General features: G+C 34.8%; 4 protein-coding genes, 1 long non-coding RNA gene and 1 pseudogene across 6 annotated transcripts in view; 1 reads left to right on the forward strand and 5 right to left on the reverse strand.

Moving 5' to 3' along the window:
• Positions 1-7,760: 7,760 nt before the first annotated feature.
• On the reverse strand, positions 7,761-14,137 carry LOC126688712 (cellulose synthase A catalytic subunit 7 [UDP-forming]-like). The gene is made up of 8 exons (XM_050383495.1): positions 13,493-14,137; positions 10,289-10,393; positions 9,976-10,104; positions 9,689-9,901; positions 9,486-9,585; positions 8,974-9,143; positions 8,529-8,876; positions 7,761-8,429 (listed from the first exon to the last, which is right to left on the reverse strand). The coding sequence occupies exons 1-8, from the start codon at positions 14,096-14,098 to the stop codon at positions 7,881-7,883; spliced, it is 2,220 nt and encodes a 739-aa protein (XP_050239452.1). The 5' UTR covers positions 14,099-14,137; the 3' UTR covers positions 7,761-7,880.
• A 10,945-nt stretch (positions 14,138-25,082) lies between these two features.
• LOC126690177 (protein YIP4b-like) lies at positions 25,083-25,747 on the reverse strand (annotated as a pseudogene).
• Positions 25,748-25,921: 174 nt separating this feature from the next.
• On the forward strand, positions 25,922-28,442 carry LOC126688714 (uncharacterized). The gene is made up of 3 exons (XR_007644337.1): positions 25,922-26,207; positions 27,144-27,210; positions 28,116-28,442. It is a non-coding gene; the product is annotated as an uncharacterized LOC126688714 (long non-coding RNA).
• A 1,068-nt stretch (positions 28,443-29,510) lies between these two features.
• LOC126688713 (cellulose synthase A catalytic subunit 4 [UDP-forming]-like) lies at positions 29,511-42,216 on the reverse strand. Its single transcript, XM_050383496.1, has 8 exons — positions 41,568-42,216; positions 38,349-38,453; positions 31,706-31,834; positions 31,402-31,614; positions 31,207-31,303; positions 30,862-31,031; positions 30,418-30,768; positions 29,511-30,165 (listed from the first exon to the last, which is right to left on the reverse strand). The coding sequence occupies exons 1-8, from the start codon at positions 42,171-42,173 to the stop codon at positions 29,617-29,619; spliced, it is 2,220 nt and encodes a 739-aa protein (XP_050239453.1). The 5' UTR covers positions 42,174-42,216; the 3' UTR covers positions 29,511-29,616.
• Positions 42,217-52,406: 10,190 nt separating this feature from the next.
• LOC126688709 (cellulose synthase-like protein G2) lies at positions 52,407-64,659 on the reverse strand. Of its 2 annotated transcripts, XM_050383493.1 has the most exons (9): positions 64,217-64,659; positions 62,733-63,380; positions 62,208-62,303; positions 54,592-54,720; positions 54,288-54,500; positions 54,093-54,189; positions 53,747-53,916; positions 53,304-53,654; positions 52,407-53,061 (listed from the first exon to the last, which is right to left on the reverse strand). In XM_050383493.1, exons 2-9 carry the CDS (start codon positions 63,342-63,344, stop codon positions 52,513-52,515), a joined length of 2,217 nt encoding a protein of 738 aa, XP_050239450.1. In that variant the 5' UTR covers positions 63,345-63,380; positions 64,217-64,659; the 3' UTR covers positions 52,407-52,512. The 2 variants fall into 2 exon arrangements, with proteins under 2 accessions (XP_050239450.1, XP_050239449.1); XM_050383492.1 differs by lacking the exon at positions 64,217-64,659 and having other exon boundaries at positions 62,733-63,443.
• A 4,620-nt stretch (positions 64,660-69,279) lies between these two features.
• Positions 69,280-72,089, reverse strand: part of LOC126690178 (uncharacterized protein At2g29880-like) — a 4,814-nt gene continuing 2,004 nt past the window's right edge. The window contains exon 5 of the mRNA XM_050385306.1: positions 69,280-69,348. Within this exon, the coding sequence (XP_050241263.1) occupies positions 69,280-69,348 (69 nt within the window). The remainder of the gene's footprint in view (positions 69,349-72,089) is intronic.

The following is a 72,089-nucleotide window of genomic DNA, read 5'->3' on the forward strand; positions in this document are numbered from 1 at the left end:
ATTCGTTTGATCCTTAATGTTACTATACCTTTGTTACAGACAATGTCAAACCTTACAAATTAAACTTGCAATCATCTTCCTTGACATTTTAAGGAGTAATGCTACAGATATAATAATTTTTATACTATTTTTCTTAATTGTTGGATTATAAATTAAACATAGCTAACTTAAATAATTAATCAAGTTAATTAATTAATTTAATTACATGCAAAATTCAATTAAAGGCACAAGCACATCCCAATATTCTAGAGTTCAATGCAGCTAAAAAAAATAAAATGGCATGGTGATATGATCATTATGGGGGAAAACTTTCATAGGAGAAACCCCAATGAATAATATTTAGGTCACTACTTCGGGAAGAATTCACCAACAAAGAATGATGTTACAAGTACAATGAATATTACCTCATTTCTAAGTACCTACCTCAGTAGAATCTATTGACCTATCCAAGCCCATCTCCAACTCAATTAAATCACTCTTCTTAGCAGACTTCTTCATTGTGCACTAATATACCAATCTGTGGTTGACTACTTACAACAATATTCCTTGATTACTATAGTTGATTGCTGCGGAGTTCTTTTCATAATAGCATGCTTCAATGATGAAACTGTAGTAGCTTGATACAAAACCCTGGGTGGACAAAGTTGCAGTAGCTTCATAGTATGCATGTCTGTTCTCTTTAAGATGACTGTAAAATATGACTTTTATGCATTTGGGAATCCTAATGCACAGATATAAAGACATACCAAGTCATCATTGGTTGAAATAGAAAAATCTATTCAGAAATCCTGTAGCTCAATTAGTCAAGAGGTGTCGAGATAAGTGTCAAGATGCAGTCAAGATTTTGATTCTGTAGTTTTTTTTTTTTTTTTTTTTTTTTTTTTTTGTATCTTTAACATGGATCTTTAAGACCTAAAATACATTTGAAGTGCATTTTGGAACAGGTTTTCCAAAACTTAAAAATAACGAGTTTAATAATCTCCACATTTGGCAATCTATGACAATTCCACAAGAGTATATGAATGTCCTAAATGCATTCTACTCAAGTTACATTTAAAAAATAAATAAAAAATCTAATCTAAAAGCTTAAAACATGGAAAAACTATGCAAGAACAAAACTCTAGTCTTGATTTGGCTTTGAAACCTATCTTTTGCTGAAATGCACTAAACATGACGCATCAATGCATCATGAGAGAAAAAAGACAAGTAACAACAATAAACACGACTTAAACACATGCACAAAATAGTAATAAAATTAAGAGCAAGCATGTGGATAAGGATACACAACATCAAGATATATATAAAAAAAAATGGTTACAAAAACCAAAGTAGAAGAGAATACGAAAATAAGTACATCAAAGAAATTGCTAAGAAATAAATCTAGATATCTCAATTGGATGGTTTTTTTTTCTTTAGAAAGTTTATGTACGTAAAAAATTTGACAACCGTTGATGTGAAAGATTGCTAGTGATAAATAAAAAAGTGGTTTTATTGGTGGGTATAAATAAAAATTTGTAAAAACTTGCTAATTCAATTGTTGTGCAAAATACTGTGAAATTTTTGTGTATCATTGTCTCTTTTTCTTTTTTTCTAGAGGGCGAAATTACAGGTTTTATTTTATATAAGATTGAGGGTGAAATTATAGGTTTCATTTTAGGAACATGTTAACGGGTACCCTTAGGAGAATTGCTAATAAATCATTTTACAAAATTTTTTATACCACTTTTATGGGAGACTGAAAAAACTGTTAAAATAATAATTGCTTTTGTTTATTTTCTCATAAAAATTTCTTAAAATAATTTTCTAGAAAATGCGCATTTGTTAATATTTCCCTTCATTTTATATGATTGATTTATGTATTTACACATTTCACGTGTATAAAAAATAAAAATGCATGTATTCTTTTATTTTTAACCTTTCATTAATTGTGTCGTACAAAAAGGTTGGGAATGGGAAATAGCGTATACATATACAGACTGTAATAATTCTTGGGCTCACATGCATCTGCCCAACCTTCTTGCGAAAGCAACCTTACTAATGTTTCCAACCCAAGCCCGATTATTTGGGCCTTCCTCTTCGAGTTCGACTAATAGAGCAACATAATGGGTAGTCCGAGTGTCCGACATAAGAAAAAAAGTCCGTGCATAGGAAAAAAGTTGTCAATGTTGGTCGAGCTAATTCACAGGGGTATATACTGTATAATAAAAATTGAGATTTAAAAACCGTGATTATAATAAGTATATATCCTACCTAGCTAATTGTCATGTGTAATACTAATAGAAAACATTTGTTCTCATCTTTTTCTCTCATAATTTCTAAGTTGATTAGAAATCTTAATTTGATTAAAATTATTCATTTAGTGGAATTTCTTTTACCATTAGCTTATTAACTTTCACAATTAAGTTTTTTTTTTTTTAATTACAATTTGTTAATTCTGATTTTTTTTTTTTAAATTATTGAATTGGGCTTCCACTTAACTTTGCTTTCAAATTGTTTTTTGGATTTGAAAGCTCACTTAGTGTAAAAAACACTTATAAATGTTTAGACCCCTAATTACAAAATAACCAACACAAACTTATATTCAAACAATGTATGTACGGAATATGAAATATAAGCAATACCCAATTTGGCAAACTACTTTAACACATAATTAATGACAAATACAATAGCAATTAATGGTTAAAGAGCAAGGGAAGAGAGATGTAGACACAAGGATAACATTGGCACGTGTTATTGAAGAGGAAACCAAAGAACTCAGAGAAAAACCTCTCCGCCGCCCTCCAAGCGGTGAAATGATCTACTAAAGAATAAAGTTAGGATACATAAATAGTAATAGACCCTCTAAGCCTAATCTACCCGATGTACCTAAGCTCTCTAAGCTTCTTACTCCAATAGGGTTACGCCTAACCTTGTCTTCTTTAACTTTTCGGATCCCGCAATATATAAGCTCCATATTGCATTCGCCATCCTTGGCATCTTCCAATGCTTCCCCAAACCTCCAAAAACACTCTCAACACTCTAAATGGGTGTGGGTTGTATTTGTGTACAAATCTCCTCTCAATGGGTATAACAATGGGAGAGAGAAGGAGAAGAGACTAAAAAGATTTCTTTCTAAGGATTAGTAGCTCTCTCTCTAATAAGGTGGGTGTGTTGTAGAAACCTCTCTTAGGGTTTTTCTTTCAATAAGTTTCTTTCTCAGCACATTACATTTCGTGGGTATAAAGGTATTTATAGTAGGGTATGAGATGGAATATGAAAAGTCAGTTTTCAGTAAAACAAGGCATTCTGGCTACTCAGCCTCGCAATTGGAACGAGTCGCGAGTTAACTATTAGGTCAGATTATACTTTTTGTCCTGTAGCGTTCTAGTTGTTGTGACCCTTCAGCTTCCTGCATGCTTCACACGTGTGACACTTGAATGCACACAACTTGAGTTTTCTTCACACTCTCTCACACACAACTCTTATATTATTCTCACCTAAATACAGGGTTTCTACATGCTAAATTACAAGCAAATTTAGCACGGAATAAAGCCAACACATGATTGAATAAAATCAACCTTACAGGATTATTTTTAATTACTGAAATTACGACCATTTTATTTAAGCCTCTTTGTTGTGGTGGAATGCTTTGGCAAAATGGGTGTTGTATTCTATCTCTGTTTTGTTATAAGACATCTTGGATGTCCTGTGCCATATATATCACATGTTCCAACGTAGTGATTGTTGGTCGATGTTGAGCGGGTCATTTTGTAAATTCTGACGACCTTAGTCAGTAAATACTGCAATGATCTGGGGTTCATCTTTAAAAAAATAAAAAATAAAAAATAAAAAAAGAAGAAGAAAAAACAAGTATGTGATGGGTGTGTGGCACTGCACCCCTTTTCAAACCCATCTAAGGGTCTTGTTACAATTTTAACCTTGTTTAGGTTGATGAGCCATTTACATGAACATATAATGATAATGATAACGACAATAATTTTGAAAATTTTCTTTCAAATTAAACTCTAGCTAGCCGTGAATGAAGTAAACAATATAGTATAACGGAGGAAGCAGCGTACGAAATCCTCTGTTTGTGTATAAAATAATGTGTTACGGCGGGATAAGAGTGAATAAGAATATAACAAAAGAATAAGATAAACATCGTTTACATTTTCTGAAATTTCATGGGGTGGATAGACTGGGCAAGATATAGACATTAAAATGCGTATGATATGTGTGTCATTAACGAGAGGGCCAAAGATTTCGATTTCAAGTTTTGTTTGTACTTTTGGATGTAATGTGTAGAATAATAATTCTGTTTTCTTTTACATTAACAAGTTTTGTTTGTACCTTGGTCATCTAGTAAATCGTTTCCTACAGATGGTAGATGGTGTCAATTGATAATAAAGTAGATTATACGGCTAGACTAATGACATAGATATCTCCAATAAACAACACAATCAAGAGTAATGCTACAAATACAAATTATTTTACAAAAAATTTTACAAATTGTTAATGTAGTGAGTGATAATTGATAAATAAAAAAGTTATATTAACGGTGGGCTTAGATGAAAACTAATAAGAAGTTGGCCACATTAACATTTTGTAAAAATATTGTAAAATAGTTTGTGATTGTAGCATTACTCACACAATTAAAATGATAAAGGTGTGGTACAAGCCAAAACCTCTTAAATGCTTTTAAGTTAGAAAATATTGCACTTTTGAAGTTGAACCGTTAAACTCAGACAAATTTGAAAATATTCACTCCATTACCTCAATTGATATTTGGAACCCAATTTAGTGTAATTATTTCATATTTTTTCTTCTCACATAATCAGTAAGTCTCGTATTTAATTAGTGGACATGTGAAAGGGAAGGTACACATTTATTGTGTTTTCAGACCACTGAATAGTTACTTCCTAATTTATACTAGGTTATGGTAGTGTATTACCGTTAAGAATCATTTCTTTCATTTGTAGCCATGCTAAATTGCTAATATAGTAGAGTTGGGATATATAACAGAAATATCTTAGGCAAAGAATATATTTCTGGATTGGCAATTATTAACTTTCAACTAATTGCTTGAGTTAACCAAGATGGAATTAAGCGAGCTATTGTTTTCTTGCAAAAATATATAGGATCACAAATTTATGTGCCACTATTTTGATGTAACAATTTGTAAAAAAAAAATAGTAGTGGGCTCTTGTAAAAGTGACAAACAAACATTCATAATTTGTCAAGTCAAAATTTTGAAAAATAAACTTGTCGTCTTATGGTCATTTCTCCCTTTACGAGACAGAGGTGTCACTATTCTTACATCACATTGGAGACAATTTGTCTTATAGCATTCTATATGTGACCCAATTATTGAGGCAGCTAGCCAATATATGGATAATCTTTTTAGAATTCAAGTATCAAGAGACATTGCGTATATTTTTCAAAGGTAGTTTCAAGACAAAAAATCTTTACCTTAAGTCAAGCTACGTGCCTAAAAGGGCAAGTTCATGTTCAAGGGTCAATCAAACCATGAACAAATGAGCTAATTAAAACCCACAAAAAGGCATTGCATTGATAGCGTTGGCATGTTACTTTTGTTTTGAACTTGTCAAATGCTATATGCTAATTGGGTAATACCAATAAGTGTCCTTAGAGCCAAGGTTTTCAGACCTAGACCGTTCATTGAACTGTAAAAAAGAGAGGTTCAAGGTTTTTGAGGTCGAATCGAGGTCGAACTGGGATCGAACCGTAATGACGTCATAATTAATTTAATAATTATTTAAATTATAAATAAATATATTGAATAAATAAATATTGAAAATTTAACTAAAATAATCCAAAACAAATATAGATAGTATTTTTTTAACATAACTTTCATAACAAAAATAAGAATTATTAAATTCTAAAAAAACATAAATAACTATTGAGTTTTTAAATTATTTTTAAGTCATGACAAAGTACACTTTAGTACCTAGTAATTTTTATTTTATGAAACTCAATAAAATAGTTAAGAGACAAATTGGTTCATTTGCTCATGGCCAAGCCCATTTGACTACGGATCATTTTTTTTTTCCCAACTCCCAAGCTGAATAGTCAATGTTCACCATTTATTATGAATTAAAAATCAAAAGCTAGATGAAGATGTTCATGCATTTAAAAATTGTTAAAGTTAAATAAATTTCAAAACCCAAGAAAGAAGTGCTTGACAGCAAGCAAGCACTAAATGTTAGTAGTTGACAACAAAGCAAATATAAGTGGTCGAGACTAAAGCACGCAGCAGCAGCAAAGAACTGTTTAGAAGCAGGGAAGAAGTCTACAATATTTTTAGTAGTATTTTCACAATAAAATTTATTTGAAAAGTTGTTACTAGTTTTAATTTAAACCCATTATTAAAATTATTTTTTTACTCACCAATATTAACTAATAACTATCTATTACTTAAAACTTATTGTGAAATATTGTGAAAACATTTTATTGTGATTTTTTATTCTTTTTCTTTTCTTTCCTTGCATCCATATGGAGCATACGTTTCTTTTTCTTTCTTTTTTTTTTTTTTTTTTTTTTCTCTTGTTTTTTATCCTCCACACACATATCTCCATCGCCTCATCTAACTCCTCTCTGCTTTTATTTTTCTTTCTTCATCTCTAGCTCTCTTTCTCATTCTCTTTCTCTCATACTCTCACCTTGTCACACACACATTACCGACAGAGAATAAAGCCAAAAGATCTCCCTTCTCATCTCCAGTTCCCTTCCTCCTCCAAACTCGACAAAGATCTCCCCTTCTTGCTCAAATCCCTAAATTACCCTTTCAAATTCAACAAATCCATTCTCAAAGCCCTTGGTACTCCTCACCACTGGCCTTCCATTCTCGCCATCATTCACTGGCTTGTCCAGATCGCTCTTTTCAAAGACAATCTCTCCTCTTCTGTATTTTTTTTTTTTATTTTTTTTATTTTTTATTATTTTTTTATAGGTTCAGTTTCAAAGGGAAGTAGGGAACCGTGAGAAGCAGTATGATCACGGTTCTCAAAACCGTGAGGTCCGATTGCAGTTCACACGGGTCCCTATTTTTTTCCTATAAAGCGGTTCTTGAGGCTAAAAGAATCGCAAAAATGAGCGGTTCGAGGTTTTCTTGGTTGGATCGTACGGTCCGGTCCGGGTTTCAAAACCTTGCTTGGTGCATTAGTTAATAATCCAATTAAAAAATGTTTTTATGGAAATAATAATAATAATAATAATAATGTTTTAACATTTTTTTTATTTTCCATAAAAATAATGTAAAAAATTTCCTAAAATAGATTGTTAATCAATGTCCTAAAGCACTCGTTAGCATTTCCATGCTAATTATCATGTCATTATGTGTCAAATGTTAGAAACAGGTTTGAGTCATAGGTTTTTGGTAGTCTATTAATCCAAAACAACCGTTCATTTTATCATTTGAAACACTTTCAAAATTTTATCATAATGAAAAAGAAAAATCTCTTGTACATATCAATCAGCAATAAAACCAGACATGGAAGATTGGGACGCTTGGAAAATGAAATAATCTTTCAAGGATAATATCTTCCCGAATCCCCAATTAGTGGTTCCTCAACCTCAAACTTTGAATTGAATTTTTGATAAAAATCAACAGTTGGGAGAATATCCATCCAATTTTATTCAACAGATTTTTTTTTTTTTTTTATTGCTTTTAGCTTTTTCCTAAAATAACCTGTTCCAAAAGACAGGATTAGGCAAACTCCTCTTTGCACATTGAAAAAATATATATAGGACAACAAAAGGTATACCAATAAAATAGAGGACATCAAGAACTTTATTTGTAGAATGCATCTACAATAGTCTTTTCTATATTGAATTCAAAATGATGATATAATTAGTAAGAAATTATAATACATACTCACCAATTAGCAATGGAGAATGAATGATCCCACTAACAAGAAAATTATGGAAAACATAGCAGATAATAGAGTAACTGATGGTTGAACACGTCCTTTGTCCTTCCTTATTATCATCCCCTCAATTATTGGAAAATTTATAACTAAGATGTAGAATGAGATGAAAACTTGCACAAACATATTGTCCCAATCGCCCAAAAAGACCACTCTGACAAGTCCACCAACAAACGAAGCCATGTTCAAGATGATAAGAGCAACCATAGGAACAAGAAAAATGTTTGGTATTTGGAAACCAAATTTGCCCATTTCGTATAATTTGAGTTGTTCATCGTCATCAACTTTGTTGCTGGGCACGAAACTGGCTTCTTTAATACCAATACGCTTCATAATACCATCTAAGGTTCCATATATGTGAAATGTAACTGACTTCATCATCCATATCCTTTGTTCATTTACCCATGAGAGGAATGACCCTCCAGTAAAGAGGATTTCTTGCAAAAGTTTAGCTAGAGACGATAAAAAGATGAACAAAAATATAACAAAATATGAGCTTGAAACCTGCAGTGACACAAGTGATGAGTATATATAAGAGGGAAACCTTTTATTAACTATTAAATGTAATAAGAGATCATGAAGGAAATGTGTATGTGTTCTTACCTTAGGGTACAATGGGATTCCATTGAGTAAACACAATTGTGGAATAGTGGCAAAACACCATAATGGCAAGAAATAGAAAGGGAAAAATGACAGTTCTCCATAGCACATGCTCTCAAGAAATGACATCCTTGGTGGACCATATATGAGGGGACAAAACTTTGAGAAACCGACTTCTATCAACCCAGAGCTCCATCTCATGCCTTGAATCATTAAGTCATTCAAATTCGCACTGCCGCTTCCTAAGAATTGTGCCCTCGATGGATTACAATAAACCGAGGTCCAACCTTTGCAATGTAAGATGAACCCGGTAAAGAAATCTTCTGCCACAGAATCATATAGGAAACCAACCTGCCAAGCAATAGTCAAAATATTTTATATCAAGCTCCATCCATTAATGGTTAAAAAAATAAATAATATAGGGAAAAAAGTTAATGAGATTTATTGCCTCTTTGCCCCATTTAGTGTCATTTTCATAGGTGCAGGAGGCTAATACTTGAGTCTCTTTCAACAATTCTTGTTGACCATTGATCGCATTAGGCTCGTAGTTTCCGCGAAGGGATTTGATTAATTCATTGGATGAACCAAATGACTGTTTAAGTTCCGTGAGATCAACATCTGAAAAGTAAAAGTGAAACTACCATCACTATGACATGTCAACAATATTGATGGCTATTAGTTATGGCATATATATCATATTTGAACAGAAAGTGTTGCCTCCCTTCCACTTTTTCTAATTGAACTATACTGCATTTTCTGTAATAATAATAAGTCAAGGAACACACTCATTTTCACAATTGTTATTGAAATTGGTGTTTAAGAAAAGTGATTTATAGTAGTGGTTATATGTGAAAGTGATGATTTGATGACAATTTGCTACATTAAGAGTTGCAAAATTGTTGTGTTTCTAGCGTAAATATTTCTCCCAATGGCAATTAATAGATAAAATTTTCAACAAACCTTCGTGTATGAAACTTCCACATAATGACACCCTCTTGATATAAAAGCCAGTGCCAGACAATACAGGTCCCTGGAGCCCATCTAGACCACACAACATTAACTACAACGGGCAGAAAAATCATTAGAGAAAAATTTCCATTTTTCATCCACTCTTGAAGGCTCTGATATGCATATTTCCAAACACTGTGTTTCAATTTCCATACCGAATATGCTGATCTCAGTTGAGCATCATAGATGTCGTTCTTACAGATGTTGTGGAATCTCTGAGGAAATTGAACAAAAGCAAGTGTGGGCGAGATCTTAGGATCAAGGTGGAAACACATTGCCTGCCTAGCTGAAGTCGGGTCATTGCAATACATGTCACAATCAAGTGCCAATATGTAGGGGGAGTTGCTTATCACGCTAGAGACTCGTTGCTGCAATAAAATTTGTCTAAGTATTTCATACAGTAATGATACATAGAGTATATATAGGAGGGAAATGATCATACAAGAACATTGACTGCTCCGGCTTTAAAATGATGGGGATGAGAAGGCCTTTTCTCACGAGCAACATAAACAAGAAGTGGAATATTTTCTTGGTCTTCTTGTACTTTATCATCGGAATCATCTTGTATCACCTGCCAAATTTTGTGTATTAGACAATTTGGTGGGAATTAATGATCGAAAAGTAAAGAAAAAGGAATATGTTGACATTTAAAAAAAAAATTATAAATGTATGATAAGAGGTATCCAAAAGTAAAAAACAAGATTAAAATTAGAGGGATGTGAGGGATGTGCACATATGCATTATAAAAATAGTACCTCAATAACAGAAGGGTGATCTTGAGCAGTGATCCTACTATTGTCACCAAGTCTTCCTCTCTCTTTTACTTCAGTTATAGATTTCTTGAACATCTCGTATCTTTCCTGTACCAAATATCACCCATCTGTTTATGTGGCAGCTAAAACATAATATTTTCTTGCAAAAAGCAAACGTCTAAAACGTGCCTCAAACAATTAACACTAAATAATGATTGTTTTACACCAGGGGTAGACCTAGGATTTTAAACTAGGGGAGCAGAAATATAAGAAGAAAAAAAAAATCTAAATAGGTATCCATATATTACTAACAAACTATCAATCAAGATCAATACACAAAATCATTGTTTCTTAATACATTAAAATACAATCATTTACTAATAAAGACAAAAAAAAAAAAAAAATACAAAATAATATTATTTCTTAAAAGAATCAACTGTTGCAAAAAAAAAAAAAAAAAAAAAATTATTTTCACAAACCAAAACTTACTTTTGCTACTTTTAGCATTTGAAATGTCTTGTATAGTAGTTTTTTGGTATTTGGTGTTCTAAATACTAAATATTTACCATTTAGAACATTTAATGCTAGTATTCTAATACTGGATTGATTGAGATTTTTTATTTTTTATTTTAAAATTTTGTTTTTGTTAAGTTTTTGAGTTGAGTAGTTGCTAGTTGAGTTATGCTAATTAAAAGAGAATGAATCTAAATTTTTGGAAGAGTGAGACACAGCTCTAAAAAAAATATATATATATATATATTATCATTAAAAAAAAATTCTTCTTTTTTTTTTTCTTTGGGCTAGGGGGGGGGGGGGGGCTACTTTTTTTTTCCTTTTTTTTTTTGGCCTGGGGCCTGGGCCCCCTTGGCACCCCTATGGGTCCGTCCCCTTTTTACACTATAGTTGATACACATTAGTTTACACCAGAGACGGCTCAGACTTTAAACTTAAGGGGGGGCAGGGGAGGGGAGTATACGCTAAAAAAATTCTTGATTTGTAATTAAATGAGACTATCTTAAAAAAATTAATGTTTCCAATATTTCCTTTCATTATATATTTAAATAATTTTCAAATGTTTCATCAATTTCTAACCTTATAGCCTAACGAGTTAGAATTAAAAACAACATGTAAACAAAAACATGATAAGAAAAACCTTATATATAGATGTATAGAAAAATTCCTAGGCTACTAAAAAAAACTTACAATCTCATGTATTAAACGATGACACATAATTTTTTTTTTTTTTTTTAGAAAGTGATGACACATCAATTCATCATATATATTTACTAAAATTTGTAGCTCACTCTAAATATATAGAGGATGAAACTTAGATATAGTTTTTCTCACCAATTTACAATTTTACAATAATAATATCAATGGCTACACACACTACTTAGGGATATTAATATATATAGCCTATAGAGTTTTATAGGGTCCGGTTAATGTATGCCCTGAGACCATACATTAATTATCCATTTTAGGAAACTTCTTATAAGAAATTAAAAAAAAAAAAAAAATTTGTTAAAAAAGTTAGTCATTTTTTCACTTTCTTTTAAAAAAATTCCTAAAATGATTTACTACAATACGCTTAAGAGCATATGTGTGTGTGTATACATATACAATCATTTACTAACAAAGACAAAAAAAAAAAAATACAAAATAATATTGTCTCTTAAAAGCATCAACTGTTGCAAAAAAAATTTATTTTCACAAACCAAAACTTATTTTTACTACTTTAATATAGCATTTGAAATGTCTCATACAGTAGTTTTTTGGTATTTGGTGTTCTAAATATTTACCATTTAAAACACTTAATGCTAGTATTCTAACATTGGATTGACTGAAAATTTTTATTTTTTATTTTAAAATTTGTTTTTGTTAAGTTTTTTAGTTGAGTAGTTGCTAGTTGAGTTAGACTAATTAAAAGAGAATGAATCTAAATTTTTGGAAGAGTGAGACACAACTCTAGAAAAAAAAAATATTATTATTAAAAAAAATTTCTTCTTTTTTTTGGGCTAGGGGGGGCCCAATTTTTTTTTCCTTTGTTTTGGGCCTGGGACCTGGGCCCCCTTGGCCCCCCTATGGGTCCGTCCTTGTTTTACACTAGTTGATGCACGTTAGTTTACACCACCAAAGATGGCCCAGACTTTAAACTTAAAGAAGGGGGGGGGGGGGGGGAAGCATATGCTAAAAAAGTTCTTGATTTGTAATTAAATAAGACTATCTTATAAAAATTAATGTTTCCAATATTTCCTTTCATTATATATTTAAATAATTTTCAAATGTTTCATCAATTTCAAACCTTATAGCCTATTGAGTTAGAATTAAAAAGAACATGTAAACAAAAACAAGATAAGAAAAACCTTATATATAGATGTATAGAAAAATTCTTAGGCTACTAAAATAACTTACAACCTCATATATTAAACGATGACACATAATTTTTTGGTTTTTTTTTTTTTTTTGAGAAAGTGATTACACATTAATTCATCATATTTATTTACTAAAATTTGTAGCTCACTCTAAATATATAGAGGATGAAACTTAGATATAGTTTTTCTCACCAATTTACAATTTTACAATAATAATATCAATGGCTACACACACTACTTAGGGATATTAATGTATATAGCCTATAGAATTTTATAGGGTCCGGTTAATGTATGTCCTGAGGCCATACATTAATTATCCGTTTTAGGAAACTTCTTATAAGAAATTAAAAGAACTGTTAAAAAAATTAGTCATTTTTTCACTTTTTTATAAAAAATTTCCTAAAATAATTTACTAATATACACCTAAGGGCATACATGTGTGTATAATAATAATAATAATAATAATTTATTTCCACAGCTATTCAATTTTAACATATTAACACTATTTCATCTCTCTCAAATAAAAAATCAGAGCAAAGTGAGCGACTATGTCTAGTAAATTTCTTTGAGCTACCTCCTCATTCCTCAAGACCAACATTGAATGGAACGCCAAAGGGGGACCATTGCCTCAAGTCAAATATTCATATTTTTTTTAATAATATTTACATTTAACAGTTAAAACTTGTTTCTCAAAAAAAAAAAAAAAAACACTTAAAACTTAAAACTGAGTGGGTGCGATAGTGGATATTAGCTGGTGTACAATAATCATTGCTCAACATTTAATTTAGAAATCCAAAATCAGAACTTTAATAAACTAAAAAACGCACACACTAACCTGAGTCTTCTTTCTCTCTGTGATAAACTCAGAACTCCCAAACCCTTCATCATCATCATCGTTTGAAGCCGAGAAATAAGCCTCCGGGCACCTTGTCTTGATTCTGTACCTCCTACAAAAAGGAAGCCACCACTTTGCAAACCGCCAAGCCTCCTTCAAACCATGCAAAGTTACAGGAGACCCCCCATCATCTGAAACATACACGTGAAGCTTCCCTTGTGGATAATCCAGCGCCATGGCCGATAACACAGTGTTCATCACCTTCAAAGTTGGCTCCTTATTTGGATCCACGGTGAATATAAACACGTCAATCGCCGGAAGCTTATCATCCTCTGGCAATCTTTCTGGAAAGACTGTTCGAGAAACGGGACGCCAGCGATAGGCTTGGCCGATGAGCCATATGAAAGAGAGGACGAGCTCAGCAACGAACACAAGAAGCCATGGTAGAATTGGTGTGGCACTGATCTTGGGGTGTTGGAAGAGAAAGGAGGCTCTGTAGTAAATCAAAAGAGCTAAAGCTATGGAGTGGATAAAAGTATGTGATCTGTTGATGAATATGGATAGAGGGTTGACATGGCAGATGTGGAGAGGAAGAGAGCCTTCCATTTCTTCCCAACTTTATTCGGGCAATTTGTTTTTTCGAGCCCTGCTAGCTTGTGCTATATATTGCTACTATTTTTTTTTTTTTTTTTTTTTTAAAAAAAAAAAAAAAAAGGTATATGAGCTCATGGTCATGGCCCACGAGAACCAAAAATCTGAATATGGGTACCAAAAGCGAACTGCAGGTTGACCCGGTTCAGTGGCGGCTCTACTTGCGTGTCAACATTACACTACTTGTGGAAAAAAAGTTTATACTCGTTGAAAAAAAAAAAAAAAAAAAAAAAAAAAAAAAACACCCGCACACTATTATTTTTAAGAGTAATGCTTAGGACATGTCCAGTTTTGCAATTTTTATCGCAACTCGTCATATGATAAATTATAAAGAATAAAGGTCAAATGGTGGGTCTAATACCTCCGATACTCACAAATCGTCATGTGACGAATTATAACAAAAATTATAAAATTTTACGTGTTTCTAGCATTACTCTATTCTTAAATCAATTAATATGTTTTGTCATCCTTTAATTTTTTTTTTTTGAAAAATATCTTTAAAAAAAAAATTATAAACCCTAACTTGAGAAGAAAATTTTTTTAGTGAAACAAAAATAATTTGAGTAAATTGGTTTGGGGGATCCTCAAGTCATCAAGTTGCGTTTTGCTTTTGTCGCATCAAATTACATTTAGTCCTTCTTTTAGGCTCACGGACATAGTAGTCAAATTGGACCAATCTACTTCTCTCCTAGCTGTCTATCAAGGCCTTCTTCGGAGAAAAACCCCTTCAAATTTTTCCTATATTTTTTTTATATGAATTTTAAAAATTTAATTGCTGGATTGTATTTTATATTCTCTATGCTTATAAAATTTTAGAAAAATCAAAGATCAATAAATATATCATCAATGATATGTTTAAATTTCACATTTTTGTAGTAAAAAATTATGCACAAAAAAAATATTATTGGTTGAATAGTAAATAACATTCGATTTAAATAAAATTTAACATGCACATAAAGAACATATAGGCCAACGTTTAGATTTTCAAAATTCATATTCAATAAAAAGATAATATGACAAGTTTAATGAGTTTCTCTCCAAACTTGTCTGCCCTTGGCGCAACCAAATTTGACTTTTTCTTTTTATTTATTTATTATTTTTAAGTCCAAACATTTTACATTGATTTTTTTTTTTAATTCCAGAGGTAGCTATTTCCTTTCTATTTTATTTTGAACTTGTTTTAAGTATATAAGTTATTGAAAGTAGCATGCTAAGAGAATTTGCATCTGTCCATCTAAAATTCCCAGTCTATTTTAGCCTAAAAATCTTATTTTATTTTATTTTTTATTTTTTTTATTTTACACAAACAATAAGAAAAAACATCCACACATGTAATCCTCAACCTTCTTTAAAAAAAATAAAAAAACCAAATTGTTGTAAAAGAAGTCTTGTACAGAACGCCGTGTTGACTTGCACAAGTAATTAGTGTTATGTAGCCTTGAGAAAGACTACAACACTTTTCTCATGCGTGCCACCCAAGTTGGCCAAAAAGAGTTTGGCTTCAATACATCAGTACATGTGGTAAGTGTGAATGACTAAGAGATATATGAATATGATCAAATAATATATAGCCGCATTTTTTAAACACGTGTATAGGTCCTCCTTCAAAAAAAAAAAAAAAAATATATATATATATATATATATATGTATTCAGCAGGATCTATAGCCTCACTTCTATAATGCAGCTATAGGATAACTATAGCCGCATTTTTTTAACGTGGCTATAAGTCCTCCTTTAATATATATATATATATATATATATATATATATATATATATATATATATATATATATATTATTTGGCTAGACCTATAGCCACATTTTTTGAACGCAGCAATAGATCCTATCCAAAAAAATGCGGCTAAAAACACTTAAAAACGCGGCTATATAGTTAATCTATAGTTGCATTTTAAAAACGCAACTATATGCTAAGTTTATAACCACGTTTATAAACCTGACTATAGGTTAGTTATAGTTGCGTCTTTTGTAAACGCGACTATAGTCGGTGTTTTTTTTTTTATAGCATGTCTTGCTACTTATCTTATTTCACAACACAAATATCCTCCACGTACGCATGCGTGACGTACGGTGCCACCCAAGTTGACCAAATAATACAAAGAGGAAAAAAAGCAAGAAAAGAAAACAAACAAACAAAAGGAGAAACATGGGTGATGGAACAAGAGAAAGACTTTTATACCACATTAATCACTTGAAGTTGAAGGGGGTGGCTATTCCACTCAAAACTAAGGTCGCAATTCAAATAAAACCCAATAACTTTGGTCAATTATTATTTTACTATTTTCGATATAGATATATATTTAGATACAATGAATTTGAATCAATGAGATCATTTACATTATAATTACCTTTTATCATCATATCAAAATATATAAGAATTACACCAATGTATTTTTCTATATTTTTTTGTTTAGTACTATTTATTTTTTAAGTGAATTAAGGCACGCAACCAAACTATATATATATATATATATATTGTGGGGCTAGAGAATTTGTGATCTCGGCCCACTTATCATTAAGGCCCAAGGCTCGCGCCGAGGATAGTCGTTGCCAAGGACATGCAGCGAAAGTTCAAACGGCCTAGAGATGCAGCTGAGGATGATCCTGTCCTCGGCATCCCAAGGCCTAGAAGGGAAGAATGACACGTCATCAAAGACAGCCCCCAAAGCGCTCCCAGAAGAAAAGGCGAGTAGAATAGGACTCGCACGGGGGTACAGTGTGGGAGCGGTTCAAGGAAAAGACGTCACCTCCACATTGAATGCCCCAACAAACGTCCTAGCCACATTGATGGGAAAAGACCCCTGAACAGTGTGGCTTCGATTATTGCAACTAACAGAAAGTGGGAGAAGGCGGCTGATGCGACAGGCACTCGAGTAGTTACCTGCCTGATCAACAGATGGAAGGTCAGGATCAATTGAGAGGGGCTATATAATGTAAGAATTCATGCGCCAAAAAGGGGCAGGAGGGATCGACTCTTGAACCATGGTAACCGAAAGTAAAAGGAATAAGAAGAACATTAAACTCCTCGGACGAGGTCCAATGACCGGAGCCGATCAGGCCGTGCCAGAGAGAAAATCTTCTTGGACAAACTCAATTCACTTCTATGCGACCGTCATGAATACCATGACCCAGTGATCAAGGCCTAACCTTTTAGCCCGCTCTCTACAAATTTATTATTTGGGCCTTTAACGTTCGAACCCAATACACCAATTTGGGATCGTTAAAAATCGAGTTCTTACAAGTGACGCCGTCTGTGGGAAGGCTTGTGTGTTGGCGTAGGCAGCGGTTAATCATAGTAGGATCAAGCCCCTGTTAACAAGGGTCCCTCGAAAGAAATAATTTTGGCAGTGGGGCAAGCTATGCAAAAGCCTCTCCATCATTTCCAGCAGCACGCGGTTGTTGCCCTAACTCAGCTCCCACTCAGGGCTACCCTTCGAAGTGCTAGTGGCACGAGCAGTTCTAAGGGTTTCCAACATCAAGTCAATGCCCCGCACCTTTGTCAAGGGGCTAACCCTCGAGTCATCAAGAAAATCTAAGTTTTGGACAGAACCAAGGTCTTGCATGGTCCTTGGACTCAAACCTATGGGGAGACCAACTATTTTAAGAAAATCTAAGTTTTGGACAGAACTAAGGTCTTGCATGGTCCTCGGACTCAAACCTATGGGGAAACCAACTACTTCAAGAAAATCTAAGTTTTGGATAGAATCAAGGTCTTGCATGGTCCTCGGACTCAAACCTATGGGGAAACCAACTTGCAAGGTCCTCAGACTCAAACCTATGGGGAAACCAACTACTTTAAGAAAATCTAAATTTTTGACAGAACCAAGGCCTTGCATGGTCCTCGTACTCAAACCTATGGGCCAACTACTTTAAGAAAATCTAAGTTTTGGACAGAACCAAGATCTTGTATAGTCCTCGGACTCAAACCTATGGGGAAACCAACTACTTTAAGAAAATCTAGGTTTTGGACAGAACCAAGATCTTGCATGGTCCTCGGACTCAAACCTATGGGGAAACCAACTACTTTAAAAAAATCTAAGTTTTGGACAGAACCAAGGTCTTGCATGGTTCTCGGACTCAAACCTATGGGGAAACCAACTACTTCAAGAAAATCTAAGTTTTGGACAGAACCAAGGTCTTGCATGGTCCTCGAACTCAAACCTGTGAGGAAACCAACTACTTTAAGAAAATCTAAGTTTTGGACAGAACCAAGGTCTTGCATGGTCCTCGGATTCAAACCTATGGGGAAACCAACTACTTTAAGAAAATCTAAATTTTGGACAGAACCAAGGTCTTGCATGGTCCTCGGACTCAAACCTATGGGGAAACCAACTAATTTAAGAAAATCTATGTTTTGGACAGAACCAAGGTCTTGCATGGTCCTCAGACTCAAACCTATGGGGAAACCAACCACTTTAAGAGAATCTAAGTTTTGGACAGAACCAAGGTCTTGCATGGTCCTTGGACTCAAACCTATGAGGGATACTCCAAGAAAATCTAAGTACCAGACACGGCCCAACAACACGCTCAGCACCTCGGATGATGCCTTTAGTTCCCCAGAAGTATGTTTAGATACAAATTCAACGCCCCACGGGCGCGGGTAAGTTAGAATTCTGGGATGTGATCCCAAATATATCATATGCACAACCATCCATACAGGTTAAGATAACTAGTTTAAAAACCATGAGATTCGCAACAATAGTAAATATCGGTAAGGGCAACGAACATGCAATTTAAAGGAAAAAGGAAGAAAAGAGTTTCATACATGTGGTCAAAGAGTTTAATTACAAGCAAACTCTAAGGTTCTCAAAACAAAAGGGAAACTAATTAACAGTTAAACTAGAAACAAATACAAAAGTTGGCCAGGGCCTCTACTTCTTCAACTTCGTTTTGGCCACTTCCTGGGAAGGCTGAGCAGGATTAGCCTCGGGACCCTGAGAGACATCCCCTTCCTAGGAAGGTCGAGCAGAATTAGCTTCGATGCCCTCAGAGACATCAGCAAGGAGAATGGCCTGTAGGAGCTAAACCAAGAGGGCCGGCTCCTCGGCATTAGAGATCCGAGCACTGATTGTGGACTTGGCAGCCTCCTGGGACACCTCAAGATTCGGACCTCCAAGTGTTTTTGGCGCTCCATGAAGCTCTCCTCCCTTAGTCGGCTCGTCAGAAGTGAGAACGAGCTGAGCAGCTTCCGGCTGAGCAGCTTCAGTCTCCTGTGGAGCGCTCACAGTCTCTGAGCTGGCGGAGGCAGTCTTGCAGATGGCCGGAGGATAAAACACGCTCTCTGCCTTCCACAAGTAGGACGAAGCCTTCACCCCAGCTCGTTTGAGGGCCTCATTCCAAACCTGGGAGTAGTATAGCCTGCATACACCAGGGATTTGAGCTTTAAGGATGGCCTGGGTTTCAGCCACCCCCGCATCATAAGCCTCCTCCTCGGCCTTGTCCTTGGAAGCTTCGGCCTCAGTCTTAGCAAACTCAGCCTCTGTCTTGGCCCTCACGGCTTCGTCTCTGACCCATTCCGCCACGCCCTTAGCATTTTTTGCCTCGATCAGTTTCTTCTTTAAATCACTGATCTGCTCTTTGGCGATCTCCAATTGCTCATCGGTAGCAAGTAGGTGCATCGTCTGTTCCTCGGCCTGTTTTTGGGCACTGGTCAAACTTGCCTCAGCACTGTCCTTGGCCCTGGTCACCTCCTTTAAGTCCTCCCTGGCCTTCGCGAGGTCAGCCTCAGAATTTTTGAGGGTCCGCGCAGCCTCTATACGTTTATTACGCTTAAGTTCTGCAGACTTACTCTGCCCCTTAGCCTCTTCCTCCAGCCTATAGGTGGCCTGGACAGCCTGCCAATTGAGACAAACACATTATGAACGAGAATCTAGGAGCAAGAGTCGACGGAGTCATAGGTTTTAAGAGCCTTACCATACCCAGGTACCTCTTCACGCTGAGGAAAATCTCATGCATCCTCATATTCTTCAACTCTTTCATATCAGTGGGAAGCAGTAGGGTCCTCTCTAATGCGTCGGCCACATAAGCGCCTTCGCCGTCTCCAAGGTTCCTCATGGATGCATCTTCCATCAATGGCTCCCCGTGGAGCATCGGGGCAGGTAGCCAAGCACTCGGCGCGGATTGGGCATCGATCCCTTTTCCCTGGCCTTAATGCCCAATCTAGGGGTGTGCTCGGTTCGGTTTCGGTCGGTTTGTATAGGCATGGCCAACCGAAACCGAATATTTCGGTTTGTGAAATTCTCAACCGAAACCGACTGAAATGGCTGGAAAACCATCGGTTTCGGTGTATATCGGTTTCAGTCGGTTTCGGTCGGTTTTCGGTTTTCCAAAGAGAGGGTTATTGAGATTTTCAAAACCCTAAATTTAATCACATATAAAAAACAAATAGAGTAACAGAGAGAGAGCTGTTGAACAAATCAGAATGACAGAGAAAGAAAAATTTCCAACAATATTTGTTCAACAATTTACAGTATTACATACAGATTCCAACAAAAAATTGAAAATATTTTGATTTAGCAAAAGGGTCCAGACAGAACTTTACCGTTGCTGCACCATAGCAGGAGCCTACCACCATGCTTGAGTCTACCACCATGTCTCTGTAGTGAATTGAAGAAAGAACAGAGACATGTGACTTAGAGAGAAGAGAAAGGCATGGCCATGGTCCATGGGACTCAGAGAACGAAAAGAAAAGAAAAGAATGAGGCGGCTGGACTGAGAAGGGCAGAGACCAGAGAGAAAATTGGGGAAGGAACGAAGGGTAGAGAGAAAAAATTGAAACGAGAAAGGAAGAGACAAACAGAGAAAAAATTGAGAGAAAAAAATGGGGAGAGCGGCGGCTGAAGAAAGAAAAGGGAAGCTGAAGAAAAGGGAAGATTAAACAGGGGTATTTCGGTATTTATGCTACTACTAGGGTTTTAAAAAATTAAATAGCAAAAAATACAAACGTCCCGCGCGAAGGCTCGAACCTGGGATCAGCTAGCTAAATCATAAGGAGCATACCATTAAGGCCACTGATCAGTTATGTATTAATATTACATAAATATATATATATTCGGTTTGTTCGGTTCGGTTTCGGGTGAAAAAATCCAGCACCGAAACCGAAACCGAAAATTTCGGTTTTTAAAAAATGAAACCGAAACCGAATTGAACCGAAACCGAACCGAAAATTTGGCAACAGTTCGGTCGGTTTCGGTCTGTTTGTTCAGTTCGTCGATTTTTTGCACACCCCTAGCCCAATCTTTAACTGTTTTTGGGCTCGCGGGGCTTCGCCCTCCTCTCGAAAGGATTGGGATTTCCCCCCATCCATTGGTTCCTTACCCTTGGGACTCCTCTTTCTCTTTGGGTCGGTGGGCTCAGGCCAAGGAGGCAGAGTTAATTGGGAAGGAGTAGGAAGTTTGGGGCAGGGAGATTGTGGCTGCGACCGGGAAGGAGAAGACCTATTCTGGACAGACTGGGGCTGTGGAGGGGGAGTTAGAACACTGGATTGCAACTTTCCCTGTGCACCCTTCCCCAGCTGACCCTCAATGAGGTCGAACAAGCTGGTTGGAGGCTTTCTCTTAAGACCCATCTCCGCCCGAGAGGATGTTCCCACTGACAACAGTTCCGCTTCGGACAAGTCAGGGTCACCCAAGTCACCGAAAGGATCCTCGGATGGGTCAGCTTGGTCAAATACCCCGAACCCCTTTTCGGACAGACCCAAATCACCTTCGTCCTCCGCAGCTTGGTGAAACGGGGGAGAGCCTGCCAACAGGATGCCCTTCGAGACAGGAGATCCTTCAGAGATCAAAAACCCGTGCTCGACTACAGTGATTTTCTGAAGCCGAGGATCGTTAGCTCTAATCACGTGCTTTAGGGCGGCAAATGACTTCTGGATGGGATCGTACCATAAGATTTTGTGAGCGGCTCTAACTTGACCATCCTCGTCGTTTACAAAAACCGCCGCCTTGAGAACGGTCTCCAAATCCACCCGGTTGATCAGATGAAAGTGTCGGTGAAAGGCGTGTAAATTTGCAAGAAAAGGCATGTTCATAGTTAGTAACTGAACCACACAAAATTAAGACGGCGTAAAAGATTGGCCCTCTCCTACTCTCTACACCCCACTTGGTTCTCCCTCCACAATTGGGCAAGGAAGGCCATCGTGCCACTTCCCGGATACAATAAGGAAGTCCTTGTTCAGTCCTTTGTTGGACTCGGGGAGGCACTGGATTAGCCGAACCCTATCGTCTCTCGTCTTCATGTAGTAGGATTTGCCCCTCAAATGTTGGAGGTTGTAGCACCAATTTACATCATGATGGGTTAATCGTAGCCCCATTTTTTCGTTTAAGGCGTCCACACAACCCAGAATCCTAAACACATTAGCAGCGCACTGGGTAGGAGCTAATCGAAAATATCTAAGGTAACTGCTCATTACCGTCCCTATGGGGATTCTCATACCCCCCTCTATAAAAGCGAGAAGGGGAATCACCACCTCGCCCGTCCTTTTCTTAAGATGACACTCCCCCTCCTTGTAGTACCTCAAACTTAAATTGGGGGTATCCTATAGTCGGCGATGAACTTTTCCATCGCCTCTTCGGTCCCAACCAACTTTTTTAATTTAACTATCTCTAGGAACTACTAAGCAGACTCAAGAGATGACAGGAGAAGGAGAGGAACAAGAAGAAAATAAACCCAGAAGAGAAAAAGCACGAGTTAGTGAGAGCAGAAAACTTCCAAAAAGGAGGAAAAGTTCCTCGGACAAGCTTTTTATGCTGGAGAGAGACTTGAAGTTGGATGGAAGTTTGACTAAACCTAGGATATGTGCGCTAGAACTCTTAAGTGCAAAAGTTAAGAGACAAATCAGTTCTAAAAATTATTTATACCTCCCATCAAAAGTAACTGCGCGAATTTTCCCGCCCATAAAGGTAAGAAAATCTCCACCATTAGATTACCATCGCACCGTCGAACGTGTGAAGCACAGAGCCGCCCGCATTTAATGAAGACACGTTTCACCTACCAAGGCTCCAAGAACGTGTCTCGGGCAAACGAAGAGTCTCTAGAACTGATAGATGACAAGGATTGACAAGTTATGACAGAGGCTTGATATCATCAAAACCCTCCTCTCTGTCCGAGGAGCCAGACAGCAGGATTTTGAAGGACTATTGTGGAGTCAGAGAATTTGTGATCCCGGCCCACTTACCATTAGGGCCCAAGGCCCGCGCCGAGGATAGTCGTTGCCGAGGACATGCAGCGAAAGTCCAAATGGCCTAGAGATGCAGCCGAGGATAACCCTGTCCTCGGCATCCCAAGGCCTAGAAGGGAAGAACGACACGTCATCAAAGGCAGCCCCCAAAGCGCTCCCAGAAGAAAAGGCGAGTAGAATAGGACTCGCACGGGGGTATAGTGTGGGAGCAGTTCAAGGAAAAGACGTCACCTCCGCATTGAATGCGCCAACAAACGTCCTAGCCACATTGATGGGAAAAGACCTCTGAACAGTGTGGCTTCGGTTATTGCAACTAACAGAAAGTAGGAGAAGGCGGCTGATGGGACAGGCACTCTGCCTGATCAACAGATGGAAGGTCAGGATCAACTGAGAGGGGCTATATAATGTAAGAATTCATGCGCCAAAAAGGGGCTGGAGGGATCGACTCTTGAACCATGGTAACCGAAAGTAAAAGGAATAAGAAAAACATTAAGCTCCTCGGATGAGATCCAATGACCGGAGCCGCTCAGGCCGTGCCAAAGAGAAAGTCTTCTTGGACAAACTCAGTTCACTTCTATGCGACCGCCATGAATATCATGACTAATCACTATTCGGTGATCAAGACCTAGCCTTTTAGTCCACTCTCTACAAATTTATTGTTTGGACCTTTAACGTTTGAACCTAATACACCAATTTGGGATCGTTACAAATTGAGTCCTTACATATATATATATATATATATATATATATATAAATATAAAAAAAAAAATATATATATATATATATATTGACCTACCAAAACTTTTAGGGATTTAGGAATTAACCACGGAATACACATCTTCATTTTAGTGAGAGCACCAATATAAATATAAATAAATAAATAAAAATATATATATATATATATATATATATATTTTTTTTTACTTTTTCTTTATTTTGCACTTCTTTAATTTTTTTATGAGTTTCATGCTGAATTTGTATTCACCAAATTTGTGTGTCAGAGTTTGGGCTATTCTAAGAGGGTGTGCTGCTGCCTGCAAATGAAACAAAACGAATTAGTAGAGTTCTAATCAGACAGTGTCACCTGGCGCAGTGAGAGTATCGTGCAAAGGGGAAAAAACTGTACAAAGTATGTGCCAAATATAGGAAAGACAAGAGTGTGTGTGTGTTTTTTTTTTAGGATTTTTTTTAGGCGAAAAACACATTTTGGTCCCTACATTTTCAGCCGATTTCCGTTTTAGTCCCTAAATTTTTTTTTTACCGCTTTTAGTCCCTCTCCTGAAAAACGCTTCCATTTTAGTCCCTGCCGTTACATCAGAAACGGATATTGCAGACGTGGCAAACGGCAAAGTTAAATAATAATAAACTAATGTCCACATGGCCTAAATTAATAATAAAAAATATTTTTTAATGCCACATCAACATCTAAATTAAAAAAAAAATTAATTTATTAATTTTAACTAAATAAAAAAAATTAAAAACAGAATTAAAAACTAAAAATCTTATGAATTGAGATCTAAGTATGCCTTGAACAAGAACAACAAGAACACAAACCCAGATCCAAGAACACAAACCCAGAAATTATTTAAAAAAAAAAACTAACCAAAGCCAAAAATTCCGATCTCAAAGCCAACCCACAACCACCAAAATAAAACCCACAACAACCCAGGCCAAGAAAATCAACCCACAGCCACAAAGGCGAAAAGCAGCATTGAATAGCAAATAATACGCGATCTATCGGTAATTTTATGACTAAATTTATAGCATAATAAGAGTAGAGAAAGGAATGAAAACCTTTTTGACGGAGGCAGACCAAGAAAGAGCGAGGCCCAAGAAGACAATGAAGAAGAAAGGACCCCAAAGATCCCAATCACGCAAAGCCTTTCCAGGATCCTCTCTATAGGGATTCGGAAATACCACCAGCTTCAAATTGCTCACGATCCTCGACAGATCCTGCTTCACCGTCCCACACGGGCTCGGTGAGGGTGTTCGGGGCAGGTCCGAACCCGGTGGGAGCGACACCGCGCGAGGAGGAAGAGGGAGGGGGAGGCGGAGGAGGGGCGGTGGGGACAGATGGCACCTTGTGATTGGTCGGGGGAAGAGGAGGGAGGTTGGAGGAGATGAAGGGGGAGGGAGAAGGAGAAGGAGAGGATGAGATTGGGATGGAAGCGCGCGGCGGACTTGGAGGACGTGCCGGGAGGACGGTGGCGGAGCTGGATTGGACGCTGGCGTGGATTAGCTTCTCGATCTCGTCAATGTCCGATTGGGAAGATTGGTGGAGAGGTATGGTGTAACACCCCAACCTAATTGCCTAATTAATTTTATGAGTTTATATGCATGTCATTATTTTAATTACTTTTAAGTGCATGAAACTTTGATTTTGTTATATTATAGAACATATATGCCATTTTAATGTGTTAGATATAATTTTATAAAATTAAGGATATATATATGTGTGTGTGGGTAATGTGTTATTTATTCTTTGTAGATAAGTGTGAATGCAAAGTTTTTTTATATATATCTCACAAAGTTTTTATATATATATATATATATATATATATATATATATATTTATATGTGTGTGTGTGAATGCAAGAAAAATTGGAAAAGGTGTTTGTGATATTTGTTTCTCCCTAGCCATACACGTACCCAAGCCCCAAAAGTCTTCTTGCTTTTCTGATTTTCTTGGCTGCTTCTGAAGTCCAGCAGCTGCTTTTCTTCTTTCTCTATTTCCCCTTTCTTTGTTCTTCTTTCTTCTTCCTTCCTTACACGGCAACATCTCTCCCTTCCTTTCTCACCAAAAATTCTAGTTTCTTTGAAGAAGAAATTAGACAATTAACCCTAAGATTTTATCTTCAAACTGTGTGGGTAAGTAAGTTAAACCTCATCTGATTTTGTGTATTTGGATAGTAAAATTTGTTTGCTTATTTTCCCTCTTTGTTCTCTACTCTGTTTCTGGAAGTTGAATGGGTGATTCTGTTTTAGTTACTTGAAATATTGATGATATTGTGGTCTATTGAATGCTTATTAGGGTATTTTAATATGTATACTATAGGTATAAAAATATCCAAACGAAATTAAGACCTATTGCTATTTGTTGATGATTTTGTAAGAATATGTACTGAAGCTGACTCTGTGACAGATTTGATGTTCACTACAAGAAAATTCTGTATTAAATTGTATTTTGTGAGTTAGGATGCAAGGAGTACTTTTTATGAATTCTAAGACACAGATGATTGTTATAGAAGTGGTCTCACAGTATTTGGATGAACATAAAATTAGTGGTTTAATTTGAAAGTTGCAAGAAATTCTATCAGGACAGATTTGAGTTTACTGTCTTGTGTGATTTTTAGTAAATCATGGGTTAATGTTTTGACTCCGAAATTTTTATGGTTTATACTGGACATACAGGGGAGTAGTCCTGTAAAATTTCATGACAATTGGAGGTCTGTGGACAGCCCGTTTGTATTTTACAAATGGAGCATACGTGGCTGTAAGGAGCAGTGAACAATATATGCTACACCTAACTTTGTGGATTTAATTCTCAAGTTAGGGTGTATGCTTTGAACTATAATTTAATACGCTCATCCTTTGGTATGTTTGAAGCATATATAAATTTTATGGATTGGTTTTTCTATGGTTTGGCTGCAATATATGTTTGATGATTGTAATATATGTTTTGGGGAAACTTTATGTGATGGGAATTAGGATTTTCTAGAGTTTGAGAGTTAGGTTGTGATTGAGGTATAAGTTTATATATTAGGAAGAGTTGGTCCATAATAAGTTTTGGTTCTTTTCATTTAGGTGGCGAGAACGAGAACACGGGAACCTGAGCTCCTCGTGTAAAATCTCTCGCGCCATCTGTTTTCAGGTAAGGGACTTGTGACATGTGCTTTTGATAAGCATAAAAATTTATTTAGAAAAATATTATGTATTAAAGCTCTTAATTAGAGATATTACGTATATGCATGATTTAAGTAAAATACGTGTTCGTGAGTTATTCAATGTTACATACATAATAGTTTTAGCATATTGATGCTATGATATATATCACGAACATATTATTTAAAAATGAAGTGGATATGCTACTTTGTGAAACATTTATGTAAAAGCAAAGTTATCAGAAAAATGTAGTTTCGGGTTATTCCATTGTTATGTTCTGAACTCAGCCAGTAGGGGTTATAGTACTGGCATTTCCATGGAAATTCTGATTGGCCATTAAAAGTGGGACTGGCTCTGCTGTACCCGCCCTTGTTGGTAACAACCAACTTGTGGAGGATGTCAACCTACCCCCATGGTTGAAAGTATGTATTATGATATGATTCCGGAATTACCTGGCATTGTGGGGAATGTTGGATGCCCGGTACTCTATGCTGGAAGCCTCCCAAAGTAGTGACAGACTTACAATTGGATTAACTAATCTGTATTATAAATGAGGTATAAAGCTATTTAGAAATTATGTAAAAGGTATATTGAATGTGTTTTAAATCTGATGAGAAGTTATGATAAAGTATTTGATGATCCATTCAAAGATAAGATTACTGAACTTATATTTAAGTTCCTTGTTATGTCATTTTATTTATTATATGAAAGAAAAATGAAGCATTCTCATCTGAAAGTTCTTAAGTTACTTTTAAGAACAATATGAAAAGTATGAAGGCTATTTTATCAAATTTGGCATATCCATAAACTATTTGATTTACATGCATTCTTATTAAAGGCCCATAGAGTTTTAAAACCTTACTGGGCTTCGCAGCTCACCCTATTATATTTCAGTGCACAGGTTCTTCCTGGAAGCAGCGAGAGTATTAGAGGTGGCAAGGATTCTGTGTTTTCTCGTTTTGTTAGAATGTAGAGTTTTGTTGTATAGCAGTTAGCTCTTCTGTTGTATAGAAGGAATCAAGATGTACTTGATTTAAGCACAGATGTAATTCGGTACTGTAGTTTGTTTTGAACCCCAGTTGTATGTCTTTGGGGTTAGGTTTGTAATAAGAGTTTTGCTAAACGTTTAGCTATGTAAATTTTTACTTGAATACCTTAAGTTTCAGACAGGTGGTATTTGTTTCCAAGTTCGAAGGAAATGAAATGTCAGGGTTGCCATCATTTTTGTATATATTGGCTTTTATGCAAGACAATAAGCAGGAATTCAAGAAACAATTCTTGATATGTACCTTCAGTTTAGGTTGGTTCGTGTTAATATTGAGGTAAACTTGATATTAACATGCCGGTCATGCTCTAAACTCTGATATACAGGTTTGGGTCGTGACATATGGTGTCGCTGTGTGACATTTTGGATTTTTGGTTTTAGAGAATGGGATCTGAGGGAGTGAGGAATGGGTGAGGAATGGTTTGTGGCTGTGGGTTGATTTTCTTGGCCTAGGTTGTTGTGGGTTGGCTTTGAGATCGGAATTTCTGGCTTTGGTTAGTTTTTTTTTTTAAATAATTTTTGGGTTTGTGTTCTTGGATTTGGGTTTGTGTTCTTGTTGTTCTTGTTCAAGGCACACTTAGATCTCAATTCATAAGATTTTTAGTTTTTAATTCTGTTTTTAATTCTGTTTTTAATTTTTTTTATTTAGTTAAAATTAATAAATTAATTTTTTTAATTTAGATGCTGATTTGGCATTAAAAAATATTTTTTATTATTAATTTAGGCCACGTGGAAATTAGTTTATTATTATTTAACTTTGCCGTTTGCCACGTCTGCAATATCCGTTTCTGATGTAATGGCAAGGACTAAAATGGAAGCGTTTTTCAGGAGAGGGACTAAAAGCGGTAAAAAAAAAACTTAGGGACTAAAATGGAAATCGGCTGAAAATGTAGGGACCAAAATGTGTTTTTCGCCTTTTTTTTAAGAAAATTTTTAGATGCTACAAACACGTAGAAGATTTGAAATATCCATAATGAGTGAATCTTAGGAAAGTAATGTTATTTTCTAGAATGAAAATATTACTGTATTTAGTGTGAATCTCAAGTTAGGATTGAAATATTGTAATTAATGCTTAGCTTGTTAGAGGTGAAAATCAATTGGATTACTCGATAATTAGTTTTGGTAGGTGAAATCAGTTGCGCGTAGGGCAAGTTATTATGGATGATTCATGCATACACATTAAATATATATATATATATATAACACAACGAAGAATGTACCAATAAATATACATATATAAAATATTAGAAATAAAGAAGTTTTTTATTTATTGAATTTAGAATGTAAATATTTCTATAATTAGTAGCAAAAAACAAATTTGAAATGTGCACTAAATAAATTGTCTTACGCTTAGCAACAGAGAATGATACATCCCAGTAACAAGAAAATAGTTGAAAACATAGCAGATAATATAGTGACTGATGGTCGAACACGTCCCTTATCCTTCCTTATTATCATTGCCTCAATTATTGGGAAATTCATAACTAAGATATAGAATGAGATGAAAACTTGCACAAGCATCTGGTCCCAATTGCCCACAAAGATCACCCTGACAAGTCCACCAATGAAGGAAACCATGTTCAAGATGATTAGAGAAACCATAGGAACAAGAAACATATTTGATGTTTGAAAATCAAATTTGCCCATTTTGTATAGTTTCACTTGTTCAACATCCTCAACTTTGTTGGTAGGCAAGAAACTGGCTTCTCTCATTCCAATCCTCTTCATAATAGCATCTAAGCTTCCATATAAGCGAGATGTAATTGACTTCATCATCCATATCCTTTGTTCATTTCTCCATATTTGGAATGACCCTCCAGTTGAAAGAACCTCTTGTAAATGTTTGGAAATGGACGATAAAAATATGAACAAAAATATAACAAAGTAGGAGTTTGAAACCTGTCAAAAAGTAACGATGATTATTAGGAAATGGGAAATATATAATACTTTGAAAATTACAACGGGAAGGTGAAATTTGAATACTAGATGTCTCCATCGGAAACACCAGGAAGCACTAATTGAGCTACAAATCTACTTGCAAGATATGGAAAATGTTTTTTTTTTTTTTTTTTTTTTAATGAATATGGACAATGTTTATGTACTACTAAAAGCAATAAGAGTGCTTGAGGGAGATGTGTCTATCGTTCTTACCTTAGGGTACAATGGGATGTCGTTAAGTAAACATAGCTGAGGAATAGTGGCAAAACACCATAATGGCAAGGAATATAGTAGGGGGGAAAATGCACAATATCCGTAGCACATGCTCACAAAAATAGACATTCTTGGTGGTCCATATATAAGAGGGCAGAACTTTGAGAAACCGACTTCAGCCAATCCAGAGCACCATCTCATGCCTTGTATCAAGTAGTCGTTCAAATTGGTGGTGCCACTTCCCAAGAATTGTGGCCTCGATGGATCACAATAAACTGAAGTCCAACCTTTGCAATGTAAGGTGAACCCTGTCAAGTAATCTTCAACCACAGAATCATATAAGAAACCAACCTGCCAAGGAGAAGTCAAAATATTTTATATATGAGTCAATAATTGAAAAACTAATATAGGAAAAAAAAAAAAAGTCTCATGAGGTTTACTTGCCTCTTTGCCCCATTTAGTGTCCTTTTCATAGGTACAGGAGGCTAACAATCGAGTCTCTTCTAGCAATCTATGCTGGACATTAAGCGCATTAGACTTGTAGTTTCCGCGGAGGGATTTGATTAATTCATTGGATGAACCAAATGATTGTTTAAGTTCCTCTAGATCAATATCTGGAGAGTAAAAGTGAAATTACCATCAGTCTCTCATAAGCAATGACATGTTTTTATCAAGGCAAATGATATTTCAACAGCACAAAGGTTACTTCCATACTAACTTCTTTGTTGAAATATTCATACACCCCCTTTCTACAATTCAATAGCAATAGACCAAAAAAATCCAACAAACCTTGTATAGAACGTCCACATAATGACACCCTCTTGATATAAAAACCTGTACCAGACAAGATTGGTCCCTGGAGCCCATCTATCCCTTGCCATTGTACCTAAAGGGAATATAAAGCCAATTTTGAATTTTTGTTTTCTTTATGTAGTCTTAAAGGCTCGTGCATGCATATGTAAGCACTTAGTTTTTATTCCATACCGAAAATATCATTCTCAGCTGACTGTCATAGATGTCGCTCTTACTGATATTATGAAATCTCTGAGGGAATTGAACAAAAGCTAGCAAAGGCGAGATCTTCGAGTCAAGATGGAAACACATTGCTCGTCTAGCCGAAGTTGGGTCATTGCAATACATATCACAATCCAGCACTAGTATGTAAGGGGAATTGCTTATCATGCAAGAGACCCGTTGCTGCAATAATACTTGTCAACTTTTTGATGCATAAATGATATTTAGTTATCCCTTAATAAAATTATATAAAAGAGGGAAAGAATGCTCATACAAGGACATTGAGTGCTCCAGCCTTAAAATGGTGAGAATGAGGAGGCCTTTTCTCACGAGCAACATAAACAAGGAGAGGTATCTTAACTTGGTCTACTTGCACTTTATCATTGGAATTATCTTGTATCACCTGTCAACCTCGCAAACCTCAGATAATATGGTAGAAAGGATAGAAAGAGGCTGGAATATTTAAACATAGAAAAAGAGAGGAAGAAATTAAGAGGCTGAAATTTTTTGATGACTTTTCTAAAAATAGGATGGAACTGTGGAAAGATAAATAGCATCTTATAGTTAATTTCTTGAAAGACATTTTCCCCCTTTTTTCATTTAGTAAGTTATCTATATGGGATGGGTCTCGATCACATGACTTTAATTTTTAACTTATACCTCCAAGTTCCAATTATAAGTATGCCATTTGAGTCAAAAGTTTGTTGTCTTCTGATTTTTCACTTCTCCAAGTTAATATATGCCATACTAATTTGGGTTTTGGCTGGGACACCAGTCACACCACTATTACAGGCTTAAATTTCTCTCTATCTTGTTCAATATGATTTGGAGATAATAACAAGAACAAGAACAAGCAGTGAGTGATTCTATGAAATTTGGAATGCTGTGAGTGATTCTGTTGGGGCTAGTATGGGTCGATCCAAATATTGTGAGTCTAGATCTGGTTGAGACTTGAAATGTTGTGACTTGTGAACAATTCTATGAATGAAGGATGAGATTGGAATCAGTTGGGGCTGGTTTGTGTCTGTGAATTTGTTTTTGTGACATGACTAGGTTGATCAGAAAGAAGAATGGTTGAAATCTGAGAAGAACGGGAGAGAAAAAACTAAAAACTAAATGGGATAGTGATAGAGTATTGAGGCTGTTGTAGTTGTGTGTGGTAATAGATCATCTAGAGTAGCATTTTAGACCAAATTTGACTAAAAAGGCATTGAGCTTGATGTAAATTCTCTTAGGGAGCTTTTGATTAGCGGTAATGTATCCTTTAATATGATGCACATTATCATAATATGGACATTATAATATTTGGTTCACTTATTTTTTTTTAAAGATTAAAATAATATAAAATTACAAAATATATCACATCATCATAATCTCATTACCTTATTAAATGAGAGTAATTTTACATTAGAGTATTCACACCAAAGATGTGATAAATGCTAAAAAGTTAGTATTTTAGCAACAAAACCACCAAAAATCCCTCTACATCAATGGTGTTAAACTTCAAACTTTTTTAGTAAGTTGCTATATTATTTTATTAATTTCTTTCTTTCTCTCTCTCCCGTGGCTCTCTCTCTCAAGCCTCCTCTCTCATCTATCACACATCTCTCTCCTCTCTTCTCTTCTCTCCTTTCTCACTTATCCTCTGTCACACATAGCTCTCTCCCCCACCACACCATCTCACCCAAGCTTCTTCCTCTCCCTCTCACCATCTCAGCCAACTCTCACCCACAGCCTTTCCTTCTCACCATCTCAGCCAACTCTCACCCACAATGCCACCAATCAAAACCACCAAGAAACGACGCCGTCCCCACCAAAGATCGGCAATAACTTGAGGCTATGGTGAGATTGTGTGCAGTGGTTGGCGTTGGCGTGTAGTGGTTGTTGAGATCATTGGTGGTGTTCTAGGTTCGTGGGTTGTGGGTTATGGGTTCGTGGGTTGCAGGTTGTTGAGATCAGTGGGTTTGGGCTCCGATTTTGGCAAATGAAGCAACTTTGGCTCTAGCGAAGGGTATGGCGAAGGCTATGGCTATGGTGAGGATCATGGCCAAGGCGGTGGCAATTGAGAAAAATTTTTAAATACCACTGGGTTAGGGTGGGTTTGTTGGTTTGTGACTCCGTGGTGGTGGTGGGTTGAACTATTGTGGCAAGGGATTGTGGGTTGCTGGCAGTGGATGTGAATGATGGTGGCAGGGGGTAGTGGTGGGTTGAAATCGGGTTGCAATTGTGGCTGGGGATTGTGGTTGAAATCGAGTTAAGTTTGTAGCAAGGGATTAGGTAGTGGTTGGTTGTGGGTTTGTGGAGATGGTGAATGGTGGGTTGTGAGAGAGAGAGAGAGAGAGAGAGAGAGAATGACACAAAGGGTAGACATGGCAAAACGGGTCAGAATTTTCTGGCCCGACCCGATTCGAAAAATACTTGACCCGAACCCGATTTTTTTGACCCGAAACAAAAACGGGTTGACCCATGACTTGATCCAACCCACGACCCGACCCGAACCATTTTTTAAAAACTTTTTTTTTTGGGTAAAAAACCGAGTAAAATTAAAACAATATTGGTTTAATTGTTTATTGTGAGCTTTAAGGAAACAATTGATACATTTACATAACTGCATGCAAATTAATTGAAAGATAAATGCATGTAGTTGAGCATTCTGTAATGAGTAAAGATTTTTAGATATCAAATAGCAAAGTACATGCCAAGATAATCTGTAGAGTTAAAAATATAGATTTAAAATTGTAGACATATGTGAGAAACATTCACAAGTGTGAAAATAGTGAAGCCAAAGTATCAAATTAGCATAAATTATGAATGTTTAGACCTATTTTTTAACAATTTATGTCCAAAATAAACGGTTTTTTAGAATAAATTATGATATTTTCTAGAGTATGTGTTGCTTAACAATGATATAATATTCATTAAAAAAAAAAAAAAAAACCATGTATAAATAAGTAAGCAATCAAACTTTAATGTATATCTCGAATTGAAATAGAGTGTCAACCACAATTGATAATAGATTATAAAATTAATTTTCAAGATTGTAAATTTCTTATATGTTTTTATTCTTTATCAAATGAGTTATCCAATAAGTCATTTGTAATTTTGTTATGTTTTGGGATGTTGATATTGTGTAGAAATAAAACTTGTGTATTTGTTTTACTTATCTTTGTGTTATTTTGTTTTAGATAGCAATGTTAGGATTTGTATAATTTTAAAATTATTGAATAAGTATTAATAAGTTTAACTGAGTTCATTCTTGATATAAATTGTGAATTCAAAATAATACATTTTACATCAAGTAATTTGTTGCATAATTTTTCAAATGGTAAATACATGTTGTTTTCTTAAAAAAAAAAAAAAAAAAATCATGTGAAAAATACGGGTCAACCCGACCCAACCCGCATCCCGATTGACCTGAACCCGTTTTTAACCCGCTTAAAATGACTCGTGACCCGTTTGGCCCGTAACCCGATTGACCCGACCTGAATCCAACCCGACCCGCCCGTTTTGCCATGTCTAACAAAGGGTGAGAGCGAGAAATTAATAAAAAAATATTAATAGTTTTTAGCTTGATAGGAAAAATAGGACATTTGTGTTTTGATGAATTCGAAAGTGAGTTGTTAAAATTGATAAAGTAGTATTTTGAGTTGCTTAAGTTTTTTAATTGACAGAATTTCCCATGTTAATAATTTTATTTACAAAATAGCAATGGAATTATTTTAATATTTTGGACAAGAATTTGAATCTTAGATTAGCTTGTATTTTTAATTTCTCTCAGCCTAACTGAAAACCCAAAACTTTTCTCTCACTTTCTCTCAGCCTTTCCTAGAAACCAAACAGTCACCTAGCAACTTGCGATTCTCTACCTCTTCCTTGTCCGCTATCTGATAAAAAGACCAAAGCTCAAAGATTAGTCATAATGATTTGCCAAAGCCACCACAATAGCTTAATCAAGCTTGGGCGCTTCGGGTTCGAGTTTTGGAGGATTCTAGGTGATCACTTGGTCATAGTTCAAACCTGATTTTGGACGTTGATTATGCTCCTTCCTCTAATCAACTTGAGTTTCTCTTGCTCATTTTTATTTATTTATTTTATTTATCTTTTAGGTTTTACAGTACATTGTCGGCCAAATTTGGGAATTAAGCCCATTTTCCCAACTATATAGTTAGTAGGCACAGTCTCAGAAGTATATATTTTACTAACATTTCAAGTCTCAAAGACTCGATTTAGGCCTATAAATTGAGTCTCAAAGACTTGGTTTCCATGGTCTGATCATGTTTGATGTGACATTTTTTCCACGTGGTGTCTACTAGGAAATCGAGTCTCTAAGACTCAATTTATAAGCCAACCCTTTAAAAAACAACTATAATGTTTTAAGCACACCCTTTACACCTTCTCTTCCTCTCTCCCCACTCTTTGTTTTGTTCTTTCCTTTCTTTGTCTCGGTCCATCTCTCTCAGATCGACATGGATGGTGTGGGTTTGTGGGGATTAGCGTGGTGGAGGGTGTGGATTTGTGGAGATCAGCGTCTGTGGTGGACATCGGCGTTTGTGTTCGAGGTTAAGGTGTGGGTCACGGTGGTTGCTGGGTTGTGGAATCGATGAATCGATGGTTGGGTTATGGAAATCGGTGACTGGGTTGTGGGAATCGATGGTTGGGTTATGGGATGTGAGGGCTGGGTTGCGGAGTTAGTGATTGGGTTGTGGAGTCGGTGATTGGGTTGTCAGTATCGGTGACTGGGTTGTGGGAAACGGTGAGTGGGTTATGGGTTGTGTGGGTTTGGGTTTGGGTTTTGGTGGGTCATTAGGTGGCGGAGTTCGATCTGTTTAGGTTTGTGGGTATGGATTTGGCGGTGGTGGTGTTGTTGGATTTTAAGTGGTGGTGGTGGCTGTTGTGATGTGGGTGATTTTTTTTTTTCTTCTCTCTCTCTCTCTCTTCTTGGTTCATTATGTTGGGATTGTTGATCCTGTTGTGTTTTTGGGATTTCTTTAAAAAAAATTTGGGTATTTCTCGGAATGGCTTGTACATGAGAGACTTAGACAAAAATATTTTTTGGTTTATAAATCGAGTCTTAGAGACTCGATTTCCAGGTGGATGCCATATGGAAAAAACGCCACATCAGACGTGATCAGAACACTAAAATCGAGTCTTTTGAGACTCGATTTATAAGCCCTAAATCAAGTCTTTTAAACTCGAGATGTTAGTAAAAAATTTAGTTTTGTAACAGTGCCTACTAATTATAGTGTTTGGCAAACTGTGTTAATTTCCAATTTTGGCCGTGCATTGTCTATGTTTTGTTGTAGAGAAAAGTTGTGTATATATGCTATTTGTGTTGTGTTATTTGGTTATTTCAATTACGAACAGTGACTGGGTTGTAGATAGATGCATTCTGTTTGGATGGTGAGAAAGTGAAAAGAAATTTGTTATTTTTTATATGTATTTGACTTGTTTGGTTGGTGAGAAAGTGAGGGAAAGTGAAGTAAAATTTTGTTTAATTATTTTCTGGTTTTTATTAAAAAATACAATTGTAGTTAATTTTGATGGATATTTTAGAAAATCACTGTAAATAGCAATATTACATTCTTAGAACATTACTGGAATGAAACTAATTAACCAAACATTGTGATATTATTTTCATATAGTGAGAATACATGAATTTAACATTACGAGAATGTTAAATTACAATCATGTGAACCAAACACAACTTTAAATGTAGTCATTTTTTCCACCTTTACTATAAGAGTAATACTACAATCACAAACTATTTTACAATATTTTTACAAAATGTTAATATGGCCAACTTCTTATTTGGTTTTTATTTAGACCCACTATTAATATCATTTTTTTTTATCAATAATCACCCACCATATTAATAGTTTATAAAAAAATTTGTAAAATAGTTTATATCTATGATATTTTTTTTTGGTTAAATATATCTATAGAATTATTCTTACTGCAATGACTCCCTAGACATACAAACCAATATTTTATAATTTCTGTTCAACTCCTCAAGGAACAAAAACAATAAAACCAGAAGTTGATAAAGTGTGAAAACCAAAATCCGCTACACACCTACACCAGACAATCCTCCACTAATCAGGACTCAAAACTGATAAAAACAAAAGATAAAGATGTCATTGGAACAATCAAATTCAAAATCCAAAACCCAAGTTTGACTTCCGCCAATGCGATAGAGACGCACATGCTGGAATGGAAAAAAAGATAAGGAAGTCATTGGAGAGCTAATATAGCACGCAAGCAGCAATTCAAGCCACGTATGTGTCAACATAGTCAGGAGCAGAAAAAAGAATAGTACACATCCACGCAAATTATATTACACAATTTTATATACATACGTAACAGTAAGTGAAATTTGAAATCACAATTTGCAAATTAAAAAATTTGAGATGCTTTTTAGGATGTATGTAAAATTGTGTTAAATAATTTATGTGCAATAAATTTAACCAAAAAAGAAAGTTTGCTAAAGTACAAAATCTATTGATTACCTACCGCACTCTTTTTTTTTTTTTTTTTGGTTAATACCTACCGCACTCTTTAATATTCGCCCACTTTCTTCCTGTTAAATACAAAATCTATTTTATTCAAAAAGCCCCCTGCTAAAGTACAAGACAGTAAAGGCACAATCTTTGAAGATTTGATTAATGTATATGAAGAATTCCTTTATTTTTTGTCTTTTGTCTATTTTAATTTGATGAATGTATTTGGAGATGCTTAACCCTACACTAAACGTTAAAATTACTATACTTTTTTCTACTACTTCTTTTTGAGTAAACGGATTACTTGTCTTAATTAACAAATTTGAAATGAACCAAATAAATTAATCTAGATCGGACTATCATCCTAGTTAAAGTTGGACTAATTTTAAAACTAAAACATATGCATTATAAAAATAGTACCTCAATAACAGAAGGGTGATCTTGAGCAGTGATCCTACTATTGTCACCAAGTCTTCCTCTCTCTTTTACTTCAGTTATAGATTTCTTGAACATCTCGTATCTTTCCTGTACCAAATATCACCCATCTGTTTATGTGGCAGCTAAAACATAATATTTTCTTGCAAAAAGCAAACGTCTAAAACGTGCCTCAAACAATTAACACTAAATAATGATTGTTTTACACCAGGGGTAGACCTAGGATTTTAAACTAGGGGAGCAGAAATATAAGAAGAAAAAAAAAATCTAAATAGGTATCCATATATTACTAACAAACTATCAATCAAGATCAATACACAAAATCATTGTTTCTTAATACATTAAAATACAATCATTTACTAATAAAGACAAAAAAAAAAAAATACAAAATAATATTATTTCTTAAAAGAATCAACTGTTGCAAAAAATAAATAAATAAATAAATAAATTTATTTTCACAAACCAAAACTTACTTTTGCTACTTTTAGCATTTGAAATGTCTTGTATAGTAGTTTTTTGGTATTTGGTGTTCTAAATACTAAATATTTACCATTTAGAACATTTAATGCCAGTATTCTAATACTGGATTGATTGAGATTTTTTATTTTTTATTTTAAAATTTTGTTTTTGTTAAGTTTTTGAGTTGAGTAGTTGCTAGTTGAGTTATGCTAATTAAAAGAGAATGAATCTAAATTTTTGGAAGAGTGAGACACAGCTCTAAAAAATATATATATATATATATATTATCATTAAAAAAAAATTCTTCTTTTTTTTTTTCTTTGGGCTAGGGGGGGGGGGGGGGGGGCTACTTTTTTTTTCCTTTTTTTTTTTTGGCCTGGGGCCTGGGCCCCCTTGGCACCCCTATGAGTCCGTCCCCTTTTTACACTATAGTTGATACACATTAGTTTACACCAGAGACGGCTCAGACTTTAAACTTAAGGGGGGGCAGGGGAGGGGAGTATACGCTAAAAAAATTCTTGATTTGTAATTAAATGAGACTATCTTAAAAAAATTAATGTTTCCAATATTTCTTTTCATTATATATTTAAATAATTTTCAAATGTTTCATCAATTTCTAACCTTATAGCCTAACGAGTTAGAATTAAAAACAACATGTAAACAAAAACATGATAAGAAAAACCTTATATATAGATGTATAGAAAAATTCCTAGGCTACTAAAAAAAACTTACAATCTCATGTATTAAACGATGACACATAATTTTTTTTTTTTTTTTTTTTAGAAAGTGATGACACATCAATTCATCATATATATTTACTAAAATTTGTAGCTCACTCTAAATATATAGAGGATGAAACTTAGATATAGTTTTTCTCACCAATTTACAATTTTACAATAATAATATCAATGGCTACACACACTACTTAGGGATATTAATGTATATAGCCTATAGAGTTTTATAGGGTCCGGTTAATGTATGCCCTGAGACCATACATTAATTATCCATTTTAGGAAACTTCTTATAAGAAATTAAAAAAAAAAATGTTAAAAAAGTTAGTCAATTTTTTAACTTTCTTTTAAAAAATTTCCTAAAATGATTTACTACAATACGCTTAAGAGCATATGTGTGTGTGTATACATATACAATCATTTACTAACAAAGACAAAAAAAAAAAAAAAAAAATACATAATAATATTGTCTCTTAAAAGCATCAACTGTTGCAAAAAAAAAATTTATTTTCACAAACCAAAACTTATTTTTACTACTTTAATATAGCATTTGAAATGTCTCGTACAGTAGTTTTTTGGTATTTGGTGTTCTAAATATTTACCATTTAAAACACTTAATGCTAGTATTCTAACATTGGATTGACTGAAAATTTTTATTTTTTATTTTAAAATTTGTTTTTGTTAAGTTTTTTAGTTGAGTAGTTGCTAGTTGAGTTAGGCTAATTAAAAGAGAATGAATCTAAATTTTTGGAAGAGTGAGACACAACTCTAGAAAAAAAAATATTATTATTAAAAAAAATTTCTTCTTTTTTTTTTTTTGGGCTTGGGGGGGCCCAATTTTTTTTCCTTTGTTTTGGGCCTGGGACCTGGGCCCCCTTGGCCCCCTATGGGTCCGTCCTTGTTTTACACTAGTTGATGCACGTTAGTTTACACCACCAAAGATGGCCCAGACTTTAAACTTAAAAGGGGGGGGGGGGGGAAGCATATGCTAAAAAAATTCTTGATTTGTAATTAAATAAGACTATCTTATAAAAATTAATGTTTCCAATATTTCCTTTCATTATATATTTAAATAATTTTCAAATGTTTCATCAATTTCAAACCTTATAGCCTATTGAGTTAGAATTAAAAAGAACATGTAAACAAAAACAAGATAAGAAAAACCTTATATATAGATGTATAGAAAAATTCTTAGGCTACTAAAATAACTTACAACCTCATATATTAAACGATGACACATAATTTTTTGTTTTTTTTTTTTTTTTTTGAGAAAGTGATGACACATTAATTCATCATATTTATTTACTAAAATTTGTAGCTCACTCTAAATATATAGAGGATGAAACTTAGATATAGCTTTTCTCACCAATTTACAATTTTACAGTAATAATATCAATGGCTACACACACTACTTAGGGATATTAATGTATATAGCCTATAGAATTTTATAGGGTCCGGTTAATGTATGCCCTGAGGCCATACATTAATTATCTGTTTTAGGAAACTTCTTATAAGAAATTAAAAAAACTGTTAAAAAAATTAGTCATTTTTTCACTTTCTTATAAAAAATTTCCTAAAATGATTTACTAATATACACCTAAGGGCATACATGTGTGTATAATAATAATAATAATAATAATAATTTATTTCCACAGCTATTCAATTTTAACATATTAACACTATTTCATCTCTCTCAAATAAAAAATCAGAGCAAAGTGAGCGACTATGTCTAGTAAATTTCTTTGAGCTACCTCCTCATTCCTCAAGACCAACACGGAATGGAACGCCAAAGGGGGACCATTGCCTCAAGTCAAATATTCATATTTTTTTTAATAATATTTACATTTAACAGTTAAAACTTGTTTCTCAAAAAAAAAAAAAAAAAAACACTTAAAACTTAAAACTGAGTGGGTGCGATAGTGGATATTAGCTGGTGTACAATAATCATTGCTCAACATTTAATTTAGAAATCCAAAATCAGAACTTTAATAAACTAAAAAACGCACACACTAACCTGAGTCTTCTTTCTCTCTGTGATAAACTCAGAACTCCCAAACCCTTCATCATCATCATCGTTTGAAGCCGAGAAATAAGCCTCCGGGCACCTTGTCTTGATTCTGTACCTCCTACAAAAAGGAAGCCACCACTTTGCAAACCGCCAAGCCTCCTTCAAACCATGCAAAGTTACAGGAGACCCCCCATCATCTGAAACATACACGTGAAGCTTCCCTTGTGGATAATCCAGCGCCATGGCCGATAACACAGTGTTCATCACCTTCAAAGTTGGCTCCTTATTTGGATCCACGGTGAATATAAACACGTCAATCGCCGGGAGCTTATCATCCTCTGGCAATCTTTCTGGAAAGACTGTTCGAGAAACGGGACGCCAGCGATAGGCTTGGCCGATGAGCCATATGAAAGAGAGGACGAGCTCAGCAACGAACACAAGAAGCCATGGTAGAATTGGTGTGGCACTGATCTTGGGGTGTTGGAAGAGAAAGGAGGCTCTGTAGTAAATCAAAAGAGCTAAAGCTATGGAGTGGATAAAAGTATGTGATCTGTTGATGAATATGGATAGAGGGTTGACATGGCAGATGTGGAGAGGAAGAGAGCCTTCCATTTCTTCCCAACTTTATTCGGGCAATTTGTTTTTTCGAGCCCTGCTAGCTTGTGCTATATATTGCTACTATTTTTTTTTTTTTTTTTTTTTTTTTTTTAAAAAAAAAAAAAAGGTATATGAGCTCATGGTCATGGCCCACGAGAACCAAAAATCTGAATATGGGTACCAAAAGCGAACTGCAGGTTGACTCGGTTCAGTGGCTGCTCTACTTGCGTGTCAACATTACACTACTTGTGGAAAAAAAGTTTATACTCGTTGAAATGAAAAAAAAAAAAAAAAAAAAAAAAAAAAAAACACCCGCACACTATTATTTTTAAGAGTAATGCTTAGGACATGTCCAGTTTTGCAATTTTTATCACAACTCGTCATATGATAAATTGTAAAGAGTAAAGGTCAAATGGTGGGTCTAATACCTCCGATACTCACAAATCGTCATGTGACAAAATATAACAAAAATTATAAAATTTTACGTGTTTCTAGCATTACTCTATTCTTAAATCAATTAATATGTTTTGTCATCCTTTAATTTTTTTTTTTTGAAAAATATCTTTAAAAAAAAAATTATAAACCCTAACTTGAGAAGAAAATTTTTTTAGTGAAACAAAAATAATTTGAGTAAATTGGTTTGGGGGATCCTCAAGTCATCAAGTTGCGTTTTGCTTTTGTCGCATCAAATTACATTTAGTCCTTCTTTCAGGCTCACGGACATAGTAGTCAAATTGGACCAATCTACTTCTCTCCTAGCTGTCTATCAAGGCCTTCTTCGGAGAAAAACCCCTTCAAATTTTTCCTATATTTTTTTTATATGAATTTTAAAAATTTAATTGCTGGATTGTATTTTATATTCTCTATGCTTATAAAATTTTAGAAAAATCAAAGATCAATAAATATATCATCAATGATATGTTTAAATTTCACATTTTTGTAGTAAAAAATTATGCACAAAAAAAATATTATTGGTTGAATAGTAAATAACATTCGATTTAAATAAAATTTAACATGCACATAAAGAACATATAGGCCAACGTTTAGATTTTCAAAATTCATATTCAATAAAAAGATAATATGACAAGTTTAATGAGTTTCTCTCCAAACTTGTCTGCCCTTGGCGCAACCAAATTTGACTTTTTCTTTTTATTTATGTATTATTTTTAAGTCCAAACATTTTACATTGATTTTTTTTTTTTAATTCCAGGGCTAGCTATTTCCTTTCTATTTTATTTTGAACTTGTTTTAAGTATATAAGTTATTGAAAGTAGCATGCTAAGAGCATTTGCATCTGTCCATCTAAAATTCCCAGTTTATTTTAGCCTAAAAATCTTATTTTATTCTATTTTTTTATTTTTTTTTATTTTACACAAACAATAAGAAAAAACACCCACACTTGTAATCCTTAACCTTCTTTAAAAAAAAATAAAAAATCAAATTGTTGTAAAAGAAGTCTTGTACAGAACGTCGTGTTGACTTGCACAAGTAATTAGTGTTATGTAGTCTTGAGAAAGACTACAACACTTTTCTCATGCGTGCCACCCAAGTTGGCCAAAAAGAGTTTGGCTTCAATACATCAGTACATGTGGTAAGTGTGAATGACTACTTGAGAAAATCAAATATATTATCTGATCATATTCATATATCTCTCGTACAAGAGATGCATGAATAAGAGATATATGAATATGATCAAATAATATATAGCCGCATTTTTTAAACACTGTATAGGTCCTCCTTCAAAAAAAAAAAAAATTTATATATATATATATATATATATATATGTATTCAGCAGGATCTATAGCCTCACTTCTATAATGCAGCTATAGGATAACTATAGCCGCGTTTTTTTAACGTGGCTATAAGTCCTCTTTTAATATATAAATATATATATTATTCGGTTGGACCTATAGCCACATTTTTTGAACGCGGCAATAGATTCTATCCAAAAAAATGCAGCTAAAAACACTTAAAAACACAGCTATATAGTTAACCTATAGTTGCATTTTAAAAACGCAGTTGTCTGCTAAGTTTATAACCACGTTTAAAATCCCGACTATAGGTTAGTTATAGGGTGTGTTTGGATAGAACTTATTTTGCTGAAACTGAAAACTGAAAATACTGTAGCAAAATAATTTTTAAATGTGTGAATAGTACCGTGGGACCCATTTTTAATGAAAAAGTTGCTGAAAAGTGTAATTTGTGGGTCCGTGAACAGTGTATATATACACTGTTCACAGTCAAAAGTTGCGGCTACTGTTCATAATAGTGATGAACAGTAGCGTTTTAGCGTTAAAAAAAAAAAAAAAAAAAAAAAAAAAAAAGCTGAAACTGAAACGTAAACGTAGCAACTTTCAGTGGATCCAAACACACACATAGTTTCGTTTTTTGTAAACGCGGCTATAGTCGGTGTTTTTTTTTTTTTTCTTTTTTTTTTTTTTTTATATATAAAAAAAATAAGGTATATGAGCTCATGGTCATGGCCCACGAGAACCAAAAATCTGAATATGGATACCAAAAGCGAACTACAGGTTGACCCGGTTCAGTGGCTGCTCTACTTGCGTGTCAACATTACACTACTTGTGGAAAAAAAGTTTATACTCGTTGAAAAGAAAAAAGAAAAAAAAAACACCCTCACACTATTATTTTTAAGAGTAATGCTAAGGACATGTACAGTTTTGCAATTTTTATCACAATTCGTCGTGTGATAAATTGTAAAGAGTGAAGGTTAAATGATGGGTCTAATACCTCCATCACTCACAAATCGTTATGTGGCGAATTATAACAAAAATTATAAAACTTTACGTGTCTCTAGCATTACTCTATTTTTAAATCAATTAATATGTTTTGTTATCCTTTATTTGTTTTTTTTGAAAAATATCTTTAAAAAAAAATTATAAACCCTAACTTGAGAAGAAAATTTTTTTAGTGAAACAAAAATAATTTGAGTAAATTGGTTTGGGGGATCCTCAAGTCATCAAGTTGCGTTTTGCTTTTGTCGCATCAAATTACATTTAGTCCTTCTTTCAGGCTCACGGACATAGTAGTCAAATTGGACCAATCTACTTCTCTCCTAGCTGTCTATCAAGGCCTTCTTCGGAGAAAAACCCCTTCAAATTTTCCTATATATATATATTTTTTATATGAATTTTAAAAAGTTAATTGCTGGATTGTATTTATATTCTCTATGCTTATAAAATTTTAGAAAAATCAAAGATCAATAAATATATCATCAATGATATGTTTAAATTTCACATTTTTGTAGTAAAAAAATAATGCCCAAAAAAAATATTATTGATTGAATAGTAAATAACATTCGATTTAAATAAAATTTAACATGCACGTAAAGAACATATAGGCCAACGTTTAGATTTTCAAAATTCATATTCAACAAAAAGATAATATGACAAGTTTAATGGGTTTCTCTCCAAACTTGTCTGCCCTTGACGCAACCAAATTTGACTTTTTCTTTTTATTTATTTATTATTTTTAAGTCCAAACATTTTACATTGATTTTTTTTTTTTTAATTCCAGGGGTAGCTATTTCCTTTCTATTTTATTTTGAACTTGTTTTAAGTATATAAGTTATTGAAAGTAGCATGCTAAGAGCATTTGCATCTGTCCATCTAACATTCCCAGTCTATTTTAGCATAAAAATCTTATTTTATTTTATTTTTTATTTTACACAAACAATAAGAAAAAACACCCACACTCGTAATCCTTAACCTTCTTTAAAAAAAAAAAAAAATCAAATTGTTGTAAAAGAAGTCTTGTACAGAACGCCGTGTTGACTTGCACAAGTAATTAGTGTTATGTAGTCTTGAGAAAGACTACAACACTTTTCTCATGCGTGCCACCCAAGTTGGCCAAAAAGAGTTTGGCTTCAATACATCAGTACATGTGGTAAGTGTGAATGACTACTTGAGAAAATCAAATATATTATCTGATCATATTCATATATCTCTCGTACAAGAGATGCATGAATAAGAGATATATGAATATGATCAAATAATATATAGCCGCATTTTTTAAACACTGTATAGGTCCTCCAAAAAAAAAAAAAAATTATATATATATATATATATATATATATGTATTCAGCAGGATCTATAGCCTCACTTCTATAATGCAGCTATAGGATAACTATAGCCGCGTTTTTTTAACGTGGCTATAAGTCCTCTTTTAATATATAAATATATATATTATTCGGTTGGACCTATAGCCACATTTTTTGAACGCGGCAATAGATTCTATCCAAAAAAATGCAGCTAAAAACACTTAAAAACACAGCTATATAGTTAACCTATAGTTGCATTTTAAAAACGCAGTTGTCTGCTAAGTTTATAACCACGTTTAAAAACCCGACTCTAGGTTAGTTATAGTTGCGTTTTTTGTAAACGCGGCTATAGTCGGTGTTTTTTTTTTTTTTTTTTTTTTTTTTGTTTAAATAGCATGTCTTGCTACTTATCTTATTTCACAACACAAATATCCTCCGCGTACGCATGCGTGACGTACGGTGCCACCCAAGTTGACCAAATAATACAAAAAGGGAAAAAAGCAAGAAAAGAAAACAAACAAACAAAAGGAGAAACATGGGTGATGGAACAAGAGAAAGACTTTTATACCACATTAATCACTTGAAGTTGAAGGGGGTGGCTATTCCACTCAAAACTAAGGTCGCAATTCAAATAAAACCCAATAACTTTGGTCAATTATTATTTTACTATTTTCGATATAGATATATATTTAGATACAATGAATTTGAATCAATGAGATCATTTACATTATAATTACCTTTTATCATTGTTAACGTATATTATGTTATGGGCTTTAGGCCCAGCTACTTTATTTGTACCGCACACATATGTCTCCTATATAAAGGCACTGATGTATCTTTGATTTGAGAAATATAATACTATTACATTCAGTATTTCTAACATGGTATCAAAGCCATTGCTCTAATTTTCTTGTGTCTTGCAGTCTTGTTTTGTTGGTATTTTCTGCTGCCTCAACTTCTATGGTCAGTAAACCCTTTCACTGCCCTCTCCCGATAGCTCCGCCACCGTTAGAGGTCCTTAGGGTTGAATCTCCACCACCAGAAGCTCCTCCTCCACCGCCAAAACCACTGCCATCATTGGATCTGTCACCTCCGACCTCCGATTAGGACATAAGATATATCACCGTGTAGATTTTCCAACGCTCTACACATAGCTGCCGGAAAAATCCACCTCTGACCATCAACGCGCTGCCACGCGCCAGTCAAAGTTTCGGCAAATTATTCCACGCGCTTCACGCGCCACCAGGGGAGCTCCGATCTTGTTGCCGTTGACACCATCAGAATCGTCTTTCTCCGATTTGATTTTTCGGGAAAGAATCGGCTTCATCGGACGGTCCACGCGCCCTCACGCGCTGCCCTAAGCTTCGGCGAATTTTATCCACGCGCCGCTGGGTTTCCTACTAACGTCATCGTTGACGTCATAACTTCCACGTCAGCCCTAGCTGACGTCACCTGCTTACGTCATCGCCCGTCTGCCTGCTGATGTCATCCGTTAACTTTTCTTTGACGGTTGACTTTGACTAGGTTTGACCATTGACTTTTTGACAGAGTTGACTTTTTGCAATCCAGGTGCTCCTTACCTAGTTTTTTCGCGTGGATTTCATTTTTGCAGTCCATTTTTGCATATTTTGCTTCTAAATGATGAATAAGGACATGTCTTCTTCTTGTTGCAATAATCGTCGCTGACAATCCAGCAAACATTTTTGCAATTTTTGCAAACGTTTTGGCCATAATATTGAGACTTTCTATCATCGCAAAAAATCAGCTGTTTCAATTTCTGCTGCTACTTTTGCTAACACTGAGAGTGTCCAACCAATAGCTCCCGTATCTGCACAGTCTAAGTCTTTAGAACGCACTTTCATCATGTCCACAGATGACCTTAAAAACATCATTGTCAATGTCATTCGTATGGTTGGTAATGCATCTTATTCCTCTTCTCTCTTAGCTTTATCTGGTATGTCTCCTTCCTCTTGGCTTATGGATTTCGCTTGTTGCAATCACATGACACCTCACTCATCCTTATTTTCTGAACTCAAACATGCACCACACCCTCTTAATATTCGCACAGCAAATGGTTCCACAATATCTGGTCATACTATAGGTTCTGTTTTGACCTCCAACCTTTCGGTTCCTCGAGTCTTTAATATTCCTGACCTTTCTTACAATTTATTTTCTGTGGGACAATTAGCTGAGTTGGGTTATCGCATTATATTTGATTATTCTGGGTGTATTGTGCAGGATCCGAGGACGAGACAGGAGCTTGGGACCGGTCCTAGAGTTGGGCATATGTTTCCCGTGGACAACCTTCATCTTCCACTTGTTGCTCCTGTTTATGTTGCTGCAGCTGCTACGGTTTCTTCAATTCTTTCCCTTGCACTTTGGCATGCTCGACTTGGTCATGCATCTTCCTCTAGGGTACAACAATTAGCTTCTAGAGGTTTGTTAGGTTCAGTGTCTACAGAAAATTTTGATTGTGTTTCGTGCCAATTAGGAAAACAACCAGCTTTGCCTTTCAATACTAGTGAATCAATATCCACTGATATCTTTGACTTTATTCATTCTGATGTTTTGGGGCCTTCCTCTTTCTCTAGTATTGGTGGGTCTCGATACTTTGTTGTCTTTGTTGATGATTACTCTCGCTATAACTGGATTTTTAATATGAAACATCGTTTTGAATTATTGCAAGTATACTCTAATTTTGCAAAAATGGTTGAAACTCAGTTTTCCAAATGCATCAAAAATTTTCGATCTGATAATGCTCTTGAATACACTCAATATGCTTTCCAAGTTGTTTTGCATTCCTATGGCACTGTTCATCAACTAACTTGTCCAGGTACATCTCAACAAAATGGTAGAGCCGAACGGAAACTTCGTCATATTCTTGACACTGTTCGTGCTCTCCTTCTTTTTGCCAAACTTCCTGCTCCTTTTTAGGGCGAAGTTGCTCTTCATGCTGTTCATGCTATTAATCACATTCCAAGTCCTGTTATCCAAAATCAAACTCCATATGAGCGCCTTTTTGGGTCACCTCCAGACTATCACCACCTTCGCTCCTTTGGTTTTGCTTGTTTCGTTCTTCTTCAGCTGCATGATCATAACAAACTTGAGCCTCGGTCAAGGCTTTGTTGTTTTCTTGGCTATGACGAAACTCAAAAGGGGTATCGGTATTATGATCCTGTCTCTCATCGTCTTCGTATTTCCCGCAATGTTGTCTTTTGGGAACATCGCCTCTTTGTTGAGCTCTCTCACTTCTGTGCCTCCCTATCTTCCTCCTCTGTTTTAGATCTTTTTCCGGATGAGGCACATGTTCCTTCTGTAGCTGCTCCTGATCCTCTTGTGGTTGCTCCTGATTTTCTTATAGATTTCTCTGTCCAACCACCAGATATCACTGATCCCTTTCCTAGTTCACCCTTTAATGAACAGGTGGAAGATGAATAGGTTGAAGATGAGCTACCCAACCCCAACCCTGAACTTGGGTCCCCTGCTCCTGCTCCGCCTGAAGATCTTGCACAAGACATTCCACCTCGTCACTCAACTCGGGTAAGATCTATTCTTGCACATTTACTTGACTATCATTGTTACATTGCTCTTGCTACACTACACGAGCCTCACACCTATCGTGAGGCTTCCACTGACCCTTTATGGCAGATTGCAATGAAAGAGGAACTTGATGCATTATCTAAAAACCATACTTGGGATTTGGTGACACTCCCCCCCAAGAAATCTGTGGTTGGTTGTAAGTGGATCTACAAGATTAAGACTCGCTTTGATGGGTCCATTGAGCGCTACAAAACTCGTCTTGTTGCAAAAGGTTTTACACAAGAGTATGTGATTGATTATGAAGAGACCTTTGCTCCGGTTGCTCGTATCTCATCTGTCCGTGCCCTCTTAGCTGTTGCTGCTGCCAGTAAATAGGATCTTTTTCAGATGGATGTCAAAAATGCATTCCTTAATGGGGATTTAAGTGAAGAAGTTTATATGCAACCTCCTCCTGGTCTCTCTATTGACTCAAACAAAGTTTGTTACCTTCGACGTGCACTTTATGGCCTTAAAGAAGCTCCATGAGCTTGGTTTGCCAAATTCAGCTCTACCATCTCTCGCTTGGGTTACATGGCCAATCATTATGATTCTGCCTTATTTCTTTGTCGCATTGACAAATGCACTATTTTACTTCTCCTGTACATGGATGATATGATCATAACTGGTGATGACCTTAGTGACATTCAAGAACTCAAGGATTTTCTCAGTCAGCAATTTGAGATGAAAGATCTTGGACATCTTAGCTACTTCTTAGGTCTTGAAATCACTCATTCTACAAATGGACTTTATATTGCTCAAACCAAGTATGCTTCTGAACTCTTATCTCGAGCTGGACTCACTGATAGCAAGACTGTTGACACTCCAGTTGAGCTTAATGCGCATCTGACTCCCTCGGGGGGAAACCATTGTCTAATCCCTCTCTTTATAGACGATTGGTTGGCAGCTTAGTTTATCTCACAGTTACTCGTCCAGACATCTCCTATGCTGTTCATCAGGTGAGCCAGTATCTGTCTACTCCATGATCAACTCAATATGCTGCTGTTCTGCGCATTCTTCGATACCTGAAGGGCACCCTCTTCCATGGCATTTTCTACTCAGCTCAGTCTCCTCTTATACTCCATGCATTCTCTGATGCTGATTGGGCAGGAAATCCCACTGATCGTAGGTCCACTATAGGTTATTGCTTTCTCCTTGGTTCTTCTTTGATTTCTTGACGAAGTAAGAAACAAACTTTTGTGGCCCACTCCAGTACTAAAGCAGAATATCGTGCCCTTGCTGATACCATATTTGAGCTCCTTTGGCTACGATGGCTTCTTAAGGATTTCGGTGTGTCCACATCCTCTGCTACTCCCTTTTATTGTGACAAATTAGAGTGTCATTCATATTGTTCACAATGATGTCTTCCATGAACGGACTAAACACATCGAGATTGATTGTCATTTTATCTGTTATCATCTTGTCCATGGTGCTCTCCAGCTTTTCTCCGTCTCCTCCGAAGATCAACTTGCAGATATTTTCACCAAGTCACTTCCTAAGGGACGCACTCGTGATTTAGTTGACAACCTCAAGCTGGTCTCACATCCACCTTGAGTTTGAGGGGGGCTGTTAACGTATATTATGTTATGGGTTTTAGGCCCAGTTACTTTACTTGTACCGTACACATATGCCTCCTATATAAAGACACTGATGTATATTCTTTGATTTGAGAAATACAATACTATTGCATTCAGTATTTCTAACAATCATCATGTCAAAATATATAACAATTACACCAACGTATTTTTCTATATTTTTTTGTTTAGTACTATTTATTTTTTAAGTGAATTAAAGCACACAACCAAACATTATATATATATATATATATATATATATATATATTTATTTATTTATTTATTTATTTATATTGGTGCTCTCACTAAAATGAAGATGTGTATTCCGTGGTTAATTCCTAAATCCCTAAAAGTTTTGGTAGGTCAATATATATAAATATATATATATATATATATATATATATATATTTTACTTTTTCTTTATTTTGCACTTCTTTCATTTTTTTTATTAGTTTCATGCTGAATTTGTATTCACCAAATTTGTGTGTCAGAGTTTGGGCTATTCTAAGAGGGTGTGCTGCTGCCTGCAAATGAAACAAAACGAATTAGTAGAGTTCTAATCAGACAGTGTCACCTGGCGCAGTGAGAGTATCGTGCAAAGGGGAAAAAACTGTACAAAGTATGTGCCAAATATAGGAAAGACAACAGTGTGTGTGTTTTTTTTTTAGGATTTTTTTTAAGAAGATTTTTAGATGCTACAAACACGTAGAAGATTTGAAATATCCATAATGAGTGAATCTTAGGAGAGTAATGTTATTTTCTAGAATGAAAATATTACTGTATTTAGTGTGAATCTCAAGTTAGGATTGAAATATTGTAATTGATGCTTAGCTTGTTAAAGGTGAAAATCAATTGGATTACTCGATAATTAGTTTTGGTAGGTGAAATCAGTTGCGCGTAGGGCAAGTGATTACGGATGATTCATGCATACACATTAAAAAAAAAAAAAAAAAAAAAAAAAAAAAAAAAAAAAGGAAAAAGAAAAAAAGAAGAAGAAGAAGAAGAAAAATATAACACAACGAAGAATGTACCAATAAAATATTAGAAATAAAGAAGTTTTTTATTTATTGAATTTAGAATGTAAATATTTCTATAATTAGTAGCAAAAAACAAATTTGAAATGTGCACTAAATAAATTGTCTTACGCTTAGCAACAGAGAATGATACATCCCAGTAACAAGAAAATAGTTGAAAACATAGCAGATAATATAGTGACTGATGGTCGAACACGTCCCTTATCCTTCCTTATTATCATTGCCTCAATTATTGGGAAATTCATAACTAAGATATAGAATGAGATGAAAACTTGCACAAGCATCTGGTCCCAATTGCCCACAAAGATCACCCTGACAAGTCCACCAATGAAGGAAACCATGTTCAAGATGATTAGAGAAACCATAGGAACAAGAAACATATTTGATGTTTGAAAATCAAATTTGCCCATTTTGTATAGTTTCACTTGTTCAACATCCTCAACTTTGTTGGTAGGCAAGAAACTGGCTTCTCTCATTCCAATCCTCTTCATAATAGCATCTAAGCTTCCATATAAGCGAGATGTAATTGACTTCATCATCCATATCCTTTGTTCATTTCTCCATATTTGGAATGACCCTCCAGTTGAAAGAACCTCTTGTAAATGTTTGGAAATGGACGATAAAAATATGAACAAAAATATAACAAAGTAGGAGTTTGAAACCTGTCAAAAAGTAACGATGATTATTAGGAAATGGGAAATATATAATACTTAGAAAATTACAATGGGAAGATGAAATTTGAATACTAGATGTCTCCATCGGAAACACCAGGAAGCACTAATTGAGCTACAAATCTACTTGCAAGATATGGAAAATGTTTTTTTTTTTTAATGAATATGGACAATGTTTATGTACTACTAAAAGCAATAAGAGTGCTTGAGGGAGATGTGTCTATCGTTCTTACCTTAGGGTACAATGGGATGTCGTTAAGTAAACATAGCTGAGGAATAGTGGCAAAACACCATAATGGCAAGAAATATAATAGGGGGGAAAATGCATAATATCCGTAGCACATGCTCACAAAAATAGACATTCTTGGCGGTCCATATATAAGAGGGCAGAACTTTGAGAAACCGACTTCAGCCAATCCAGAGCTCCATCTCATGCCTTGTATCAAGTAGTCGTTCAAATTGGTGGTGCCACTTCCCAAGAATTGTGGCCTCGATGGATCACAATAAACTGAAGTCCAACCTTTGCAATGTAAGGTGAACCCTGTCAAGTAATCTTCAACCACAGAATCATATAAGAAACCAACCTGCCAAGGAGAAGTCAAAATATTTTATATATGAGTCAATAATTGAAAAACTAATATAGGAAAAAAAAAAAAGTCTCATGAGGTTTACTTGCCTCTTTGCCCCATTTAGTGTCCTTTTCATAGGTACAGGAGGCTAACAATCGAGTCTCTTCTAGCAATCTATGCTGGACATTAAGCGCATTAGACTTGTAGTTTCCGCGGAGGGATTTGATTAATTCATTGGATGAACCAAATGATTGTTTAAGTTCCTCTAGATCAATATCTGGAGAGTAAAAGTGAAATTACCATCAGTCTCTCATAAGCAATGACATGTTTTTATCAAGGCAAATGATATTTCAACAGCACAAAGGTTACTTCCATACTAACTTCTTTGTTGAAATATTCATACACCCCCTTTCTACAATTCAATAACAATAGACCAAAAAAAATCCAACAAACCTTGTATAGAACGTCCACATAATGACACCCTCTTGATATAAAAACCTGTACCAGACAAGATTGGTCCCTGGAGCCCATCTATCCCTTGCCATTGTACCTAAAGGGAATATAAAGCCAATTTTGAATTTTTGTTTTCTTTATGTAGTCTTAAAGGCTCGTGCATGCATATGTAAGCACTTAGTTTTTATTCCATACCGAAAATATCATTCTCAGCTGACTGTCATAGATGTCGCTCTTACTGATATTATGAAATCTCTGAGGGAATTGAACAAAAGCTAGCAAAGGCGAGATCTTCGAGTCAAGATGGAAACACATTGCTCGTCTAGCCGAAGTTGGGTCATTGCAATACATATCACAATCCAGCACTAGTATGTAAGGGGAATTGCTTATCATGCAAGAGACCCGTTGCTGCAATAATACTTGTCAACTTTTTGATGCATAAATGATATTTAGTTATCCCTTAATAAAATTATATAAAAGAGGGAAAGAATGCTCATACAAGGACATTGAGTGCTCCAGCCTTAAAATGGTGAGAATGAGGAGGCCTTTTCTCACGAGCAACATAAACAAGGAGAGGTATCTTAACTTGGTCTACTTGCACTTTATCATTGGAATTATCTTGTATCACCTGTCAACCTCGCAAACCTCAGATAATATGGTAGAAAGGATAGAAAGAGGCTGGAATATTTAAACATAGAAAAAGGGAGGAAGAAATTAAGAGGCTGAAATTTTTTGATGACTTTTCTAAAAATAGGATGGAACTGTGGAAAGATAAATAGCATCTTATAGTTAATTTCTTGAAAGACATTTTCCCCCTTTTTTCATTTAGTAAGTTATCTATATGGGATGGGTCTCGATCACATGACTTTAATTTTTAACTTATACCTCCAAGTTCCAATTATAAGTATGCCATTTGAGTCAAAAGTTTGTTGTCTTCTGATTTTTCACTTCTCCAAGTTAATATATGCCATACTAATTTGGGTTTTGGCTGGGACACCAGTCACACCACTATTACAGGCTTAAATTTCTCTCTATCTTGTTCAATATGATTTGGAGATAATAACAAGAACAAGAACAAGCAGTGAGTGATTCTATGAAATTTGGAATGCTGTGAGTGATTCTGTTGGGGCTAGTATGGGTCGATCCAAATATTGTGAGTAGATCTGGTTGAGACTTGAAATGTTGTGACTTGTGAACGATTCTATGAATGAAGGATGAGATTGGAATCAGTTGGGGCTGGTTTGTGTCTGTGAATTTGTTTTTGTGACATGACTAGGTTGATCAGAAAGAAGAATGGTTGAAATCTGAGAAGAACGGGAGAGAAAAAACTAAAAACTAAATGGGATAGTGATAGAGTATTGAGGCTGTTGTAGTTGTGTGTGATAATAGATCAGCTAGAGTAGCATTTTAGACCAAATTTGACTAAAAAGGCATTGAGCCTGATGTAAATCCTCTTAGGGAGCTTTTTTTTTTTGGTCAACTCTTTGGGAGTTTTTAATTAGCCGTAATATATCCTTTAATATGATGCAGATTATCATAATGTGAATATTATAATATTTGGTTCACTTAATTTTTTTTTTAAATTACAGTAATATAAAATTACAAAATATATCACATCATCATAATCTCATTACCTTATTAAATGAAAGTAATTTTACGTTAGAGTATTCACACCAAAGATGTGATAAATGCTAAAAAATTAGTATTTTAGCAACAAAACCACCAAAAATCCCTCTACATCAATGGTGTTAAACTTCAAACTTTTTTAGTAAGTTGCTATATTATTTTATTAATTTATTTCTTTCTCTCTCTCCCGTGGCTTTCTCTCTCTCAAGTCTCCTCTCTCATCTATCACACATCTCTCTCCTCTCTTCTCTTCTTTCCTTTCTCACTTATCCTCTATCACACATAGCTCTCTCCCCCACCACACCATCTCACCCAAGCTTCTTCCTCTCCCTCTCACCATCTCAGCCAACTCTCACCCACGGCCTTTCCTTCTCACCATCTTAGCCAACTCTCACCCACGATGCCACCAATCAAAACCACCAAGAAACGACGCCGTCCCCACCAAAGATCGGCAATAACTTGAGCTATGGTGAGATTGTGTGCGGTGGTTGGCGTTGGCGTGTAGTGGTTGTTGAGATCATTGGTGGTGTTCTAGGTTCGTGGGTTGTGGGTTGTGGGTTATGGGTTCGTGGGTTGCGGGTTGTTGAGATCAGTGGGTTTGGGCTCCAATTTTGGCAAATGAAGCAACTTTGGCTCTAGTGAAGGGTATGGCGAAGGCTATGGCTATGGTGAGGATCATGGCCAAGGTGGTGGCAATTGAGAAATTTTTTTAAATACCACTGGTTTGGGGTGGGTTTGTTGGTTTGTGACTCCGTGGTGGTGGTGGGTTGAACTATTGTGGTAGGGGATTGTGGGTTGCTGGCAGTGGATGTGAATGATGGTGGCAGGGGGTAGCGGTGGGTTGAAATCGGGTTGAGTTTGTAGCAAGGGATTGGGTAGTGGTTGGTTGTGGGTTTGTGGAGATGGTGAATGGTGGGTTGTGAGGGTGGCTGAGAGAGAGAGAGAGAGAGAGAGAGAGAGAGAGAGAGAGAGAGAGAGAGAGAGAGAGAGAGAGAGAGAGAGAGAGAGAGAGAGAGAGAGAGAGAGAGAGAGAGAGAGAGAGAGAGAGAGAGAATGACACAAAGGCCAGACATGGCAAAACCGATCAGAAAATTCTGACCCGATCCGACCTAAAAAATACCTAACTCGAAGTAAAAACGGGTTGACCCATGATCCGACCCGTGTTTTTACGGGTCAACCCAACCCAACCTGACCCGCGACCCAACCCAAACCCGAACCATTTTTTTAAAACTTTTTTTTTTTGGGGTAAAAAACGAGTAAAATTAAGACAATATTGGTTTAATTGTTTATTGTAAACTTTAAGGAAACAATTGATACATTTACATAACAGCATACAAATTAATTGAAAGATAAATACATGTGGTTGAGCATTCTGTAATGAGTAAAGATTTTTAGATATCAAATAGCAAAGTACATGTCAAAATAATCTGTAGAGTTAAAAATATAGATTTAAAATTGTAGACATGTGTGAGAAACATTCACAAGTGTGAAAATAGTGAAGCCAAAGTATCAAATTAGCATAAATTATGAATGCTTAAACCTATTTTTTAACAATTTCTGTCCAAAATAAACGGTTTTTCAAAATAAATTATGATATTTTCTAGAGTATGTGTTGCTTAACAATTATATGATATTCATAAAAAAAGACCATGTATAAATAAGTAAGCAATCAAACTTTAATGTATATCTCAAATTGAAATAGAGTGTCAACCACAATTGATAATAGATTATAAAATTAATTTTCAAGATTGTAAATTTCTTATATGTTTTTATTCTTTATCAAATAAGTTATCCAATAAGTCATTTGTAATTTTGTTTTATGTTTTGGGATATTGATATTGTGTAGAAATAAAACTTGTGTATTTGTTTACTTATCATTGTGTTATTTTGTTTTAGATAGCAATGTTAGGATTTGTATAATTTTAATATTATTTAATAAGTTCAACTGAGTTCATTCTTGATATAAGTTGTGAATTCAAAATAATACATTTTACATCAAGTAATTTGTTGCATAACTTTCCAAATGGCAAATACATGTTGTTTTCTTTAAAAAAAAAAAAAATCATGTGAAAAATACCGGTCAACCCGACCCAACCCGAAACCCGATGGACCTGACCCGACCCGCCCGTTTTGCCATGTCTAACAAAGGGTGAGAGCGAGAAATTAATAAAAAAAAATAATAGTTTTTAGCTTGATGGGAAAAATAGGACATTTATTTTGATGAATTTTAAAGTGAGTTGTTAAAATTGATAAAGTAGTATTTTGAGTTGCTTAAGTTTTTTAATTGACAGAATTTCCCATGTTAATAATTTTATTTACAAAATAGTCGTGAAATTATTTTAATATTTTGGACAAGAATTTGAATCTTAGATTAGCTTGTATTTTTAATTTCTCTCAGCCTAACTGAAAACCCAAAAGTTTTCTCTCACTTTCTCTCAGCCTTTCCTAGAAACCAAACAGTCACCTAGCAACTTGCGATTCTCTACCTCTTCCTTGTCCGCCATCTGATAAAAAGACCAAAGCTCAAAGATTAGTCATAATGATTTGCCAAAGCCACCACAATAGCTTAATCAAGCTTGGGCGCTTCGGGTTCGAGTTTTGGAGGATTCTAGGTGATCACTCGGTCATAGTTCAAACCTGATTTTGGACGTTGATTATGCTCCTTCCTCTAATCAACTTGAGTTTCTCTTGCTCATTTTTATTTATTTATTTTATTTATCTTTTTAGGTTTTACAGTACATTGTCGGCCAAATTTGGGAATTAAGCCCATTTTTCCAACTATATAGTTAGTAGGCACGGTCTCAGAATTATATATTTTACTAATATCTCGAGTCTCAAAGACTCGATTTAGGCCTATAAATTGAGTCTCAAAGACTCAGTTTCCATGGTCTGATCATGTTTGATGTGACATTTTTTCCACGTGATGTCTACCAGGAAATTGAGTCTCTAAGACTCGATTTATAATCCAACCCTTTAAAAAACAACTATAATGTTTTAAGCACACCTTTTACACCTTCTCTTCCTCTCTCCCCACTCTTTGTTTTGTTCTTTCCTTTCTTTGTCTCGGTCCATCTCTCTCAGATTGACATGGAGGGTGTGGGTTTGTGGGGATTGGCGTGGTGGAGGGTGTGGGTTTGTGGAGATCAACGTCTGTGGTGGACATCGGCGTTTGTGTTCGAGGTTGAGGTGTGGGTCACGGTGGTTGCTGGGTTGTGGAATTGATGAATCGATGGTTGGGTTATGAAAATCGGTGACTGGGTTGTAGGAATCGGTGGTTGGGTTGTGGGATTCGAGGGCTGGGTTGTGGAGTTAGTGATTGGGGTGTGGAGTCGGTGATTGGGTTGTCGGTATCGGTGACTGGGTTGTGGGAAACGGTGAGTGGGTTATGGGTTGTGTGGGTTTGGGTTTTGGTGGGTCATTAGGTGGCGGAGTCCGATCTGTTTAGGTTTGTGGGTATGGATTTGGCGGTGGAGGTGTTGTTGAATTTTAGGTGGTGGTGGTGGTTGTTGTGTTGTGGGTGAGTTTTTTCTTTTTTTCTTCTCTCTCTCTCTCTCTCTCTCTCTCTTCTTGGTTCATTGTGTTAGGATTGTTGATCCTATTGTGTTTTTGGGATTTCTTAAATTTTTTTTTTTTTGGTATTTCTCGGAATGGCTTGTACATGAGAGATTTAGACAAAAACCTTTTTTGGCTTATAAATCGAGTCTTAGAGACTCGATTTCCATGTGGACGCCATATGGAAAAAACATCACATCTGACGTGATCAGAACACTAAAATTGAGTCTCAAAGACTCAATTTATAAGCCCTAAATCAAGTCTTTTAAACTCGAGATGTTAGTAAAAAATATAGTTTTGTAACAATGCCTACTAATTATATTGTTTGGCAAACTTTGTTAATTTCCAATTTTGGCTGTGCATTGTTTATGTTTTGTTGCAGAGAAAAGTTATGTATATATGCTATTTGTGTTGTGTTATTTGGTTATTTCAATTACGAACAGTAACTGGGTTGTGGATAGATGCATTCTGTTTGGATGGTGAGAAAGTGAAAAGAAATTTGTTATTTTTTATATGTATTTGACTTGTTTGGTTGGTGAGAAAGTGAGGGAAAGTGAAGTAAATTGTGTTTAATTATTTTCTGGTTTTTATTAAAAAATACAATTGTAGTTAATTTTGATGGATATTTTAGAAAATCACTGTAAATAGCAATATTACATTCGTAGAACATTACTGGAATGAAACTAATTAACCAAACATTGTGATGTTATTTTCATATAGTGAGAATACATGAATTTAACATTACGAGAATGTTAAATTACAATCATGTGAACCAAACACGTACACCTTTAAATGTAGTCATTTTTTCCACCTTTACTATAAGAGTAATACTACAATCACAAACTATTTTACAATATTTTTACAAAATGTTAATATGGCCAACTTCTTATTTGGTTTTTATCTAGACCCACTATTAATATCATTTTTTTATCAATAATCATCCACCATATTAATAGTTTATAAAAAAATTTGTAAAATAGTTTATGTGGGGTCCAATAATTTATGGGTCCGGCCCACACGCTTATGGGAAGCCCACCGGTCTTAAACTGAAGGAGGCCAGGGCCCAAGCTCGAAACTAGGAAACATAAAAATAGCCCGAAGACATAGCCGAGGACGGTTTCGTCCTCGGCAGGCCCAAAACCTCAGGGATAGGAATGGAACACGAGTAAGCTAGAAAGATCAGAAAATATCCTGGGGAAGTTGTCTTTAATACCCTTCCCTGACATGACACTGCCCCTAACAGAGCCGGGATCTTAGGCTTTATGGATCATCTCCAGTAATTTTGGGATTAGACTGATGGGACAGATATCTGTCCTGGAAAGATCGACCCTACACGTGGACGAAGGACAACGAACGTAGGCTAGTATAAAAGAGAATGTTATGTGACCAAAAGGGAGGAGGCTCCCATCTAGCTTCTGGAGAAAGACTTTATGAAAGAGAATGCCTGGATAATATATGCCGGACACCACATAAAAACCCTCCGACGGGTAACCGGGGACAGCACCATCGTTCCTCGGACATGATCCGAGGAGCCAAATCCTCCTAGATACAAGATTGAAGGGCCTGAATATCCAGCCCAAAGCTCTTTCTCATATTGGTTCGCCTATAGTCCGGCCCGAAATGTCACCCTGTGATCCAACGCTGGCCTTTCAAGCCCACTCTCTACAAATATTATTGTGAGGGACTTTCCGTGTGCGAGCCTAACATCGATGTTGGGCCGTTAAAGATTTTGTGTCCTTACCGTTTATATCTATGATATTTATTTATTTTTTGGTTAAATATATCTATAGAATTATTCTTACTGCAATGACTCCCCAGACATACAAACCAATATTTTATAATTTCTGTTCAACTCCTCAAGGAACAAAAACAATAAAACCAGAAGTTGATAAAGAGTGAAAACCAAAATCCGCTACACACCTAAACCAGACAATCCTCCACTAATCAAGACTCAACTGATAAAAACAAAAGATAAAGATATCATTGGAACAATCAAATTCAAAATCCAAAACCCAAGTTTGACTTCCGCCAATGCGATAGAGACGCACATGCTCCATCTCATGGAAAAAAAGATAAAGAAGTCATTGGAGAGCTAATTTAGCACGCAAGCAGCAATTCAAGCCACGTATGTGTCAACATAGTCAGGAGCAGAAAAAAGAATAGTACACATCCACGCAAATTATATTACACAATTTTATATACATCCGTAACAGTAAGTGAAATTTGAAATCACAATTTGCAAATTAAAAAATTTGAGATGCTTTTTAGGATGTATGTAAAATTGTGTTAAATAATTTATGTGCAATAAATTTAACCAAAAAAGAAAATTTGCTAAAGTACAAAATCTATTGATTACCTACCGCACTCTTTTTTTTTGGTTAATACCTACCGCACTCTTTAATATTCGCCCACTTTCTTCCTGTTAAATACAAAATCTATTTTATTCAAAAAGCCCCCTGCTAAAGTACAAGACAGTAAAGGCACAATCTTTGAAGATTTGATTAATGTATATGAAGAATTCCTTTATTTTTTGTCTTTTGTCTATTTTAATTTGATGAATGTATTTGGAGATGCTTAACCCTACACTAAACGTTAAAATTACTATACTTTTTTCTACTACTTCTTTTTGAGTAAACGGATTATTTGTCTTAATTAACAAATTTGAAATGAACCAAATAAATTAATCTAGATCGGACTATCATCCTAGTTAAAGTTGGACTAATTTTAAAACTAAAACATTACTATTGGGCGTGCTTATCCAAGTTTTCTTTTTAAAATTTCTTTGGAAAAATAAGTTCCCTAGGCAGTTGTCCTTATCATTCTTAAATCAACCAAATGCTAGTAAGAGACAAATGATGACAATGTAGGGTTGAACAAAAACGAAACAGCATTTTGAGTCCTTTGACACAGTCTATAGAAAAAGAAAAAAATTGGTACCTCAATTAGAGAAGGGTGATCTCGAGCCGGGATTCTATTGCCATCCACTCTTCCTCTTACATTTGCTATAGACTCCTTAAATATCACGTATCTTTCCTGCACCAAATATCTCACCTCTATATCAGCTATCCGAGGCTGCTAAAACATAGAAATTTCTGGCCAAAAGAAAACTAAAACGTCCACAATTAATTTGGAAATGCAAAATCAAAACTTCTAACAAACGCAAACTCACTCATACGCACCAACCCACATAGAGTAATACTGCATTTATACATCCAAACTGTAATTGGTTTTCACATAGTCCAGCACTAATACCAGAAGAATGAAGAATGGTAAAACAGTAAATATTGTTGACAGACTTTTAAATTTTTTATAAAAATGATGTGAAAATTTATATAATTTAATTTATTAACAATTATTCTAAGCATCCGTTAACATTACCCATTATTTTATAAACAGAGAACTTCGAAAATTTTGTATAAAAAGTTTTGTATGTAAAAGTTAATTGACCTTCGGCACACAAACCTGAATTTTCCGTCGCTCGGACATGAACTCGGAACTCTCAGAACCTTCGTCATCATCCTTTGAACCCGAAAAATAAGCCTCTGGGGACCTCGTCTTGATTCTGTACTTTCTACAAAAAGGAAGCCACCACCTTGCAAACGAGTAAGCCTCCTTCATACCATACAAAGTTATAGGAGACCCTCCGTCATCTGAAAGATATACGTGAAGCTTCTCGGGCGGGTAGTCAAGTGCCATGGCGGATAACACAGTGTTCATCACCTCCACAGTTGGTTCCTTGTCTGGATCCGTGGTGCATATGAACACATCAATCGCTGGGAGCTTATCATCCTCTGGCAATCTCTCGGGAAAGACTGTTCGAGTAACTGGACGCCACCGAAAAGCTTGGTCGAGGAGCCATATGAAAGAGAGAAGGAGCTCAGAAGCGCAGACAAGAAGCCATGGTAGAAATAAGTGTGTGGCTTTGGCATTGGGATCTTGGTCTTGGAAGAGAAAAGAGATTCTATAGTAAATCAAGAAAGCTAATGCTATGGAGTGGAGAAGTACATGTGACCTGTTGATGAATATGGAGAGAGTCTGGACATGGCAGACATGGAGAGGAAGAGAATCCTCCATTTCTTCTTGAGCATTGCTTGTATTACCCTCAATTCCCTGGATCTCAATAATGGGTGCTATATTTAATTTAGGCGAAAAACTCATTTTAGTCTTTATATTTTAATGTGATTCTCACTTTGGTCTCTATCTTTTATTTTCACTGCTTTTAGTCATTCTTTTGAAGTACGCGTTTCGTTTTAGTCCTTACCGTTACTTATTTAATAGAAATATCCTATGTGGCAAACGGTCCAACAGTAAATGCTAACGTGTCCATTAAAATAATATTAAAAAAATTATTTACATTTTTAAAAATGCCACATCAGCAATTTATTTTTTTTATTTTAAAAAAAGCCACATCAGATAAGAATAATATAAAAATTTCTAACCTAATTATTTAAAAAAAAAAAAAGAAAAGAAATTAGTTAAATTATTATTATTATTTTTGAAGAACATGAAGACTTAGAATTATGTGTTCTTCATTTTCTTTCCCAACTAAGCTTGCCCAGAAAATTAAAAATTAAAAATTTACTTTTCTTTTCTTGCATTTTCTTAGCAACCAAACCTATAAAATCACTCAGATTTACAAAATAAAAAGACATGCCCATAAAAATTTACAAAACACAAGCATTCAACAAGATTTTCTTATGCTTTGAAACCAAACACAAAAAACACAAAACTCAAACCCAGATTTTCGGCCTCCATGCACACCACAAACCCAGAAATCAACATCGGAATATAACATTACCACAAACCCAAAAATCAACATACACCACAAACCCACAAACCCAAATCAACAAAACTCACAACCCACAAACCAACCGTCGAAATACATATCTCCATCACGATCTGCACCACTGAGTTGAGAGAAAGAGAGATGAAAGAGAGAGACTTACCGATCTGGGATAGAGAGACAATGATATGTGAGTTAGAGAGAGTTTGAGCCATTTGGGTCTGAGTTTGAGCAGAAATGAGATTATGAGATTAGAGAGTGTGGGGTCATCTCGGCTTCACAACCACTGATTTGGGCTCCAATACCAAATCGGTGATTGGGGTTTCATACAACGGAGCCATACCGAATCGGCGACTATGGTGAGTTATCGAATCAGTGGACCTTCGTGATGGGTTTTCTTTCTTTGACGGCAGTGGCGACCTCACTGAGTCTTGAACGAGTTCGACGACAGCGACCTCATCACTGTGATTTGAGAGAGTTTGGGTTAGATTGGAGTTTGGCAGTTGGTGGAGATGAGATTTTGAGAGAGTTTAGGTCTGAGAGAGATTTCGTCGAGGGTGAAGAGAGAAAGAGAAAATTAGAGATAGAGAGAGTTTAGAGATGAGATTAAAAGAAAAAAAAAGAATTAAGGTTAAAGAAAATTTGATTTGATATGAGATTTGGGAAGCTTATTTTTGTGTTTGTGTTTGTTTTTTAATTAGATTTTTTTTTTTAAACCGTTTTTCAATTAGATTTAAGTTTTGTTTTTTAATTTATTTTCTTTTTTGGTTTAAATTTTATGACATGGCTTTTTATAAAAAAAATTAAAATGTTGACATGGCATATAAAAATGTCAAATAATATTTTTTTAATAATATTTTAATCGTCACATCAGCGTCACGTCAGCTAATAAGATGTTTCGTCTACCACTTAAGACTTTGCCATTAGGGCACTAACAGTAGGGACAAAAACGAAATCGCTTTTTGATTTTAGGGACTAAAAGCGGTGAAAATAAAATATAGGGACCAAAGTGGGAATCGCGTGAAAATGTAGGAATGAAAATGGGTTTTTCACCTTTAATTTAAAATTTAATTACATAGTATGTACTACCTCATTATGCTGAGTCAACTGTCATGCGTCAACTATCAACGACAAGATGAATTTTACTCGTAGAATATAAATTATAAGAAGTAATAATGTATTACACATTGCACTAGAAATCTAGAATGCTCTTTTCACATAATTTTTGCATACATTTGTCTCGGTCTTTGTCAAATTCCTTTTTTTTTTTTTTTTAATTTTAAATTGAATAAGGTAAAAGTTTAGTTACAAAATTAGTTGTAGTATTAGGTTACAAATTTACTCGATATCTTTTTATTGGAGGTGAATTTTGACAAATCTACCATTAAATTACATTTTCTTCTTATATCTTCCATACTTTCAAAGATCAATAGTTATATCATCAATAAATTGTCTAAATTACAAGATTTTATAATTTAAAATTATGCATAAAATATAAGCTTGTAGATCATATAGTAAATAATATCCGATTAACACAAAATTTGAGTGTGTATTAAGAGCGTAAAAAACATACAATTCAATGGTTAGATTTTCAAAATATGTAGCAATATTTATTTTATTGAGTAAAGTTGTAGTCTTAGGCTACAACTAATTTTGCATGTAGCTAAATTTTGTCATTGGATAATTATAAAAGTAATAACCAATAGCCTTCTAACTCAATTGATATCGTTTGATATTTTCAACAGAGTCCTAGGATTCAATTTTGTATATGTATAGAAAATGGGCTTTTGCCCTTATTTTTTAAAATATCTAGTAAATTGTTCCTGTTTTGAAACTCAATTTTTAAAAAATCGAGTTCTTTCGAGTTCTAGGTAAGTTTTTGCCATGCTAGAAGAGCACCCGTTAGATGATTGAAACTTACTTAGAACTCGATTTTCTAAAATTCGAGTTACATTAAAACTTGATTTTTAGAAAATTGAGTTTCAAAATAAGGACATTGTGCTAGATATTTTAAAAAATAAAGGCAAAAGCCCATTTTCCCCCATATATATATATATATATATAAACAAAATATAAATAAAATTAATTTATTTATTAAGTTCAAGTTGTTGTCTAGCAATGTGAGCCGTTATATGTATATATCACAAATTTGTTTCAATAATTTGGCATTGAAGATTGACAAAAGTAAAGGAAAAATATTAAAAAGATTACAAATTTTATAGCCAAAGGCATACAAATTGATATGATAATGAATAAGTAGTGGATTTAATAATATAATAAATTATATGTTTTTTTTTTTTTTTTGACACAATAGTTTGTAAAGGTTCTATAGTAAATTTTGTAATATTTCTAGTACCACTCAAAGTCAAAATGCTAGGCATTAGACATTTATGAATGGAAAGTTTGGGTTGTAGCCAATGACTACAACGTCTCCACTCAATTTTTTTTTTTTTATTAAATGTGAATTTTGACAAGTCTACTATTGGATTACGTTTTCATCTTATATCCTTTATACTTTGAAAATTTCTAGAAAATCAAAGATCAATAACTATGTTATTAATGAAATGTTTAAATTTAAAATTTTTGTAGTCTTAAATTATTCTTAAAATTATAAGTTTATTTATATGCTTTGTTTGTTTCATCATCAATGTTTTCTGGAAAATAGGTCATTTTCCAGAGAACATTTTTTGGAAAACTATCTCATTTTCTGGTGTTTGGTAACGACCTTGAAAATGGGTTTGAGAATGTTTTCTAGTATTTGGTATGTACAAACTTTTTTTGGAAAACTATCTTATTTTTTTATAAAACTATCTCATTGCAGCTATACCATTGCAATTTTTGTGGCTCTAGAACTCTAAGCATCAATACCAAGTGAACAGAAATACGAATAGTGGCAAGAAGTGCTTGAGTTTTACCATCCCACACCTTTGTAGTAGATAGCTTTCTCAGCTTCCTATCATGATTGAGCATGGCACTTACACTATTAACCACCAAAATTATGCAATCAATATCCACTAGTAACAATGGCAAACCAATCATTCCATATTAAAATAATTTTTAGCCAACAAAAGGACTAAAAGTTGCTTCCAGATCCACATGCCCATGAAATGAAAGGACTAAAAGTTGCAAACCAATACCCATTAAAATGATCTCAAAACCTACAAACTAGACGCCAAATAGTTTGATAAATACCAAAATGCCAAATTGTCCAAATAGAAAAGCATAAATTCTAACAAAAATGCTCCTACATAATCAAAATTGGCTTAAATAGTTGTCAAAGAAGTTCTGCAGCCATTGTCTACGAAGCTTGTCATTTTTCAACATGAATGACCTTGCTTGTTTTTCATCCCCATTCAAATGGTCAAATGCAAACGCAAGCATATTTTCTTCAAACCCATCCATCTTCATAACTTCCTCATAAAGAATACCAAAATTTAGCTGATTTTCAGAAATCTTTTCTATTGTAGAAGCAACCTTACCAAGTTGTATGGGCAAATCTTGGTAAATGGCATCTTCAATCATAGTAGCATGACTTCGTTTCCTGTGAGACCTTATTTCATTTGAGGCCACATGTGAGGGATCAACTTGCTTCTTTTTGGATATGTCATCAACATCAACATCAACAAGCGGAGGTGAGTCATCCAATGCTTCTACACCTATATCACCTACTCCCTTGGAAAAACCTCTTGTAGCCATATCCTTACCCACAACCAAAGCCATCTCATCAAACATCTCAATTTTCTTGTTTAGAAATTGTGCATGATTTGGATGTGCAAAGATATGGAAATATCATGATATTAACTTATCATTTTTTCTGACCCAACCCGACCCGACCCGAAAAATACATGACCCGAACCCGATTTTTTGACCCAAAACAAAAACGGGTTGACCCATGACTCGATCCGACCCGCGACCCGACCCGAACCATTTTTAAAATTTTTTTTTTTTTTTGGGTAAAAAACAAGTAAAATTAAGACAATATTGGTTTAATTGTTTATTGTGAGTTTTAAGGAAACAATTGATACATTTACATAACTGCATGCAAATTAATTGAAAGATAAATGCATATGGTTGAGCATTCTGTAATGAGTAAAGATTTTTAGATATCAAATAGTAAAGTACATGCCAAGATAATCTGTAGAATTAAAAATATAGATTTAAAATTGTAAACATGTGTGAGAAGCATTCACAAGTGTGAAAATAGTGAAGCCAAAGTATCAAATTAGCATAAATTATGAATGCTTAGATCTATTTTTTAACAATTTATGTCCAAAATAAACGGTTTTAAAAAATAAATTATGATATTTTCTAGAATATGTGTTGCTTAACAATGATATGATACTCATAAAAAAAGACCATGTATAAATAAGTAAGCAATCAAACTTTAATGTATATCTCAAATTGAAATAAAGTGTCAACCACAATTGATAATAGATTATAAAATTAATTTTCAAGATTGTAAATTTCTTATATGTTTTTATTCGTTATCAAATGAGTTATCCAATAAGTCATTTGTAATTTTGTTTTATGTTTTGGGATGTTGATATTGTGTAGAAATAAAACTTGTGTATTTGTTTTACTTATCTTTGTGTTATTTTTTTTTAGATAGCAATGTTAGGATTTTTATAATTTTAAAATTATTGAATTAGTATTAATAAGTTTAACTGAGTTCATTCTTGATATAAGTTGTGAATTCAAAATAATACAATTTACATCAAGTAATTTCTTGCATAACTTTCCAAATGGCAAATACATGTTATTTTCTTTTAAAAAAAAAAAAAAATCATGTGAAAAATACGGGTCAACCCGACCCAACCTGCAACCCGATTGACCCGAACCCGTTTTTAACCCGCTTAAAATGACCCGTGACCCGTAACCTGATTGACCCGACCCGAATCCGACCTGACCCGCCCGTTTTGCCATGTCTAACAAAGGGTGAGAACGAGAAATTAATAAATAAAAAAATTAATAGTTTTTAGCTTGATGGGAAAAATAGGATATTTGTGTTGTGATGAATTTTAAAGTGAGTTGTTAAAATTGATAAAGTAGTATTTTGAGTTGCTTAAGTTTTTTAATTGACAGAATTTCCCATGTTAATAATTTTATTTACAAAATAGTCGTGAAATTATTTTAATATTTTGGACAAGAATTTGAATCTTAGATTAGCTTGTATTTTTAATTTCTCTCAGCCTAACTGAAAACCCAAAACTTTTCTCTCACTTTCTCTCAACCTTTCCTAGAAACCAAACAGTCACCTAGCAACTTGCGATTCTCTACCTCTTCCTTGTCCGCCATCTGATAAAAAGACCAAAGCTCAAAGATTAGTCATAATGATTTGCCAAAGCCACCACAATAGCTTAATCAAGCTTAGGCGCTTCGGGTTCGAGTTTTGGAGGATTCTAGGTGATCACTCGGTCATAGGTCAAACCTGATTTTGGACGTTGATTATGCTGCTTCCTCTAATCAACTTGAGTTTCTCTTGCTCATTTTTATTTATTTATTTTATTTATCTTTTTAGATTTTACAGTACATTGTCGGCCAAATTTGGAAATTAAGCCCATTTTACCGACTATATAGTTAGTAGGCATGGTCTCAGAAGTATATATTTTACTAACATCTCGAGTCTCAAAGACTCGATTTAGCCCTATAAATTGAGTCACAAAGACTCGGTTTCCATGGTCTGATCATGTTTGATGTGACATTTTTTTCATGTGGTGTCTACCAGGAAATCGAGTCTCTAAGACTCGATTTATAAGCCAACCCTTTAAAAAACAACTATAATGTTTTAAGCACACCTTTTACACCTTCTCTTCCTCTCTCCCCACTCTTTGTTTTGTTCTTTCCTTTCTTTGTCTCGGTCCATCTCTCTCAGATCGACATGGAGGGTGTGGGTTTGTGGGGATTGGCGTGGTAGAGGGTGTGGGTTTGTGGAGATCAGCGTCTGTGGTGGACATCGGCGTTTGTGTTCGAGGTTGAGGTGTGGGTCATGGTGGTTACTAGGTTGTGGAATCGATGAATCGATGGTTGGGTTATGGAAATCGGTGACTGGGTTGTGGGAATCGGTGGTTGGGTTATGGGATTCGAGGGCTGGGTTGTGGAGTTGGTGATTAGGTTGTGGAGTCAATGATTAGGTTGTCGGTATCGGTGACTGGGTTGTGGGAAACAGTGAGTGGGTTATGGGTTGTGTGGGTTTGGATTTGGGTTTTGGTGGGTCATTAGGTGTCGAAGTCCGGTCTATTTAGGTTTGTGGGTATGGATTTGGTGGTGGTGGTGTTGTTGGATTTTAGTTGGTGGTGGTGGCTGTTGTGCTGTGGGTGAGTTTTTTCTTTTTTTTTTTCTTCTCTCTCTCTCTCTCTCTCTCTCTCTCTCTCTCTCTTCTTGGTTCATTGTGTTGGGATTGTTAATCCTGTTGTGTTTTTGGGATTTCTTTAAAAAAAATTTGGGTATTTCTCGGAATGGCTTGTACATGAGAGACTTAGACAAAAATCTTTTTTGGCTTATAAATCGAGTCTTAGAGACTCGATTTCCAAGTGGACTCTATATGGAAAAAACGCCACATCAGACGTGATCAGAACACTAAAATCGAGTCTCAAAGACTCGATTTATAAGCCCTAAATCAAGTCTTTTAAACTCGAGATGTTAGTAAAAAATATAGTTTTGTAACAGTGCCTACTAATTATATTGTTTGGCAAACTGTGTTAATTTCCAATTTTGGCCGTGCATTGTCTATGTTTTGTTGCAAAGAAAAGTTGTGTATATATGCTATTTGTGTTGTGTTATTTGGTTATTTCAATTACGAACAGTGACTGGGTTGTGGATAGATGCATTCTATTTGGATGGTGAGAAAGTGAAAAGAAATTTGTTATTTTTTATATGTATTTGACTTGTTTGGTTGGTGAGAAAGTGAGGGAAAGTGAAGTAAAATTTTGTTTAATTATTTTCTGGTTTTTATTAAAAAATACAATTGTAGTTAATTTTGATGGATATTTTAGAAAATCACTGTAAATAGCAATATTACATTCTTAGAACATTACTGGAATGAAACTAATTAACCAAACATTGTGATGTTATTTTCATATAGTGAGAATACATGAATTTAACATTACGAGAATGTTAAATTACAATCATGTGAACCAAACACGTACACCTTTAAATGTAGTCATTTTTTCCACCTTTACTATAAGAGTAATACTACAATTACAAACTATTTTACAATATTTTTACAAAATGTTAATATGGCCAACTTCTTATTTGGTTTGTATCTAGATCCACTATTAATATCATTTTTTTTTTATCAATAATCATCCACCTTATTAATAGTTTATAAAAAAATTTGTAAAATAGTTTATATCTATGATATTTTTTTTTTTTTGGTTAAATATATCTATAGAATTATTCTTACTGCAATGACTCCCCAGACATACAAACCAATATTTTATAATTTCTGTTCAGCTCCTCAAGGAACAAAAACAATAAAACCAGAAGTTGATAAAGTGTGAAAACCAAAATCCGCTACACACCTACACCAGACAATCCTCCACTAATCAAGACTCAAAACTGATAAAAACAAAAGATAAAGATGTCATTGGAACAATCAAGTTCAAAATCCAAAACCCAAATTTGAAAAATCGAGTTCTTTCGAGTTCTAGGTAAGTTTTTGCCATGCTAGAGGAGCACCCGTTAGATGATTGAAACTTACTTAGAACTCGATTTTCTAAAAATCGAGTTGCATTGAAACTCGATTTTTAGAAAATTGAGTTTCAAAACAAGGACATTGTGCTAGATATTTTAAAAAATAAAGGCAAAAGCCCATTTTCCCTCATATATATATATATATATAAACAAAATATAAATAAAATTAATTTATTTATTCAGTTCAAGTTGTTGTCTAGCAATGTGAGCCGTTATATGTATATATCACAAATTTGTTTCAATAATTTGGCATTGAAGATTGACAAAAGTAAAGGAAAAATATTAAAAAGATTACAAATTTTATAGCCAAAGGCATACAAATTGATATGATAATGAATAATTAG

This window comes from Quercus robur, chromosome 6 (assembly GCF_932294415.1).
Source record: "Quercus robur chromosome 6, dhQueRobu3.1, whole genome shotgun sequence".
Taxonomy (NCBI): Eukaryota; Viridiplantae; Streptophyta; class Magnoliopsida; order Fagales; family Fagaceae; genus Quercus; species Quercus robur.

Coding starts and splice junctions, on each gene's coding strand:
- LOC126688713 (XM_050383496.1), bottom strand. CDS start 42,173: ATGGAAGGCTCTCTTCCTCTCCACATCTGCCATGTCAACCCTCTATCC. Junction 38,454..41,567: donor CAGAGAGAAAGAAGACTCAG/GTTAGTGTGTGC, acceptor TATTTGGTACAG/GAAAGATACGAGATGTTCAA. Junction 31,615..31,705: donor CTGGAGCACTCAATGTCCTT/GTATGAGCATTC, acceptor GTATTATTGCAG/CAACGGGTCTCTTGCATGAT.
- LOC126688709 (XM_050383492.1), bottom strand. CDS start 63,428: ATGAGTTTTTCGCCTAAATTAAATATAGCACCCATTATTGAGATCCAG. Junction 62,304..62,732: donor CCGAGCGACGGAAAATTCAG/GTTTGTGTGCCG, acceptor TATTTGGTGCAG/GAAAGATACGTGATATTTAA. Junction 54,190..54,287: donor AGCTGAGAATGATATTTTCG/GTATGGAATAAA, acceptor TATTCCCTTTAG/GTACAATGGCAAGGGATAGA.
- LOC126688712 (XM_050383495.1), bottom strand. CDS start 14,098: ATGGAAGGCTCTCTTCCTCTCCACATCTGCCATGTCAACCCTCTATCC. Junction 9,586..9,688: donor AACTGAGATCAGCATATTCG/GTATGGAAATTG, acceptor TGCCCGTTGTAG/TTAATGTTGTGTGGTCTAGA. Junction 9,144..9,485: donor TGGAAGTTTCATACACGAAG/GTTTGTTGAAAA, acceptor TTTACTTTTCAG/ATGTTGATCTCACGGAACTT.